General features: G+C 37.2%; 1 protein-coding gene across 1 annotated transcript; it reads right to left on the bottom strand.

Annotated features, from left to right (window-relative positions):
* Positions 1–35,506: 35,506 nt before the first annotated feature.
* LOC149259002 (putative pectinesterase 11) lies at positions 35,507–37,484 on the bottom strand. The gene is made up of 5 exons (XM_089444993.1): positions 37,156–37,484; positions 36,513–36,684; positions 36,231–36,434; positions 35,879–36,117; positions 35,507–35,654 (listed from the first exon to the last, which is right to left on the bottom strand). The coding sequence occupies exons 1-5, from the start codon at positions 37,482–37,484 to the stop codon at positions 35,507–35,509; spliced, it is 1,092 nt and encodes a 363-aa protein (XP_089301119.1).
* Positions 37,485–72,089: the final 34,605 nt, after the last annotated feature.

The following is a 72,089-nucleotide window of genomic DNA, read 5'->3' as shown; positions in this document are numbered from 1 at the left end:
TTCTGTACACCTACAATAAATTCATATACAAATAAAAATAATTACAAATAGGGTTGGATACAAAAGACACCTAATCAAACCCTCCATGGATAGGATTTGGTTTAGTTTGTAGAATGAAAAGTATAAGTCACGAGAAAAATAAATTATGAAAGACCAGAGGACGACACGATATGTTTTGGTTAAAATATCTAAAGAAATTAAGAAAGGAGAAAAACTACCATTCCTACCTTTGTGATCTAAGTTGGAAGTAGACTCCCTTAGTCGAAGGGGAGAAGCAAGAGGTAAGAAGAGAAATAAATATTGTTATTGCGTAGGTTATTTCTAGGCTAGATGTAGTAAAGTGAAATTCCATCCAAACATAACAGTACTATGGCATCACAAAAACAGATGGATTTTAGGGTTTTTACTACGCTGTGGAAAATTCGAGGTATAATATCCACTTTTGTTGAAGATAATGGAGAATTTCCAAGAATAGGTAGAGTTGGTTCACGTAACCTCAGGATAGGAATTAGTTTCTATTTCTTAGGATGATGTTCTAACTTCCCTAAAACCATGCTTTCTATTTAATGTGTAATGTGCATCAACAATGTAGAGCGTTCTGGAGAAAGAGACTTTCCTAGTTAAGACTCTCTTTCGTAGAGCTCACTAGTGGGTTTTATTTTTAATACAAACATTTCCGTTTTTATCATAGTATCATAGAATCAGGGATGAGGAACCTATACACTAGATTGTGGGTGGTTCTTTGAACCGATATCATCGTAGTTGTAAGGCAGATATGACGATTCTGAAATCGTTGCTGGTTATGAGTGTACCTCTACGACGAGGGAAATGTAGCACTTCGCGCAAATTTTTCTTCAAAGTTTGTTGCAAGAAATATGTGTACACCTGCAATGATGTCGCAGAAAAGACAGGGCCTACTACAATGATTGAGGAAAGCTAAGAACAAGGTTCTAGCTATGCGAGGAAAACCAAGAACAACGCTGTAGTTGTGAGGGGAAACCAAGAATGAGGTTGTCACTATCAGACAAGCTGCGTGGAGAAGCCAATAACAAGGCTGTAGCTAACAACAAAAGGTTGTCTAGAGGCTGAGAAGGAAGCCACAGGGATCTTCGCATGTGCTGTGAGATCAAACAACATTGAAGATCAGTGATCTGTCTCTGTCACAGATCTGGGGTAAATTCAACATCTTTTACCTGTCAATTTCTTTTTTTCTAAATCACCAAGATGAATAACAATATTTTTTAAGCATGCATGAATGAGCATAACAAGCTCAATGGTTCCAATTATAAAAATTGGAAGTTTAAGATGCACACTCTGCTAGAATCGTAGACTGCTTGGACAATTGTGAATGGGGATGAGGCGAGGCCCGCGGCTGGATCAACATCGATCCCAAATTGGGAGAAATAAGAAAGCATAGAAAGGATAATGTCAATGATGTCAATGAAAGACTGCATTATACCGCACATCAGATAAGGTAAGTCAGCTAACGAGATCTGCAGAATTCTAAAGGAATTATGCGAGATCGGGAATTCAAATCATTGTCTGTTCGTCAAGAGTAAGATAATGTCCATGAATATGGGAAGAATGAAACAATCACTTAATTCGTATCTGAAAACCAAATTATTATATATTGGTCATACAATGGATGATACAGATCTTATAACCAATACAGTGAATGGTGTCACTAATGATTATCAAATGTTCATAACTCGGATTAATGCCAGAGAAAAGATCTCGCATTTTGAAGAGCTCATAGATCTACTGATGCAGGAAGAAGAGAGGAGATTGACTCGAAAGCCTCAAAGTGTTGATCTTGCATTGATGGTGAAGAAGAACTTCTAAAAAGGGAAAGGAGGTCCACAACAGCAAAATGGAGAAAGTTCACAAAAATGGCCAAATCTAACCCAAGGTATGCATCCGAATAAAAGCTACTCTGAAACTAATTTTTTTTTATTGCAGAAAATATGGTCATATTGCGAGGGAATGTAGGAAAAATAAATATCATGAAGAACAACAGAATTAGAAAATACATGCAAGTCATCTTGCGAATGGTGATCAGGTGCAGAATTTAAGATTGTTCATGGCAGATCGTGATGAAAATGTTGATGCAAACATCCAGTATGTAGATTCGAGTGCGTCAACACACATGACAGGGAATAAGCATTGGCTAGAAGATTTTAAAGACATCAACAAACGCACACAGATTTACCTAGGTGATGACAGATGTCATCAAATCAAAGGGTGTGGGAGAGTTTATGTCATCCTAGCTAATGGTAATATCAAACAAATTTGTAATGTGATGTATGTGCCTAGAATAACAAAGAACTTCATTTTTGTATCCATGATTACAGATCAATATTTGAAAGTTGAATTTTTAAAATCTACTTGTTACATTAAAGATCGGCTAGATGGCATGAAGACAATTGCTACAGGAATCCAAACAGGAGGACTGTACAAGTTGGATGTGAGTCGTGCACCTGTTTGAGCATTGATAGCAACAAGCCTAACTACAAAAGAGCTTTGGCATTAGAGATTTGGCCACATCAACTACAATGATTTGTTGTTACTACAGAGGAAGGAAATGGTAAGAGATATTCCTATGCTAAAACAAGTACATAATGATTGTGATGCTTGTACTTTAGGAAAAATGCATAGAGAAGAATTCCTTATTAGAGTAGAAATGAAACGGAGGGATATACTAGAGTTAGCGCACAAAGGCCTTTGGGGTATGATGCAAACAAGATCATTAGGAGGTGCATTGTATTTCCTAATGTTTATTGATGACAGTACGAAGTTTTCTTGGGTGTATTTCTTAAGTAAGAAGAGTCATACATTTGAATACTTTAAGAAATTTAAGGATATGATTGAAAGAAAAACAGTGAAATAGATAGAAATTCTCCATTCTGATCAAGGGGGAGTATACAGGATAGATGAACTCATCAGATATTGTGAAGACCATTCAATTTTCTAGCCGTTCAGAATGCCCCATACTCCATAGCATTATGGAGTAACTAAAAGAAAGAACAGAACATTAGTGGAATGTGCTAGAAGTATGCTGAAAGGTAAGAATCTTTCAAATGGTTTTTGGTCTGTAGCTGTGAATATTGCGGTTCATTTGAAAAATAGGATTCCTACAAGAAATCTTGAGTATAAAACTCCTTTTCAAGCTTTATATGGATATAATCCCACAGTAAAACACTTAGGAATATTTGGATGTAAAGAATTTGCCCACATACCAATGGAAGATAGAAGAGAATTAGACTCAAAAGCCATGAGATGTACTTTTATAGGGTATTGTTCGTCATCTAAAGTAGCATACAGATTATTTAATCCCGCTACTCACAAGATCTTTGTTAGTAGAGATGTTAAGTTCCATGAGCAGAATAATGAACAACCTGATGAGCACTATGATGGATGGTACATTCTGTACTTTGAGGAAGAAGAAGCAGAGAACAATCAGGGTTAGCATCAAACAAAGGCAGAGGATGAAGAAAAATAGCGGCAACAACAGCAACAAAAATAACAACAACAACAACAACAGTAGTAGCAACAACAACAACACCAAGAAGGAATAAATGATGATCAAATAAGGTTGGGAAAACACCACCCACCACTCAAGGTTTAGAAGTTTGAGAGGGCAAGATGAATAACTAGGGTTATAGACTATTACAGAGGTTGTTCTCCATGTAAGGTCAAAAAGGAGGGAACTCCAGTCCCTCCTACAAGTAGGTCATGGCCAACAGGGGCAAAAAACCAATCGAAAATTATAGTAGCCCTTCAGAAGGAAGGAAAAGAAATAGCGAAAAGGAACAAGATGGAAATAAGTCAAGGGAGCATAATAGTACTAAGGAAAATGAGGAAGAAGAGAAGGAACATGGAACAAAATACAAATCACAAATAGGACCATGTAAACCCAAAGCGACAGTTACACCAAGAGTCATTTTAAATGATCCTGCTCTGCAAGCACACAGGGAGCACATGCAGACATATGCAATCATTTGTAAATCCATGGGTTTATGGCCCACTAAAAAATCTTTGAAAATGTGGATTAAATAACATTGGAAACCACAAGGAAGTATTAACCTACATCTTGGGTCTATGGGTTTCTTCATTGTGGTATTTGCTAATATTGAAGATAAGGACAGAGTGTTTGAAGGAGGACCCTAGTTTTATGTTGCAGCAAGCCTCTACATGCGACCATGGACAATGAATTTTTTCCCGGAGCGAGAGACTTTTACTTCAGTACTGGTTTGGGTAAGACTCTACTCTCTACCTCTTGATTACTGGCAAAGAGAATCCTTATCCGCTATAGGAAATAAGTTAGGATGTTTTGTCAAAGCTTCTGAGACTACTAGAGGGGGGAAATATACTTCCATTGCTAGAATATGTGTGGAGATGGATCTCTTTGGAGCTCTATCGGATGAGGTTATCTTGGAATTATTTGATGAAGAATAGGTGCAAATAGTAGATTATGAACACATTCCATTCAGATGTCACAAATGCCACGAGCATGGGCACCTATTCAGAGACTTCCCTCTCAGTAAAACATAGAATAAGAACAAAGCTAACACAATGAAGGATGTTGAAAGCTTCCATAAAGTTGCCCATAGACCAAAAGGAGGCATAAAAGGGCCAAATAAACAAAAATCCGAAGGGCAACAAGCTAGTCAGAAGAGGTTCCAGGTTCTCGAAGAGGATGAAGGTATAACAAAGGCAGATCAGGTAAAAGGAGGAATTCCAGTGGAGGAGGGGAAAGAAAGTTAGAAAATTATATATTACGGAGCAATGGAACACATAAAATATTGCAGAAATATAAACACAGAAAACACATAAAACAAGAGAGACACAGATATACATGGTTCACCCAGTTTGGGCTACGTTCATGGAGAAAAAACCAGTCCCTCTTTTATTATATTATCTAGCAAACTGAAGAGATACAACCTACAACAGATCTACTGTAACACCCTCTTCGATCTCAATCTCCTCTCTCTTCCTCACTCGGAATACAGATCTATATAGACGCAATACAATTCCCTCATATATAGTAACGGGTTGCCTTTTAGGGAAAAAAACCCTAAGTTAAACATAACTTCTACCGTTAGATAATCTGTCTAATGAACAACCTAGATTGACTAGAAATTACTAGACTTTTACAAGGCAATTTTACATCTATTTTTTAAGCTTCGGGGGTGCTGCCTCCAAACCCCCACAAGGGGGACAAGTCCCCCCACACCCCCCCGCCCCCCCGCATGGAGGGGTGTACAGTCTTCCTGGGTATACATTTGGTTGAAACCTTTGAATACAGAAGATAATGAGGCTCCACACCCAACAAAGAAGAAGACAGTGAAAAAACACAAGTTAGTAATAAATAGAAAGAAACTATGATGAGTGATGCAGAGCTAGAGATGGATCATGAAATGACCCAGAGTGAGATGGAAATAGAGGACCATGAACTACAGGAGATTCTTGAGAAAGAGAACCTAGATATGGAAAGTTTCTTTAATCAAGGAACCAGAGAATGGATAGACTCGTTACCTCCAGAGGAGTTCAATAGAGTACATTAGTTTTTTATATGGAAAACCTAGACCAAAGGGTTGCAGAGGAAAAGAAACAATGAAAGGCAAGGCAGAGAAGGAGTGAAAACTATGAAAACTGCAGTAGGATTAGCTCCCAGAAACCTAGGAAAAAAACAACAGAAAAAAGCAGAATGAGCTATTGATGGAATGTGGAAAGCTAATGATAGATTCAGGTAAGATGGAAGACCTATCTAGTTACTCCTTTACAAATATTTAATTATGAAGTTCGCTTCTTAGAATATCAGTAATCTTGTTAGTAAAAAAAAACTAATATTACTAAGTAATAGAATGAAATAAGCAACTCCATATATGATCTTCATCTAGGAAACCAAGTGTTCCATTCAAAAAAGAAAATAAATCCATAGTAAATGGCTCAATCGATTTGAGTTTCTGGAAGTCAAAGTAGAGAATACAACGGGAGGAATACTCATTCTTTGGAACCCCCAAAAACTTGGCATAATAGATTCTGAGGCATCTAGGGATTATTTATCTGTGATCATTCAACCTGTGGGAGATAAGGAAATGTACCTGTAACAAATGTGTATGGCCCTCAAAGAATGGACAATAAACTTAGGTTTCTAAATTTACTAGATGATCTCGGAGACAGATATGCAGGAATACCATGGATCTTGGGGGTTGATTTCAACGTGATCAAATCACTTTTAGAGAAAAAAGGGGGGAACCAGAGTTCTAGGTAAAGACTCTTCAGCATTTCAAACTTTTGTAGATAATATGAAGCTAGTGGACATTGTAACGAATAATGGCATCTTTACTTGGAACAATAAAAGGGGAGGAGAGTCTCAGGTGGCCTCAAAATTAGATAGATTCATAATCTCATAGGACCTTATGCTCAATGACAAGGAAATGGTAGTAAGAATTCTCCCCTTTGGAGGCTCATATCATTGGTCGGTCCAACTGGAGATTCAGGGTATTGGTACCCCAAGAAATAGACCTTCTTGATTTGAGAATATCTGGCTTTCCCACCCAGATTTCATCAATGACATTGCCAAATTGTGGTCAGAAGATTTGAACATTCAGGGTACTAGAATGTTCGTTCTTTAGAAAAGACTAAAACACATCAAGCTCTGACTAAAAGATTGGAACAAGAATCAATATGGCAATATTTGTTAGGAGAAAAAATTTGTTGAAGGAAAAATGCAGGAACTCAACCAAGCTCTTATCAAGGATGGCTTTGATAAAGTCAAAAGTGATAAAGTCACCAAATATCATCAAGACTGGGAGAATTTATGCAAACAAGATGAAATATTTTGGAGACAAAAATCTAGAGTTCAGTGGCTAAAAGAAGGAGAACGTAACACTATATTTTTCCACAAATCCACTATGGCGAATAGAGCTCATAATAGGATTTATTTGATCAAGGATGGAGGAGGAAATCTTCTCAATTCTCATGAAGAAATAGAGGCAGTCCTTGTTCAGCACTTTCGAAGCATAGCAAAGGAAACCTGTTATGATAGAGAACACTCCATGAAGGACTTCACGAGACATATACCTAGACTGGTTTCTAGAGAGGAAAATTTCAACCTTAATAGGCCAGTGACTAAAGAGGAGGTTAGTGAGGTTCTCAAAGAAATGTAGAATGGTAAGGCACAAGGCCCAGATGGTTTCAATGCAGATTTCTTAAAATCTTGCTAGAATATTGTCAAACAAGATATTCAGAATGTAGTTGAAGATTCCAGAATGAATAGAACTATTTTGAAGGTGCTCAACACCTCTTTCATTGCCCTAATCCCTAAACAGGAGTGTGCTCAAACCCCTGATAGGCTCAGACCAACAACTTTATGTAATGTGGTTTACAAGATAATATCAAAAGTCGTAGCCAATAGACTCAAAGCTCTTCTCCCTACCCTAGTTTTAGTGGAACAAACTGGATATGTGGAAGGAAGGCAAATTCTCAACAACATAATCCAGGCACATGAGGTGGTGCACTCTCTAACCAGCAACAGAAAGGCTAGCATGATCATGTAATTGGACATAGCCAAAGCTCATGACAAGCTGAATTCGACCTATACTAGGAAAGTTCTAATTTCTTTTAAGTTTCATCACAACTTGGCGAGATGGATCCTAGCTCTAGTTACTTCTTCCAGCTTTTCTATTCTAGTCAATGATTCTCCCTCGGAGACTTTTATTCATTCTAGAGGCCTCATGCAGGGTGACCCACTCTCTCCCTTTCTTTTCATCCTCATGATGGAAGGACTGGGTCGGTCTATCAACCATGTAAAATAAGTTGGCAAGATCAAAGGTCTCCAACTCTATGACAATGGACAAGCCTTAACTCATCAACTATTTGTTGATGATACCATGCTTGCAGGGACTCCCCACAATGAAGGAAGCTCTTGCATATAAAAACATCCTAAGTGACTTTGCCATGGCTTCAAGTATGGAAGTTAACCTCTCCAAGTCTAAGATTTTTTTCTTCAATACTAATATTTCTATTCAGAGGAACATCTCTAGAATTCTGGGCTTTCAAAGAGAATCTCTGCCCTCAAAATATTTTGGAGTTCCTCTAACTACTAAGCCATTACACAAGAGCATCTAGGAGCCGGTGATTAATAAATTGCAAGATAAAACCAGGAAAGGGACTATGAGATCCTTAAATGTGGGTGGTAGGTTGGTGCTTACGAAGGTTGTACTTCAATCAATCCCAATCTTTATGTTATTAGCTTTCCTAGCACCTAAAGGAGTCCTGCATCAACTCAGAGACATATAAAGAGACTTTGATTGGGGCAAGGGGGAAGAAAGGAAGAAATGGGCCTTGGTAGCCTAGGAAAAAATCTGCAAACCTAAAAACCATTGGGGTCTTGGATTGGATGATATTGAGATTCTAAGCAAGGTTTTAGGGGAAAAATTATGATGGAGCTAGGTAAAAGAACTAGAGGCTCAGTGGGCTATCATGTGGAAAGAAAAATATGCTAGTACATGGCACAATAATGATCACATATGGATGGATGGAAATATAAAGGGATCACACATTTGGAATAAGGCCTGGGATAACAGGGGCTTAGTGCAAGAAAAGAGCTTCTGGAAAATCATAGAGGGAGACTTAGCTTTATTCTGGGATGACAGATGGTAGCAAGAACATATTCTGTTAAAAAAGGACTTGGAGGACCTCAAGTTAGAGGAAGATACTAAAGGGATATCCAAGGTAAAAGATTTTTGGGATCAAAACAAAGGTTTAGGAAAATGGAGAACCTAGAGGAACTTTGATTTCAAAGATGACAACTCCCTGAAAGCTAAAGCTCATACTCTAACGTAAGTGTTAGAACAAAGGAAAATTTTAGTGTCAGGGGGGAATTACCAGCTGATATGGGGCAAAAACAATGAAGGTACCTTTAATCTTAAGGAAGCAAAACTCATACTATATGATTTAGATTCCGAGGCTCCGGATAGGATTTGGAAAAACCTATGGAGGCATCAGCGTTGGATCAAAATTAAGCTCTTCATGTGGCTAGTTCTACATAGGAAAATTTTGACCTGGGATAACATTCGGAAGAGGGATGTCCTAGGGCCTTCCAGATGCCAACTCTGTGAAGCTCAAGGGGAAATAATGGAGCACCCTCTCAACAATTGCATTTTTACCTCCAGGGTGTGGGATTATTTTGCAACCATCCTCCAGTAGTCTAATAGAGACAAAGGGAGCATTATCAACACCCTAAACAACTAGAGAAGAAAATTTTCAGATAATGAAGTTCTTGACTCAGCTTGGGCCCTTAAGCCAAGATTCATCATTTGGAATGTCTGGAAAGAAAGGAACAATAGAATTTTTAAGAATGTAAAGAAGCCTTCCCATTTCCTTTATGATCAAATCTTAAAACAACTTCAGGAAATGGTTGGCACCATAGTTCAAAGTCTCCCTAAGAATCCACCTTTGGTAACACAATTGAGAATTCTCAGTTAACTTGGATTGTAGGGACTTATTCCTCAAGGTTTGGACATGAAGGTTTTAGTTTTGGATCCTAAGCTAGATTTTTGGCATCCTCCCCCTGATGGTTTTCTTGAAATTCAACACTAATGGTGCTTCAAAGGAAATTCGAGCATGGCCGGTCATGGAGGGTTGTTAGGGGATGAAAATGGAAGTATTCTTTTCAACTTCTATTTCCATCTAGGAAAGGAAACCAACAATATGTATGAATTAATGGAAATGGAGCAATTTCTACATTTCCTAGTTCAGGATAACCGCCAAAATGTGATTATTGAAGCGGATTTTGAGTTAACCAATAACTTAGTCAAGAAAACTAGCTAGGGTACGAAGCCGGAAAAAGCCTCAAGAAATTGGAGGTTGATCTAAGTCTTTTAATGGATTCACAATCACCGCCAGAGCTTGAGAATAGTCAGTTTTAAACATGTACGATGCTCAGCCAATAAACTGGTGATATTCTAGCCAATCAAGGAGTGATCTGCATAGAAAATAAGGTTGCGATGAACTCGCAAGAGCTCCCTTAATCTAGATTAAAATTGAATTGTCACGTCCTAGTAGATGAAGATAAGATGGTGTTTTAGAACAGAGCCATGGAGGCAAAGTTCAGATGACTTAGCAGCTTTATGTTTAGCGGTCTACACACAGTCAGGTCTACAGTGAGTTGCAAGCAAAGGTCAACCATTGCAAGTCAGGTTTCTACTTTCATAGAAGTTACTAGAGGTAACAGTGCAAGCGATTTGGTTTTTGGAATGAAAGGTAGGATGGTGTGTGCCTCAGCACACATTGGTTTAGGTAGAGAAAATGCAGCTAAACGATGGAAATCGGGAACTCTCGACGTCCGCGAAACCTGGAATTTTTCTCCCTTGTTCGCAATACTGCGCCTAGAGTGGTTTTTCAGTGATCATACACCTTGCAAGCAGGAAGTTGTTTTTCTAATTTGGGAGCGATTCCATTCAGCAAGCTCCATCTGGCAGTGGGGTTGGATGGAATACTTCCCTCATCACACGCTATTGTTTGGTGGGGTAGATCGGTGCAATATGATCTGAAACCGTCGGATATTTTAAGGTAGATCTATGGATGGGATTGATCGAGCATGTTCATGGGTCCTCATGGGAAAATTTCATGCTTCTAAGCACAATGATATTAGCCATAGCCGTGGGATCAGACGAGAAGGTTAGACGCTTGATATTAAAGCCGCACGTCAGGAACATGGAGGGACGCATATTGTTCTTAGCTGGAAGTAGATTATTATTAATTCTATATATTCATGGGTCAGTGAGTTCTGCAGATCTGAAATCCTTACAGTTTGACACTGATGTTCCTCTTTGGGTCTGTTTCTAGAATCTAGCTAGCCGGTTTGCAAAGTATTTTCTTAAGAGAGAAGGGAGGTTTGGGTATAGGGGTCGGGGTGTCTACGTTTGGCATGTTTACAGTTAATGTTGGGTTCTCACCCTAGTCCATAACTAATCTAGAATTGTTGTATTTTAAGTAAATTTTTTAATGATTAATGAAATAGAAGTTCCGACTCTTGTATTAGCAAGAAAAAGAGACCACCACCCCACCACTCAAGAGATCAGGTAGGAAATCTGAAATGCCTGCAAGATATAGGTAAAATGATTTTATATATAGTATGATGAATGTGGTTGAACCGTATAGTTATAAAGAAGAAAATGAAAATAGTGAATGGAAAATAGCCATGGAACAGGAATATGATTCAATAATCAGAAATAAAACTTGGGAATTGGTTGAACTTCCTAAAGGAAAAAATACCATAGGTTATAAATGGCTATATAAACCGAAGATTAATGCAGATGGAAACATAGAAAAACTAAAAGCTAGGTTCGCTACAAAGGGGTACACAGAAAAAGAAAGGATATATTATGAAGAAACCTTCACCCATGTAACTAAATTGAAAACTATCATAATTTTAATCGATTTAGCTACTAAGAAACATTGGATGAAGCAGCAACTAGATGTAAGGTCTACATTTTTGAATGGAGAACTAAAAGAAGAGATTTATCTAGAGCAACCGGAAGGGTTTGTCTAAAAAGGAAAAGAACATTTAGTCTGTAGATTGAAGAAAGCACTCTAAGGACTAAGACAAGCTCCCAGGTCATGGTCTGAGAAACTTGATTCATTTTTCCTACAAGCTCGCTATAATAGAAGTAAGAATGACCCTAATCTTTACACCATAAAAGATGAACAAGGGTGCATAGTGTTGATTTCATTATGTGTAGATGATTTTATAATTACAGGCGTTGTTATATATCTAATTGATGAAATCAAGCAATAGATGTCACAGATGTTTGAGATGAAGCATCTCGGTGAACTCAGATATTGTTTAGGTCTCGAGATCTAGAGAGATTCAGGTCAAACATTCCTATCTCAAGCAAAGTATCTCAAAGGACTGTTAGAAAAGTTTAGAATGGATCAGTGTAAGCTGGCACTGGTACCATTGTAGTGTGAGGATGGCTCAAAGGTAGTGGATGCAACACTTTACAGACAACTGGTTGGGAGTCTGATCTACCTAACCACCACTAGACATGATTTGTCTTATGCAGTTAGCATGTTAAGCCAATTTATGTCTAAGCTACTCGAAAGCCATTGGAATGCAGCGAAGAATGGTTTTAGCTATCTACAAGGTAATATAGATTATGGAATTATTTACACTGACTCTTCTGATGTTAGATTTACAGGAATTGCAGATTCAGATTGGGCAGGAAATGTAGATGATTGTAGATCTATAAGAGGTTATGCATCCAGTCTTGGATCTCGGGTGATCACATGGAGCAGTAAGAAGTAGAACATAGTCTCCTTGTCCTCAGCAGAAGCAGAGTATCAAGACATGTGTGCATCAATGTGTGAGGTAGTTTGGCTGCAGAGACTTCTCCATGATGTTGGGGAAGAACAGACAGTTGCAACAACAATCAGATGCTGCAATCAAAGTTCAATCAAGTTGGCTAACAACCTGGTGTTTCACAAAAACACTTAACATATTGATACTATATTCCACATTGTTGGTAGAAAGTGCAATCTAAAGAAATTCATCTGGAATATTGTAATACATGTGATAATGTTGCAGACATTTTCACTAAGCCTCTTGGAAAAGCTAAATTTCAAATGTTTAGGGAGATGTTAGGCATATATGTGAACCCATTCTCCATTAAGGACAAGTGTTGAACATAATGGAGAATGTCCTAGAATAGCTAGAGTTGGTTCACGTAACATCAGGATAGGAATTGGTTTTTATTTCTTAGGATGCTATTCTAACTTCCCTGAAACCATGTTTTCTATTTAATGTTTAATGTGCATGAAAAATGTAGAGTGTTTTGTAGATTCAGACTCTCCTGGTTCAGACTCTCTTTCGTAGAGCTGACCAGTGGGTTTTACTTTTAATAAAACATTGCCATTTTTATCAACTTTCTGATTTAACACGTGAACTATAACCTTTGGTTAAAACCCAAGACAATTATGTGATGTTGGTATGAACAATGGACAATCTATTTATATGAGAAGTAAATTATGTTCATATGCTACCTAAGAAAATTGATACAACATAATATTAATGGTGTACTCCATATTTTAAGACAATATTTATGTGAGGTTCATATTGATAAGATTAGTATTTTTTTAATTTTTTAATATAATAAGAAATTCTTTAATTTTTTGTGAAACCTTGAAGAAATATCTCTCTCAATACATATATTTGATTTATTTATATGAAGCGGATTCCAACAAAGCTTATGAAGATGAAATATTTGACAGATAACCACTTAAATTTCAGTGTCATTCATCATTGAACTAGATTAAAGTAATGGTAATGGAAATTGTAGTCTTGGAGTCTATTCAAGTGAGACAAAAGAACTTATGGTGAGACCTAAAGTAGCCAATGAAATCTCAATTGATAGATCATATCTTAATTAATAATTATAGTGTTATTAAAAAAAATGGCTATGAAGCAATAACAGAGCTCTGCTAGGGTTCTGCGAACACCTGAATACGGCGCCGACGAACAGAGAAGAAAACTCTTTCACAGACACCGCGTAAGCTGCTGTAGCACCCCGTCCTGCAGCGCATCCATGCCAAGGATGGATCATCCCCAGGGGGGGGCGTCGGAGCCCTCCCCACCGCAGTCAGATTCTGAGCATCACGTGATCTTTGGATCCGTGAACGAAGAAATCTTGAACAGGGGAAAGGCACCTCAAACAAACTTCAACAATGACAGTAACCGCAAAGAAGGCGATGGCACATCACAAGAAGAAACCGAAATGCCTGGAGAACAGCCGCAAATCACCTCTAGCACCTGCCGACCTGCAGCCAAGGTCAGACCAAGGATCGAGTTGCCTGGAGACAAGATCGAGGAGAGAATACAGTACATGAAGGACCATGCCCTCATCGGCAAGTTCATCGGTTTCTGGCCAACTGAAAGGGCCCTATATGGCTGGATAGCTGCAAAATGGAAACCCAAAGGGGATGTCACGTTACAACTAGGGCCGAAAGGATTCTTCACTGCCATATTCTACTGTCCGGAGGATAAACACAGGATCCTAGTAGGAGGGCCCTATTTTTTTAACTCGGCTGGGTTATACTTACGCGACTGGGTCCCCAAATTTATCCCGGACAAAGAAGACCTTTCATGGGCTCCTGTGTGGATCAGGCTGTATTCTCTCCCGGACGAATATTGGGGGGAGGAGCTCCTAAAAAAGATTGGCAATGGAATCGGCGACTTCATCAAAGTAGCCGAAGAAACCCTCTCTCGTAAGTATACCTCCTACGCCCGGATTTGTGTTTTCATTCACCTTAATGAGCCTCTCCCTGAGTCAGTTGAGCTTGCGCATCATGATGAAGAGTGGATTCAGCCCCTCGACTACGAGCATGTTCCCTTCCGATGCAGAAAATGTCATGCCCTAGGTCATCTTTTCAGGGACTGCCCTCTGAATATTCAATCTAGTCCTTCTGATCCCTCAGGCTCCTCCGCTCAGGATGGATTTACTAAAGTCTCAAGCAGGAAGTGTGCGCATAAAAAGCCCTCCAATGGCCACAAAACCCAGCCCCGAAAGCCGCATGGCCCAGTAACCAAGAACAGCTTCGACATTCTTGGTCAATCCTCTGAAGACCCCCCCTCAAGCAAGGAAGCCGCTCCTGATCTTCCCTCTTCCTCCTCCCCTCCCCTTTCCTCCTTCTCCCCTCCCAAATCCTCTATCCCCATCTCTAGCCCCATCATTCTGCAAAAAGATCAGACCAACTCAGCCGATAAACTCAAAGATATGGAGGTGGATGGCAAAAAGGACATTTCCCAGAATCTGGATTCTGGCAACGAAGACAGCAATCAAGTGCATCTAATGGACGAGGAACCGGAAAGCATAGACCTGCATGGCCTAGATCTCCTAGAAATGGAGGCTGCATGCAGAAGGAAAGCATATGATGCCATCCCCGAGTTTCAACTTGACAAACTCGAACTGGTTATTTCACGCGCTTACTACCAAAACCAATTAGGAATTCAGCCAGGCAGCCAATGGGACGGCACCCAGCGCCACAAGGACTCAAAAAAAAGGGGCCGAAAGACAGACTTGCAAAGGACGATAGAGATTGGGAAAATCTTAGTCGATTCAGGCAGATATGCCAAATTGACTAAGTACTTCAAGCCCTCTGCAAGTAGTTAAACATGAAGCTTGTATCCTGGAATATTAGAGGGCTCAACAGCCCCGGAAAACTCAGGATGTTGAGAAACATGATAAAGAAGGAAAAGCCCCAAATTTGCTTTCTCCAGGAGACTAAATGCAACAGCGCTATGTTAGACAGCTTCCTTTCAAAAGCCTGGCCAGGCTGTCGTACAGTGGCGGTCGATGCTAGTGGAGCCTCGGGAGGTTTGGCTATAGCTTGGAACACTCAAGCGGTCTTCCTTTCCGATTTTCATGCGGCGCATCATCTGATACAGGCCACCTTCCATATTTTGGGAACTAACATTCATGGCAATCTGTCAAATGTCTACTTCCCGCAAGAAACCAACGACAAAATAGAGCTTTTGGACACTATCGAAGTCCTCAGCAATAGTAGGAAATTCCCGCTATGGATCACTGCTGGGGATTTCAACATGATTACAAAATCAGAAGAAAAGCTTGGAGGAAGAAGCAGATTGGAGCCTGAGGTAGATCGATTCAAAGAGTTCATAAACTCGGCTTCCCTTATTGATATGCCGTTTTGCAATGGAACCTTTACTTGGAGCAATCGCAGGGCAGGCAAGCATCAAATCGCCTCCAAGTTGGATCGCTTCCTCCTCTCGGACAATGCGGTCCACTTAGGAGGGGATTTCTCAGCATCCATTCTGGCTCATTCAGGATCAGACCACTGGCCAATAGCTCTTCAATGGCAAAGACCCGGCAACACAACCAAAAGACCTTTCAGGTTCGAAGGCTTCTGGCTCACTCATCCTAACTTCAAAGAGTTTGTTAAGACCATCTGGACCTCATTCATCCCTCCAGAAGGGGCGAAAATGTACCAATTTCAGAAGAAACTAACATTTCTCAAGAGCCATCTGAAACAATGGAATAAAGAAACCTTTGGCAACATTTTTGAGGAGAAGAAAAAGCTCGTTCAGGATCTGGAAAACCTTCATCAGAAGATCATCACGGAGGGGCACACGGAAGAAACGCTGGAAAAGGAACGCCACATTCACAATTTACTGGACGAAAGAGGGAAGCAGGAAGAAATCTATTGGAAGCAAAAGTCAAGAGTTCGATGGCTGAAGGAGGGGGAGCGCAACACTAAATTCTTTCATAGAACTACAGTACAAAGAAGAATGTACAATAACATCCCCTTCATCCAAAACCAAGCAGGTGACAAGGTAGAAACGCATGAAGGGATTGAAGCCGAGCTCCTCAATCATTTCCAACAAGTCCATCAAGAGCAGGGAGAAGATAGGCAACAAGCCATAAACAAAATTACCAGCAATATTCCAAAAATTATTACAGAGGAACAAAATGAACTCTTAATGTGCCCCATCAGCATTGAGGAAGTGGATGATGCCATGAAGCAACTCAAAGAGGGCAAATCTCCTGGTCCCGATGGGTTCACAACTACATTCTTCCACGCCTTCTGGGACATGCTGAAAGAGGAAGTCTGGCAGATTGTTGAAGAATCCAGAGCAACACGATGGCTTCTTCCCTCTCTCAACGCTACCTTCATCGCTCTCATTCCCAAGGAGGAAGAATCCATCACTCCAGATAAATTTCGTCCCATTGCTTTATGCAATGTCATTTATAAAGTAATTTCAAAGGTCATAGCTAATCGGCTCAAACCGCTTCTGCCAGCACTAATATCCAAGGAGCAATCTGGCTATGTGGAGGGGCGACACATAATGGATGGTATCCTGCTCTCTCATGAAATCATCCACTCTCTCAAGAACTCCAAGCAAGCAGGTATGCTACTCAAGCTAGATCTTTCAAAAGCATTTGACAAACTGAACTGGAACTATATCCATCATATGCTCAAAGCCTTTGGTTTTTGTCCTCCTTGGATTCGATGGATCCTGAACATGATTAACTCTACTCATTTCTCCATCCTGGTCAATGGCTTTCCCTCACGCTCGTTCAATCCCTCCAGGGGCATCCGGCAAGGTGATCCCCTCTCCCCCTTTCTTTTTGTTTTAATGGCCGAAGGGTTGGGAAGGCACATCAAGCAAGCTCTTTGCTTGCGGCAAATCAAAGGTATCTCTGTGCACAACTCCCCTGCCCTCTCCCATCAGCACTTCGTTGATGATACAATGCTGTTTGGTTACCCCTCTGCTCAAGAAGCCCGTAGACTCAAAGGTCTCCTCCAGGACTTCTCTCTGGCGTTTGGCATGACTATCAATTGCTCCAAATCGCAAATTTTCTTTTTTCACACCCCCCCGTCAGTCAAGTCTGTTGTCTCTCGCATTTTAGGCTTCGCCTCTGCGTCTCTTCCCTCCAAGTACTTAGGTGCCCCTCTCACTGCTTCTGCAATCAAGCACTCTGCCTGGCGCACCCTTCTGGACAAAATAGAAAATCGCCTCAACCTCTGGACTCACAGGTCGCTAAATCTAGCCAGCCGAATTGTACTCATCAAATCGATCCTGCAAGCAATGCCTCTCTACCTGTTTTCTTCTTTGGCTGCACCAAAATGGGTTTTGAAAAGTCTCAGGAACATGCAGCGAAATTTATTATGGAGCAGCTCGGCCACCAATCGTAAATGGGCCTTGGTTAGATGGACAAAAGTCTGCATGCCCAGAGACAAAGGAGGAATTGGGCTAAGAGACCCTGAACACAGTAACGCCATCATGAATGCCAAGATCTGGTGGCAGTGGCTCACCAACCCAGAAAAACCTTGGGGAACGATATGGACAGCGAAGTATGCAGACAACAGACCTCGCGAGGAACTCATTAGATTCACTCCCACTGAAAAAGGCTCTTTGATATGGAACGCTGCAAAGCAACACCATCACATCATACAACAGCATAGCTTCTGGGAAATCAGAAATGGATGTAGCGCAAGATTCTGGATGGATGCCTGGAATCAAATGCCAAGACTCGCGAACATTCTCCACCCCACAAGGATACCGGAGAGGCAGGAACAACAACAGGAAAAGGTCCAACTCTACTGGCAACCAGAGCTAGAAGCGGGCTTCAGAAAATGGAAATCAAGCGGCCAAATCCATAACAGCGAAGATGAAAGGATGAACATGGAGCTGGATATTGAGTTACGGAAAAGAAGAATAAGACAGGACAATGGCGAGGACATTCTCCGATGGGGATACTTGCCCAAAGGAACCTATACCACAGCTGAAGCCTATAAAATTCTCTGTAACTTCGCAGCTAACCCCGACCCTCTATGGAAAAAAATTTGGGAGCTTGGTCCTTGGCCAAAAATCACCTATTTTCTCTGGCTAACCGGGCACAAAAAGATTCTCACCTGGGATAAGCTCAGAAAGAGAAACTTCCATGGCCCCTCGATCTGTCACAATTGTCTTCAGGAAGAGGAAACACTCCAGCATCTACTGAATTCTTGCCCCTTAGCCAAGCTTCTCTGGAACAGGGTCAGATTCAGATGTCAAAGACAAGGCATAAAGGAGGACGACATTATTAATTCCTTAAGGCTATGGCCCAGGCAACCCTTCAAAAGCTCACTTCTCAATTATCTATGGCGCATTATCCCAGGGATTGTCCTCTGGAATATTTGGAAGGAACGCAATCAGCGTATCTTCAAGAACAAAAGATCACCGCTAGAGGTAATATGGAACAAGATTCAAGGAAACATTCAAGAAACAGTGGCGCTCCAAAGCTGGACCAAAGAAGATATGCCAACTGAGGATAGTGAGCAGAACATACTAAGAAATTGGCAGCTGCAGATACCTCAAGATCCTCAAAGAAGCAACCTCCCCAATAGCAGCAGCATTAGAAAAGATTGTCATTGGATTGCTCCCCCTGAAAACTCATACAAGCTAAACTTTGATGGGGCCTCCAAAGGCAACCCAGGGGCTGCAGGGTTTGGAGGCATTATCAGAAGCCATGAGGGCTTTCCTCTACAAATCTACTTTGGAAGCATTGGATGGGACACCAACAATTCAGCAGAGTTGGAGGGGCTCTGGCAGGGCCTTCAAATTGCCTGAAAACTTAATCTCCAACCCTTAATTGTTGAAGGGGACTCTCAAATACTCATTAACATGGTAACTCGTATACATAATGGTTCACAAGCAAGGAAAATTGCTCCCAGTTGGAGACTTGAGGCAAGATTAAATGAAATTGCGCACAGGATTGTTAATGCAAGGGCTATCTCCTTCAAACACACTCGTCGGGAAGGAAACAAAGTTGCAGATCTCCTGGCCAATATTGGGGTTGAGACCAGCACTCCCCTAATTTCGGGCAACACTCACATCATATCCAACAGGCAGCAGCTCCAGGAGTGTGAAAGCTTAATCCAAGAGGAGGTCGCTGCCCCGGATGCGGGTGCCACCTCGCATGACCAGGTAAGGCCACTTACCAGGGTCGACAGGACACGCGACGGACGGAGGGCTTTAAGGCTCCTCGCCGCCACCTCCCATCGACCAGCAATGCAGCACACAAGCCTTTATGAAGGCACAGGTACAACAGCGGAGGTTGATGGCCGCATTCAATGCGGGGACAAATCGAAGGAATGAAGGGTTCGTTAAGAAATCAGATTTGGGGGCAGTTGAAACCCATTGCAATGGTGTTCATGCTCAACGCTCTGCAAATTCTGGGGTTATTGTGGAATTGGGGGAGGCTGGCCGACTGCTGGTCCTCCCTGGTTCATACTTGCAGTCATTTGTTTGTTATCGTGAGCCGAATTGGAAGGAAACTCCATCTGAGGAAGAGGTATCTGGAAGAATGGTGCGGGAGCGAATGCCATGTCGGAGAGGCAGAGGCTCAGGGCGAGCCAGATCCTCCCGCGGGCCTGCAGCTGACCTACATCACCACTGCTGCTGTGTTTACTGTTATCGACGTGTGGGAGCTCCTCAGGTGCAGGCCAGCCAATTCGTGGAAGCTGGAGGGTCTAACAATGGCGAGCCAAGCCTACCTGCGTTTGGCTCCGTCATCTTCACACTGCGCAATTCTGGAGAAAATTCGGGCATCAATGCCCATATTTCCGTGTTATTCACCAGGATCCCGAATGAGAATGAAGATGGGTTGCCTCGGCCACCTGCAATGGAGAATCCCATGGATAACGAAGGGAGAATTCCCCTGGTGCAAGAAGGAAGTCTGCCTCAGGCTCTGGCGGAAGAATGTCGGGTTGTGGATAAAGGTAAGAGGCCATTGGGGGAGGCGTCAAGCTCAAGGGATGCTGCACTGCGGGAGGGCGAACCTGAATTGCCGGCCTTCTTGGACGACCTACCAGAAGGACATGGTTGGGCTTGGATTCGTGAAGCCAAGCCAGAGGACGAGCCGGGGGACGACGAGGAAGAGGGCTAAGCCCAGGTGGTGCTCACGCAGGATGCCTGGACGCGTATGGGATCGTGGTCGGTTTTGTCATCTCTCCTGCTGTCTCGTGTCTTTCTAGTTTTTTCTGTTAATCTGTGTTTCTGGGTCTTATGTATCTACTGCTGTCTCTTGGTTTCTCTACCGTAACGGAAAGTAGTTTTTTTGGCATGGGCCATAACAACTTACCCGGTATCCATCTGTCAAACTCTGCCCCTGCGTGGGTTTCACAGAGTTGTTTTGAGTCTTTTTGTTGGCGGTTTTTAGGGAGATATACAGGTACCTTCTAGTGGTGGGTTTTACAGAGATGTAATGGGTTTTGGGACTATGTCACAGCTGCCATGGCGCCAATTTCGGACATGGGCAGCAAGAAATCTCGTATGTAAAGTTTCTGCTGTAAATATTAATACAAAGTAGGTAATGTTGCTTAGAAAAAAAAAAAAAAAAAAAAAAAAATGGCTATGAAAATGATGTGCCTTAATTATGGTATGAGAGTTGTAGGTTGAATATTGAGGCCTATGGGCCACCCAAAATTCGAATATGGGAATGAGCACCAACTATATCATACTTAGGAAGATGGGAATGAGTAGAAATTAGATCATACTTAGGTGTTAACAGAATATGAAGTGTCACTTTCAATCAAATAATTGTTGGAAAGGGTAAAAGACTAGAAAATGTGAACTAACCAGTAGTAAACCAATTCATGAAAAGGTTGACGGATATTAATAGTTTGATTGTATATCCAAAAATACCCTTAGTGGGGTGAGATACATTAAATAAATGTAAATTGACAAAAGACGCACTTATACCATGAAAATAGAAAAACAATTTACTAGTATATATGTACTTGCTCAAACATAATGAAATACCATTATACAGTATATGAGAGATGTAGTGAGTGCAGTGAGATTGTCCAAATATCATGCACAAATTATATAATGTTACTCTATATACCAACTTTCTATGGAGGAGAGACAACCTCTTTTACACTGTTTTCAGCTTGAATTTGAGGTGAATAAAGTATAATAACATAAGAAGTGATTGTATTTTTAGTTATATTTGTAAATATATTACAAAGAAAGATCAAATAAATTTGATACAGGAATTTCAAGCTAACGTAAGTTGGTGATAATACACTATTGAATGAATTAAATCTAAACAAGGTGGATTCAAGAGGGTAGAAGAAACTATTATAAAAGAAATATCTGAAAGGAATACAATTAGTTGTGACAACATGAAGTATCTATTGGAGTATAAGTTGGAAACGATTTAAGGCCTATTATTATATACACATTGTCATTATATTAGGTTGTTCTATGTTATTATTAAAGTAAGATATGTATATAGCTAGAATTTATTTTCCGACAACCTTGTTATACAAAATAGTTTATGGGCATTCATAAGTTTTACGACAAAATAAAATATCACTGTAAATTGTGGTTTAAAGAAAAAGAAAAATAATAATCATAGGGAATAGTAAAGATGAAAATTATATTAATAATGGAATTTTAAATGCCCCCAAGAAACAATAAAAATAGAAAGGTACTTAGATATGGTATAGGAAAGATGTACGAATGAGGGAAAACATGTGATATCTTAAGAATGAAAAGGGTTGAAATTGTAGGGGCTTAAGAATATTTACAAGTTGGATTTTTATTGAACCGAAATAACCATAAAAGGGGTTGACTCGAATGATGTAATCAAATAGATTGGAAATGTTGATTGAAAATATTGGAGTAGCATAACAAAGTGGGGAAAAACTAAGAATTTTGGCTTAATGATGCAGCTATAGCTATGAAGGAAAAACCCTAAAATTAAATTTTGATTGCTGATGTATTGTTTTAATATATATATTTACACATATGTATGTGTATGAAAATTCCTAAATTGGATGAAAATAGCTATAGTAATGTGTTGTATGTGTAGACAGTCGATGTGCATAGAAATGCAAAGGAAAAAGACTCCATGGTTATAGCTAGAAGTAATATACACAAAATCTTCATAAATCACCTGTAATTCAAGGTAAACCTCGAAATTCAAAAAACTGAGTTAAAGAAGAATAGTTGGTGAAGTGTAAGAGGGCATGTTGTAGATATTTGAAGCTACTTTTATTTCTTTTAACTATGACACTTGAATTACTTGTGTTGATGTTATGAATTATACACTTTTCTTGTTTAGTTTTTGTGGTTATGAAATTCTATGAAACAAGTGCACAAACAACGAGAAGGTACTTGACTAAGCTCACTTTTGGGGTCGGATTGACAATAATATAACAACAATGAAAAGTGGTAAAGGCAAGAGCTTTTCCTACACTCTATTCATAAGTGATGAATTCATATTTGTAATTATGATTAAACATCTTAAAATGTTACCTTAAATGATAGATCACTAGTTGCAACAAATAAAGAGTAGCAAAGTAAGTAATTGGATCTTTAACTTTCATTGTCATAGCATAAATTACCTTAAAGGAAATTGAAAATTTAATGTCCCTAAATTTTGTTGAAGAGACATTGGATGGGAAGAATCTACAAAATAAACCACTTAAGAATCAAAGATATAATGGATTCCTGAAGGTAACATGGTTTGAGCTCAGGTGGAACTCTTGGATACAGTTCATGGTTTGATGGAATGTGCTTTTTTCTTGAATATTCCCAAAGCATCGATTCAAGGTTAGATGTATTTATGTTATATCTTATAAGTTGTGTTGGATGTGGAGCATGATTAATCTAGAATTTATTTATATTTTTATTTTATTTATTTATTATATATATATATATATATATATATATATATATATATATATATATATATATATATATATATATATATATATATATATATATATATATATATATATATATATATATATATATATATATATATATATATATATATATATATATATATTCAACCGCGTTGGATCCTGCTTACTAACGAGGTGGAAGTGCTACCTATATAATCATCATTAGTGGATTCAAGGGAGGCAATGATGATTTTATGAGCTCCCCCAGCGAGGATTCGGGACAACACCACTAAAGATAAAATTAGATGAAAATTCGTGTTGTAAAATATTGTAATTTTGTAGTTAATCTAGGTCGTTCATAAGGCACATGATATGATGGTAAAAATTCTGTTAATTTAGATTTTTTTCCCCTAGAAGGAAACCCTTGTTTTATATGAGGGAATTGTATTGTGACCACGTGCTATTATTTTTAGTGAAAAGGAGAGTGGAAACTGTGAGAGAACAAAGGGAAACTCATAGTGGATCTAGTGTAGGTTGTATCTCTTCATTTTGTTGTATAATAGAAAAGAAGAACTCAATGTTTCTCTGTGGATGTAGCCCAAATTTGGTGAACCATGTATATTTTTCTTTTTTATCTTATGCATTTCTATATTTTTGTTTCTACAATATTTATTGTGTTTCATTGCTCCATCAATTAATTTCTAACAAGTTTATGTTGGAATAGTTTAAGTAGCTATAGTGCTCATACAAATTTAATGTTGATTGTATAGAAATAATTTGTGCTTGTTACAATATGTTATGCATGAATATTGTCTCCATAATGAATTTTGATGACATATGTTTTTTCTGTAACTTTTATATTTGAGCTTATAGTAGTCAATGCCTTAGGAAATGGGTAGATACACATAATAGAATGAGTTATATTCCTATAGATAAATGGTTGCAAGACTAGGAATATAACTCATAAATGATTTCAATGAGTTGCGTTTTATATTTGAGAATGAAATAATTTGTGCATGCTTAGTTACATTCCTTCTATTAAAGGGAAGTGAATGAAGGGATAGTAACATAAGAAGCCAGTTGTGAGTGTAACAATAAAGGAGTTTTGTTAAAGAAAGTGTTTTTCATGAATTCAAGGGTAGAAGTAGAATATATTATATAATTTTTGATATTGAAGCTTATTAGTGAGATTCATCTACCATCAAATAGACTATTTCTTTTCCATCTAGTATTGAGATTTATGATTAATAAAAGAAAAATATTTCTATAAATAAGCCTCTATGTCTTATTCGGGCACCTTTATAGAAATACCTATAAACCTGTAAGTAAACTACAAATATAAAGAGGAATAAAAAAATAAATTACTTTAAAACATGTACTAGGTTGTCAAAGACACATATAAACCCATGGAAGAGTTGTGAATAAATTATTGTAAATAAGAATTAACTTAATTCTTCGAGAGTGGAATACTTAATGTATTCCTATGAATTAAACAAAATCCAGAAATTTAGTTATTGAGCTTAGAATAGGGTAGTGTTGATTGGAGAGAGATTGCGATCCTATCCTTCTCAAGTAAAAAAGAGGAAATTCCTAAGTTTTCCTACAAAACCTATATGAATTAGAGTAATTTTGAATATCATCATGATTAAACTAGGGAGAGTTCTTTTGCAATTTTTCATTGAATAAATTCACACATAGAGAAGTAAAAGTATGAAGGAATTTGTTACAATATAATGCAATGGCGTTAAGTAATCAACTCTATAGAAGAAATTGTAGCCATCGAGAAACAATACAATTTCACATACAAAGTAATAATATTGTATTGAAATAACAACAATTTTACATTTAAATAAGGTCGAAGGGAAGCCAATATTTTATTCCAGTTGAACAAGAGATCCAAGAAAAAAATAGAAATAATAAGTATCACACTACTAATCTATTGAAATGGTTGTACAATATAGATGAATTCCATGAAGGGAGTAAAAATTAATGTTGGTAAGTAAATAATGTTGGACAATTGGCATTGTGTGCATGGCCAGTGGCCTAGAGAAGGCATTTGCAAGTGTGTTGGAATTGATGTCAATAATCATGCTATGGAGATGTGTTGGGAAGTTGGGAGGCTCTCGGCTTGGGAGGAGTGTTGTCATTGATGTCAACCAGACAATATTGGTTTCTTGTTGTAGAAGATGCTAGTAGAGATGGCTTCGTAGGAATCTCTTTGTGGTTGCACGCTTCATGTAGAGAAAAATCATAGTAGTAAACTTATTGGAGAATCCACAAAATGATGATGACAATGATGGTCTAGCATGGAAATCCATGGATCCTACAGGCGTCATTTTAAGGACACATTGTGGATGTGATTCCAAGTTGTTTGGAGAGTTCAAGAGAAAAATATTGGAAGTACGTTTGGAACCATCTTTTGAGGAATAATATGGGATCAATGTCCAATGAGACCCCTTCCATTGGAAATTCTCTGGAAGAGATTCCTAATGATATGTGGAAATCTAGAAATGGTGTTATGGGTCAAAATTTATGACGTGCTGAAGTCGAGGTTGTTAAATCCCCATTTAAGGAAGAATCCTACATATCACATGTCCTGGAAATCGGCAATCAGAGGTCCTAGAAATTGGAAATTATAGGTTCTAAGGTGCATCAATCATCGAATGAAAATTTTCAATTAGCGGTTAGAGATCCTGCATGTCGGCACTCCTGGCGAATTAGATATCGGAGTCCCAAAGGATTGCAATCGTTGATCCTTGGTGGCTGGAATCAGTGCAACAAACAAAAAAATGTAGGGATTTTAACCTCTAGTTTTAAATCATCGAGAGAGCCAAAAAAAACTACAAAGAAAATCGTTGCAAAACCAAGCATGGCAAGCCTCTTTCTCTCTCCTTCACAAGGACACATGGAGGTGTCTAGTTGGCTCAGATAAGGAGAGATGCTACCGTCTGGTAAGATCCGATAAGGACATGTGGCAACAAGTAGTGAGCTCTGATGAGGACACATGGCAGGATCATATTGGTTCTAATAAGTGGAAGTGGCAAATGATGTGAACATGATGTGGTGGTACGAAAGGATGTGACGTAGGAACATTCCACCATTTTGTGTGGCCTAATACACCATATCCAGGTGATGAGTGTCACCACTGCGAGAGTTTCACGTGGTAGTGATGACATCACATTTGAAATCAATGATGAGAGGTTTACAATGGTTGGCTCATGTGCCACAATGAAATTTAACTGGGATGCATGATGCAAGATAGCAGGTGGTCGCGAAGGCTTAAACAAATCATGGGCATAGTGCATAACAAAAGGAGTGTAGCCCCCAATGGTAGTCTAAAATATTAAGAACCTTAAGGCTAAGAAACCGGTCATTGCCTTCACTCCAATGGTGAGAAATTCATGATAATATCCCATGTGAAAGGAGCTAGGAAATTGAAGAATGGCAATCAGCAATATGTGGCTTCTAAAATATGGGAAATAGCTGAAAATCGTTGATAACGGGGCTCCGATATGGTTGGCACTTCATCAAAACACCCAGTCCTATGGCTGAGACACATAAGGGAGATAACTGAGAGGGGCTTGAATATCAAAGATCGACAATCGATAATGTGTAACATTGCACAACTACAAAGTTGCGATGTGTAAGCTTCGATATAAGTGCTAAGGTGTGAATTCTATGATGGCACTGTAAAAGACTTTGAAGTCCGGATGGGTTGACAGTTGAAGAGTAAATGTAGAGGAATTGGAGTTAGTTGCTATAGATATCTCCTGCATGCACTATATAAATAAATTCAAAACAAAAAAGGTATTTTGAAGTACTATAAGCCATGAAGAGGCATGGAGAGTCTTAGTGGAATCTAGAGCTTGACTAAGATTAAATTCTCAGCATGGAGAGCCTAAGTGATGGGAGAGATGTAGCGTAGAGAGGATTATGCCTAGTTTGAGTAAGAAGGTGGACTAAGAATTAATTATCAATATGTCCTAGATAGCAACGAGCTCATGAAGGTGATCTTGAGAGAGTTTCACGTGAAACCTTATTCATGTCATCAAGGTTATCAGAAGTCACTCACACGAGTAATGTGATATTACTATTAGTTGAATCTAAAGAGGGATGTATCAGAGTTTGTGGCGAGATGTTTTGGTTGTCGGCGAGTGAAAGAAGAGTGTAAACATCGAGGTGGACTGCTACAAAAGATCGTGATTCCATAGTGGAAATGTGATGTTGTTTCAATGGAATTCACCACAAGGTATCCTAAGAGAGTGAGACATCATGATTCCATCATGGTTGTTGTGGACAGGTTAACAAAGGTTGCACATTTCATTCCAATGAAGTCTACACTCTCAGCTAGTGATTTGGCACATGTATTCATTAGAGATGTGGTCAGATTACGTGATGTTCGAAAGAAGATTGTGTTAGACAGGGATGCGAAGTTCACCTCCATGTTTTGGAAGGAGATATTTGTAGGTTTGGGAAAAGAGTTGGCCTTTAGCAAAACTTATCATCCACAGACAAATGGACATACAAAAATGGTCAATAGGATATTGGAGGACATGTTGAAGATGTATGTGATTCATCAACAATTGAAGTGGTAAGAGTATCTCCTCTTGTTTGAGTTCACATACAACAACTATTATTGGGAGTCATTGAGGATGGGCAGAATTGCAATACTCCCATTGGTTGGAGTAATCTATTTAACACGGTGTTGATTGAACCAGAGATGTTGGGCTTCATGGAACAAGAAATGCACGTTATAAAGAAAAATCTAAAGGCAACACAAGATAGGTAGAAAAGTTATGCATATCAGAACAAGTTGTTCAAGGAGTTCTAGGTTGTGGAATAGGTGTGCTTTCACATCAAACAAAATTAGCTCTCCTTATGGATTGGATCATGTGGCAAGATGGAACCCTAGATTTGTGTACCCTTTAGTATCATTGAGATGATTGGGACAATAGCCTATCAACTTGCACTCCCTCCAACAGTTGAATTCCATGATTTTTTCAATGTATTATTTTTTAAGAAGTATGTTAAGAATTCTGATCATGTGATTGTTTGTCTGTATTGCACATGGAATCAAATGGAGACTTCTAGCCGGAGCCTCAGTGTATATTGCAGAGAAACATTCTCATGCTACGAAACCAAGCATTGGAGCAATTTAAAGTGTAATGGAAGTACGTTGGGTGCCATGTAGCTACATGGGATATGATGGATCAGATGTAGCCTATGTATCCTTCCTTGTTTTCCAATTGAGGCAAAGCAATTTTGGCTTGATGTTTTTGTGTGATTTTTCTATATGCTTGGCTATATGTTCAGGTATATGTTTTGACGATGTTTGGTAGATGCACATATATATATGGATGTAAATACCACTATGAGCTATGTTATAAAGCTCCAATAAGTGGTATGGGTGTCATGTCATTATGATTTGATGCCATTATGTTGTTATGTTGCCTTCCTTTTTAGAAGGGTGATCATTGCAAATACTGCATTGAGTTATGTTATAAAGATCCCTGACCAGTATGTTTGCTTCTCAGTAGTTTTGCTGAGGTCTTGGGGTTGTCTATTATCAGGCAATGTATTCTCAACAAGGGATGGTTTTGTAAAAAACCTGGTGAAAATTCCATCTAATAAAATCTAATAAAGGAAAAATTAATAACCATGATGGATGGGACACTTATTCCATGTGAAATTTTGGGCAAGACATCCTAGGGGGTATTCATTTGGTTGTTTATGGCTAAGGAAATTGGAAAAGGCATTGACTAAGGCTTTGGAAACGAAAAATGGCATTTGGGTATGTTTACTTATGGAAATAATGGAAATTAGGAGAAAAGGGAGGTGAAAGGTCACATGTTGCATGTGAGGAGGAACTTGAAGGAAAGTAATGGAAAATTAATAAAATAGAGGCCTCATTCATAAAAAGGATTATGAGGATAAGTTGTTAACCTTTTCCAGTGGAGTTTTAAGGCTCTTTCATTATTATCTCTCTCTCTCTTTCACTCTTGGACACTTAGAGTTTTCTTGGAGCATTTTGGCTTTAGGGAAAGAAAGGAAAGGAATGCAAGAGGAAGCAAATATTAAGTTGGGAAAGACAGGATCAAGAAACTACAACATGATTCATTATAGGTATAGATTTGCACGTGTATTTCCCTTTCTATATTTTTCATGGATGGTATTGAACATGGTCCTTTTCTATCATGGAATGGGTTTTTCCAGGTGCAACATTGTTTTCATCCTAACCTTTCCATTTCTATATAACCATGGAGTGATTGAGGCTTAAGATGTCGAGAACAATAGTGGGACCCACTGACTGGATGTTTGACTGGTTGACATGTCTCCTTAGGTTGCTGTGTCTTATATGGATAGGTTCATTGATGTGTTCTGTCGATTCCACTTCCTTAAGGTCACATAGGAGGTCTAATTCAGTCATAGCAACCTCTCGTTGCATGTTTACCTCGGTTGGTTGGTTACTTGGGTAGATGTCTAAGGAGGGTGTTACATCCATGCCTCATCTGCTCATATTAAATTAGCCATATTGAGAGTAGAGAGGAAGAGATCTTGACTTGATATAGCCCCTAGTTTTTAACAAACTCCCCCGTACACACTTTCTCCACATAGAAAAATGGTAGTAATTTCAAATTAAAATAATAGTTCATAGATACCTCCACATGTTTCGTCCCAATTTCTCCACACACTATTTCTATTGTACTACCCCACAACCTTTCTCCTTTCTCTATGTATCACAAAATTAGGCTTTTTCTTCCATGCCTTAACTCCACATATTAAATTAGACTTTTACAGAGTGCAAAACTTAACTTGATATAGTCCATTCTCTTCAACAACAAAGTAATAGTAGCTAGCACCCTCACCTTTACGTAAGCGAAATGAAACCTTGTTAGTTTTGGCATCATTGCACAAAGTAATAACAATGCTAGGCATAACATTGTGAGAGCACTCCCTCACGAAATGGCCACTCACAAAATTAGTTTTTTTTATTATTATTTTAAAATAATTTGTTAGGCACTTAGAAATAGTGAAAATGAATTTCCCTCAGCTAGGGGAATTATGTCACATCAAGTCTTGTTCATGGAAAATTAAAAATAAGATATCGAGAAACTAGAAAATGATTTTTGAATTTACTAGATAATAGCAATATTCATCATTTTCTAGAAACTTTGATCAAAATTGCAAAAACTAGGCAAAATAATTGATAGTCATAGGGTTTTCACTATTTTAATTTATTTGTAAATAAGAGTGAAATGGATAATAGAGATTTAACCTCCATGAAATATGCTTGATAATAGACACAAATCAAAAGTTTAGATTTATTTTCAAAGTGTTTATATTTTTTTATTAAATTCATTAATTAAAATAAGCTTTATATGAAATGAGTTATGTTTTTTTTGGTGAGTAGTATTGATAAGCCATAGTATTTGCCCATGCTATTGTAACAAACCATATTTACAAGTTAAGAATATTCATGATAAAATAGAAATAAATCTCCATGATTAAAAAAATTATTACATACTTTTTTAAATGTATATATAGTTAACTTATGTATTAAATTTTATCATTAATCATGATAATAATTATTTAAAATAAAATTATATTTTATTTTATTTTTATAATTTAACAATTTTAAATATCATTTTTGGGATTCAACTGCGTTAAGTAAGTCATTCAAACGTATGACCATTTCCATGAGAGGTAGTCGTAACTGACTAATTTCTCATGATTTTTGAATAGTTCACTTAATTTTTAAATATATAACAAAATGTTTTTATACCTATTATAAATTGATACTTCGACATATTTACAACTTAAATAATTATCCTAATTAAATAATTAATATTAAAAATATATACTAAACTTATACGATTAGTGAAATAAATTAAGATTTTTGAAGTTGATTAAAAAAATTTACATATTCCATAAAAATCTCTCATCGATGAGATAGATGAGATCAGTAGACCAAACATAATTGTGTGAAATGTATGACTTAAGTAGTAGAGTTATATTCTACAAGTTGTAAGTAATATTTAAATTTTAATTATTAGATTTAAATCAAGGATTGCAGGCAACTATAGTCCCTGTAGATTTGAAAGTAAGTACATTTTACATTCGCTATAACTCGTGCATATTTATTTATTTATGATAATCAAAGCATTTGCAAAATGTTCATAATAGATAACCATGTCTCTTTCATAAAGTCATCCACCATGTCTCTTGGGAAAAGTCATCGAATTTGTATGAAATTGCCTGCTGCTGCACTAATTGTTTAGTCATCGTGCTTGTGCCGTCAAAGACTCACTTTGAGAGTCTCATTAGAATCTCTATATTCTCTAAAAAGCTCAGTAGGGAAATAAACCTGATTTCTTTATGGAATTTAACGAGAGTTATTTATTTATTGCAATCAAGGCCATGAAAGTATTCGCAAAATTTTCCGAATAGATAGCCATGTCTCTTTCCGAAAATTTTCCTAATAGATAACCATGTCTCTTCCCGAAAGTCATGCACCATGTCTCCTGCATATATCATCACGACATTATAAAGGCCACAGAGGCCCATGAAGCACATAAAGTTCTAACCTAGAATGTTGATATCAATAATCAAAGTGGAATAATGAGTGATAGGCAGGTGAAGGAGAGGATCCACATAAAACTAGCTCAGGCAACGTAACCGTGAGAGAAGAGTAATAAAAATACATTAAATAATAAAATGCACAAATATTATACTTCAAATTAAATGGACATGGTTCAAATTAAATGTACAAAGCTTATGCACAAATATTTTCGATATCCACGTACTAGTTCAAATTTGAAAATACCAATTCAATAGGCTATAAATAAATTCTATTTATTGAAAAAATTGAAATCACACGTGTTGGGTATTTTTGATGGGGAAAATACCAAAAACCAAATATTCAAACACACAGAGGCAATGCTCTGTTTCTTTTGCTCCAAGATCTTTTGTGCACACAGAAGACTTAAAAGAAATTTCACTGAGAGACAGAGTATTTCACTACCATTAAAGCATTCTATTCATTAAAACCTGATGCAAAGATTTACCACTGTAAAATCCCTTTTTATATTCACTGGTGTGAAAAACAACTTACTGCTGTAATAAAAAGATTTACATAAGTTTACTGCTGTGAAAAGAAATTTACACAGAGTTACAAAAATCGCTCCACCATTTCCTTTCTGCACTGCTGTGCAAAACCACACATGGTTTTTGCTATTCCAAAAATTACATCACCTGGTTCTTCTCATTTTACACACTGCTGTGTGATTTTCTTTTACTGCTCCATCATTCTTTTTCACTGCTGTGAATAATAATTTTTGTTCCTCCCGTGTGCAATACATAACATTTTTTTTAAAAGTCAAAACAAAAAACATTAAACTTATTACATACGATTTCCTATTTAATACATGCCGTATATAAATATATATAAAAACATATATTATAACATGCCCATGCTCATATTAAAAGAGCCTCACCAAAATCTTGTACCAATCATTAAATTCTTTTACCTACGGCGGTCAACCATAAACCTTTTACTCCACGCAAAACATTGAATTGATGTGGGTTCGTATGCAGCTCCAGGTGATCAACGGCGGAGAACACGGGAGCAAATCCAACGGTGGAGAACAATATCGGAGGACCAACAAGTGTTGAACTTTATCCTCCGAGAAAATGACGTTGCGTTACGTCAGGGCTGAACCACGTGTCAGCTCCACATTTTCTCGGGCCCTTGTGTACGAAAACCATTCTCTGCAGGTAGGCGGTCCGAGAAATCTTTAAACCGGTTTGTGGTTTTTGCTGGCGGTTTTGGGGAGCGTACGGCTGCGTTGAAATTATATTTCAACAACACGTTTCTAGGGCTATCCTGTCAATTCAGAAGACAAACAAACCTGATACAAACATTTAGGCGGTATGTATCGATTATTCAAGATGAGCTTAGCTTGGCACAACACAGACACGATGTGCTGGAAAGAGTCGATCGTGTGATTACTGCAGTGCGATGTGATTCATCAGAGTGGAATGGGATATGCATCCACGCCTGGAAGTGAATGGGATCTGCATCTCTAACGAGTTATGCCCCTCTAGCTTTATTTGTCTCTATATCTGTGCTTGCTCCAGTCGTCTCCCGTGTCTTTCCTACTCCTACCTTATTACTTATGCTATTGGTGCTTCTGCTGGGTCAACTGGATAGAAACCCTTTCTTGATCCCAATGCAGTACTAAGAAATGCTGCCCTATCTTCAGACTTCTCTTTAAAAAAACTTTGGTGGAAAAAACTTTGCCCATCCCTCAAACTTTTCCTATTCTTAAAATGCCTAAAATAGCATTGGGTCACAGGACTTTCACAATAAGAAGTTGAACGTTGAAGTTTGGTTAAAATTTAGGTTAATACAAATTGCGAATTGAAACTTTGCTTAAAGACCAAAAACTTAGGAAAAAATATTATGTCAAAGCAGGGTTAATGGTTATAATCTTGGTGAAGGCAGCGACTAATAATGTAATATATTGATAAGAGTTGATTTAATTAATGTAATATATTGATAAGAGTTGATTTAATAGTTAAAAATATATTATTCTTTTATGAAATTATTGGTAAGGAAATAAAGTTGGTGTATTTTTACAGATTTATGTATATTTTTTTAATAGATTTTACTAGTCAATTTTTTAAATTAAATGCATTTCTTATTTTATATTTAGGTAAGTAAAAAAACTCTTAAAAACACTAATGGACAAGAGTCCACAAAAGTTTTACTCTGAAACTCTTTATAATTATTATGGATCACAAAAGTCTCAATTCTACAAATGTAATTCAATAACAATTTTGAAATGAAATTATTATTATAATATATACAAAACTTATGACAAACAATTGAGATTTGATTTAATTCTATCATAAACAACTCAGATTCTATTTAATTCTTATAAGATTAAAATTAAAGTATTTTTATTATAGATAATATTATATAATTTAACAATTTTAAAATTAAATTACTATTATATTGTATAAATCATTTTTAAATAAGTATTTAAAATTTGATTTTCATAAAATTAAAATTTAATGATTATTATTATAATTCTATTATAGGGAAAACTTACAACCACATCGAGAGCTAAGTTACAGTGGAAGAGGATGGTCGATCTTACCACATATGTCCAGCCAAACACGTTGCGTTTATCGAAGTCCATTTATTTTTAAATTCAGGGCGAACAAGACAGGCCAGGAGAAAAGAAGAAAGTTTCATGCGTAATACCATTTATAAAATTATCGGTCACATTTGGTAATTGAGGAAATATTCCATAAATATCTTGCATCTTGAAAATATTCATTTCTTATTCTGTGCTGGATGGTGTCAAATCCATTTACTCTAGTAAAACTGGTTGCTCAGTGCCTAAGATATCATGGCCTCTACCTGACCCAAGGATTCCCGTTAATGTAACCCAGGCTCAAATATGATGCAATCTGGGAACGATGAAGTAACGTTGGTGTATTTTTACAGATTTATGTATGTTTTTTTAATAGATTTTACTAATCAACTTTTTAAATTAAATGCATTTCTTGTTTTATATTTAGGTAAGTTAAAAAACTCTTAAAAACACCAATTTAATATTAATTCGATGATAATTTTGAAATGAAATTATTATTATTATAATATTTTTTAAGAAAATTATTATTATAATAATATAATAATAATAATAATAATATATTATTATATTATTATAATAATATACAAAACTATTATTACATTATTATGAAATTATTATTATAATATATAGAAAACTTAGGATCAAAAATTTGATTTAATTCTTATAAAATTAAAATATTTTTATTATAGATAATATAGTATAATTTAACAATTTTAAAATTAAATTACTATTATATTGTATAAAGAATTTATAAATAAATATTTAAAATTTGATCTTCATAAAATTTAAATTTAATGATTATTATTATAATTCTATTATATGGAAAACTTATAACCACATCGAGAAGTTACAGTGGAAGAGGACGGTCGACCTTCCCACATATGTCCAGCCAAACACGTTGCGTTTGTCGAAGTCCATTTATTTTTAAATTCAGGGTGAAACAAGACAGGCCAGGAGAAAAGAAGAAAGTTTCATGCGTAATACCATTTATAAAATTATCGGTTACATTTGATAATTGAGGAAATATTCCATAAATATCTTGCATCTTGAAAATATTCATTTCTTATTCTGTGCTGGATGGTGTCAAATCCATTTGCTCTAGTAAAACTGGTAGCTCAGTGCCTAAGAAATTATGGCCTCTAGCTGACCCAAGTATTCCCGTTAATGTAACCCAGGCTCAAATATGATGCAATCTTGGAACGATCAGTGACTTTACTAACCCACGAAACTCGTCCATTTTGTCCTGCCCCAGGACCAGAACATTGGAACTCGCTATACTTCGCAGTGCTGCAAATTCACAGAACGAATGAAAGCAATAATATGGAGTTCTAGTTGTCAGCGCAATACAGGTTTTCTGAATTTATTTCAATTGTAAATTTAGGGTAAATTTTGGAATCTCAAGGGTTAAATTGCTGTTCGATATAGTACGTTTTTTTAGATTTCCAAACATTTTCAGAATCTGCAATCAATATATAGATACTAGGAAATAGAATAATGTAACAACTACATACTTTCTTCTTTCGGGCTTCCCTGGCCAGTCTGTCCATCCTTCTGGCCAGATAATGTCGTCCATGACAGTGTTAGCAAACACTACTGTGGAGTAAGGTCCCCATGGCCTGCCTAGATGCATTTTTCCTGTGCCTGTCAACTTGCAATTTAAAAAGACGAAGCCTGAATCTTCCGACGCAGACATTCTCTTCTGAGCCGTAAAATAGCCATAAAGTTTAGGAATGGCATGCAGCTGGCATTTCTGCGGTCAACAAACCGAAAATTCTGTAATGTTATTTATCAACACCGAGCTATATTGAAACAGAAAAGAAAAAAAGTAACGGAAAGAGTGTCCAGGTTTTCTATTTGGTTTGCCTCATAGAGAGATTTTCCATTGCCAAATACGAAGTCGGCAGCACCCTCAATGTAACAGTTTTGAAAATAATGCCTCCCACTTTCGTCTAACAAGGTGTCCTGATACCCCAGAAATCTGCAATTGTAAAACGCAGAACGATCTCCCGAAATCCTCAACGCCACAGCTTGATCGTCCACACCGTCATCACCGGGACCATATGAATTCTGCACGACTCTATTTATTGTTATGTAAACTCGTCTCATGATTTACTATGATTTTAATCGGCAATTCACAAAACTTACCTGGAATGTAATATCTCTTGCTCTGAAATCTGAAGCGATCACTGTCACCGTTCCCGAGTTATATGTCCCACCGCTCGATTTCGCGTTCGCATTCCATGTGATGACAGTGTTCTTGGCGCCCGAGCCCCTGAGAGTTATGAAGGGCTTCTCCTTAGGAATAGTCACCTTCTCCCTGCAAGGTACATAAAATAATGAACAAAAAGTTGGTTTCTGTTTATGAAAGCTTCCTATCTCGACAGTATTTACTCCTTTGATTTCTATTACTCACTTTCAGCTATTTTCTATGCAGACCTAGTTTATCTGTTACATATTTTTACATATTTTTGGAAAGGTTTTGGGTATACTTTCTGATTCAATTTGATTAAAATTTGAACAGGATTTGTAAATTTATGTTGTAAGCGCTCTCTTATTCAAATGCCTTAGAATTTTTTCAAATTACTAATTTATTTTAAACCACATTATTTCAAACCAGAAAAATTAAAATTTCAAAAAATAAAAAAGTTAACTTCTAATAATAATGAGAATAATAAAATCAAAATTTCAAAAAATAAAAAGAGTTAGGTTAGTCCTTGCCATTTTCTCCCAGCAACTCACTTCCACTTCCAAATAAGCTATTCTAATTTTTCTTTCATTGATTACTAACCTATAAGTGCCTGCTTTCACATCAATGGTGACGGGATTCTTATTATTCGATGGAACTGCATTGATGGCATCCTGGAGCGTTCTGTAATTACCCTGACCGTTCTTATCCACTGTAATCACACGTCCATTGCCAGAATTCGCAAGAAGCCCGATCAGTTTTCGAGACCAACTGCTAAAGAAATCTGTAGAATTCTTCTCCCGATTACTGCTACGTATTGCATGGAGTTCAGATATATTCCAACCGATACAGTACGCAGGTTGCGTTAACACTTGCAGTGTTGTAAGAAACAAACTGATAACTATAAATCCTCTACAGATAGAGTTTGCCATCGTTAACGTTCGCAAGAAACCCCGAGTTTCGCGAATGGATGGATTCACAGGAATTTCGTAATAAGGAGACTATTTACCTGCAAAGCCCATTCACGGGACTTTGGTGAAAACCAGACACTATCTATCAGAGCTCGCAACGAACTGTAGACCGTGAAAGACTTGCGAAGCTCCTCAGACTTAAATACCTCTGAAGCTCCATATTAGCTGATTCCATTCCAAGTCCCGCGGAATCAGTTGCGACTCTTTGCATGGACCCAATCGTTCATCGAAGCCAGCGTAGGCTCCATAGTTCATAACCAAATGTGGTTAAGATATGTCCATTTAACCAAACGTGGTTGAGATACGTCCAATTGACCAAGTGCTATTTAGTAACCAATTCGTTAAGATATCCATTTATCTCGGTCTGTAATTTCGGTTCTCATATTTACATATCAGGATTCCATTTTTCGGAAGCTTCACTCCAAATCACTACAAAATCAAACCACTCTCTCCTCGTAAATTACAGACTCACGATCAGACTCCTTTATTATTAGACTCACGATCAGTTTAGGATTTTACTATCCTTGCATTGATTCTAAGGAATATAACTAATCATGCACAATTTTTTGCATTCTTAAATATAAAACATCACTCACAAAATTATTATCATAATCAAATCATGAACTAATACTTTTCTAACTATTTTCATAGGATTGTACGCATTCATCAGTAGGCATATAACTCCTATTATATATATGTAGTCATTTCCTACTGTAAGCTCAAATATAGAACTTACTGGAATCATGTTAATCCTCAAAATTCATTATTGACACAATATTCATGCATATAAGAGTCTAACAAAGCACAATTTATTTCTATATAATCAATAATAAATCTGTATAACCACTATAGCTTCTTTAATCTGGACCTTCTTGCGTTGAATCCATTATTTCATTGTTTCTTTGTTTCCTAAATGGTTTATTTTAGAGATTCTTTCAAGCATATTTTAGTAGTGTTCTACTTTAAACTCTGTTTCCCTTTTGCCTCAGCTTTTTTGTGTTATTTTTTGAAAAAAAAATCGTTCATTTTCCTTTAATCATGTATTTCTCTCTTGGAGTGTTTTATTCCACAACACTATTTCTATCCAACTAAGTGACTAAGGTCTCTGGTTAATTCAATTCCTTTTTAATTATTTTCTATTATGGATATTTATGAGACTTTTAGGGAAGGTCTATCGTGTGGACTTTATCACCAACAACTATTTCTAATGTGGCAAGAAATTTATTTATTAACTTAAATAATAATAAAATAATTACATCATCATATAAGTGTCATCATAGCTTCCATTGCCATTAAATGTAATAATATTTCAATGCATAAAAATTTAGATGTTTAAAAAGTAGATACATAGGGATGTTACATTTTGTGAGGGTAAGCATAATATTCAAGCGTTTATCTCTCATTTTCATCTTTCTAATTAATTTTGACATTACTATGAAATGACTCAGGATGTTTGAGAGTGTTGAATTTAAGCTTCTTTGATCCATATCAAGTTTAATGAGATTTTTTAGGTGGATATCACATTATAGTACTTTTGTGGACGCCTTTCAAACCCAATTATAATTAAAAATATACAAATGGTTAATAAATCATCAAAGAAGTTAATTTTTTTTTTGGCTGCCTCAAAATTTCTAATAGGAATACTAATTAAATGAATATGTATATTGTGAAATAATTATGAAACAAAAACAATAAATCAATAATATAGTATAGAAAGATATGTAAAAATATACCTTCCTAATTTAATATAAATATATAAATAAATAGTTAATAAGTTATTATCCAACATAGTTTCATTTATTATTAATATCATAGACATAAAATGTAACAATTAACTCACAAGACCCTAACCTATTAATAGACCTATCTAAAATAAAAACAGAAATGAATGATTGATATATATATATATATATATATATATGTATATTTATGAAATCAAAACCTTAAACCATTAATATAATATAGAATAAATGTATATATATACATACCCAATTAAATATATAAATAAATAGCTAATTAGTTATTATGCAAATTAGTTTCTGAGAAAGAGTCAACTCACATGAGCTAAACCTATTAATCTACCTATCTAGAAAGAAAACAAAAACTAGTTTCATATATATATATATATATATATATATATATATGTGGAGGGAGTGAAGGAAGATAGAGAGACTAGAGGGAAAAAAGGACAATGATCAAACAAGGCAAGGAGGGGAAAAACAAGGAAACCGAGCGAGGGACATGAGAAGGAGGGAAAAGTGGGGAGGCTGCTAGGAGGAGAGGGCAGGGATCTAGCAACTACTAATTTTCGAGTCATCATCTCTATTCTCAGCCTTCTTTCAATTTCTATGGCTTCAGTAAGAGAAATTTTTGAGAGTGTTTTCAATCTCATACTAATTTTCGAGCCATCATCTCTATTCTTAGCCTTCTTTCAATTTCTCTGGTTTCCCTAAATTTACACTGAGAGAAATTTTTGAGAGTGTTTTCAACCTCATTGGATTTCCTATGGAGAAAGTAGAATTTTAGGTCTTCTTGAGGATTTCAAAATATGGGGCATTGTAAAGTTTCCATTAGATTTTGTTATGTACTAGGGTATGGAAGTAGTATTTAATGAAGAACACCAAACCTTATATGCACCTTGATGTTAGTGTATTATTGGTTGTCAAACTCCTCTATCATAACCCTACCAAATATGTACCCATAACTCAAACAAAATCTTGAATTGACATGATATTTTTTTTGTATCTTATTTTAATGCTTAGAGGGTGATATTGTTTACGAAGGTTTCAATATAAGTAATGGTTTTGATAATATATGGGTAATTTTTGTAGCTTGATTTCTTTGGGATGGTAGAGGCCATCTAGATCATAAGTAATGGTTTTGATAATATATGGGTAATTTTTGTAGCTTGATTTCTTTGGGATGGTAGAGGCCATCTAGATCATCTTTGTTGATGTATTTTTTGTACTATTTTGGTTATGTGCACCGCTATATTCTATATAAATGACAACTTTTTGTAATTTTTGTATAAATGACTTCGATTCATATGAATGCACATGAATATATATGTTTTTATTTTAAATTCAAATATTTTAGTTGTTTCTTGTCAAAGATTTTTTTGGCTCAGTTTACCGCATCTCATTGTGTTGTGATCTTTCTTAGATTTAGAGCTTTTTAAGGTTGTTGTATCTACTTTTTTCTATTTTGCTTGGGCTAATCCAATTCTAGAATGATCAATGATGAATTTTTATTTTAAATCAACTTACATTGTGGAAGGATGAATAACAAATTTAATTTTTAAATAAATATAGATTTTAGAATGATGTATACTGACCAATGTATTCCATTGCTTAATCTCCTCGATAAATAATGAATATGAATAATGTATATACCAGTATAAATGATGAATATAATGCACTTCATTATTTAATTCAATTATATATTAATGAATATATATATGTTTTTCTTTCTGTAAATTTTCTAAAATTTGAAAATATTCGTGAGAGTTTTGATAAAACATTGACGTCAAACACATTTATTAATAAAATCACATTTACTAATAATTAAAATGATTAAGCATAATAATCCCCATTGATAAACAAATAATAAAAATGAAAATGAAAATCAGGAACATTCCTGTACTTAATTTACTTTATAAAAGCACTTTATCCAATACCCTCGCGTATGAATCGCTTAACGAGGAGAGACAGGATTGACTTTGCAGTGATTTGGAGTGAAGCTTTCGAAAAATAGAATCCTGATCTGTAAATATGAGAAACGAAATTACAGACCGAGATAAATGGATATCTTAACGAATTGGTTAGTAAATAGCACTTGGTTAAATGGACATATCTTAACCACATTTGGTTAAATGGACATATCTCAACCATATTTGCTTATGAATGTTTGGATCCATGCAAAGAGTCGCAACTGATTCCGCAGGACTTGGAATGGAATTGTCTAATAGGGAGCTTCAGAGGTATTTAAGTCTGAGGAATGCGCTTTGCAGGTAAATAGTGTGAGCACTTCCTGGTCCAAATCTATTACACTATATTACAAAGGAGTTAAATAACCAATTCTATAGAAGCAATTGTAACTACTAAGAAACAATATAGTTGCACATAAAGAGTAATAAATAGTAATAATAATAATGTATTGAAATAACAACAAGCTTACATTTAAATAAGGTCTAAAGGAAGCTAGTAGTTGATTCCAGTCAAACAAAAGATCGAAAGGAAAAAAAATAATAAATATCATCTTACTAAACAATTGAAATAATTATACAATTTAACTGAATTCCATGAAGAGAATAAAAATAAATGTTGCTAAGTAACTACAAAATACAGTGAACTGGACAAGTAAACTAATTGTCTGAATAAGGATTTAATTTGAGATTGAAAATTCTATAGAGACAAAATAATACTCTACCAAACCACAAAAAGTGGCAAAGGCATACCTCAGAAATACAAAGGTGAACTAATTGAACAATATAAGATAAACTTAGAAAAAAACTAGTCAAACTAGATTATTCAAGAAGTAGAAGCCTGGTGTTTATTAAGCAATATTCCTTGATGCAGCTAAACCTAGGGAAGAAGAAAATAGTGTAGAACCAAGGATCTACAACTTGGACAAAAGAAATGGAAACTGGAATTTAGTCCAAAGATCCTTGATAAGCTGGTTACATTACACACCTAATGAAATCCTTCAAATAATTTCTATCTGCATGGGTATAAAAGCATAACAGTAAGAAAAAAAGGACTGGTCTTGAAAAATTACCTATATAGTCCTCTAGATATATAGCTTACCATGAGTGTAGAGGAAAAAATGATAACCACATATGCTTACAATTTGAGGTCACATTGACTCAGGATCCTTCGAGTGAAGATGCTACAAATGGGAGATGTTTTTTATTTTCATTTTATTTTGAGAGATAGAGAGGAAAGCACTTCGAGTTTCTGTTTCATTTAGTTTCATTTTTTGTCATTTAAAATTAAGGCTTACTAAGCCATTGTTAGTTTTCAAATTAGACAAAATAGGATTAGTTAGGAACTTGTTTGAAGAAACTGTTTAGCAACTGAAAAGTAACTAATAAATAGTTGGTGCTAATAATGTATTGAAAAGGAAAAATCATAGGGGATGCAAAATTATTTGAATTTCTATAATAGTTAACAATTCAAAATCTTTCATTTAACAAAGTAGATTAAATTTCATTATGTTCTTTGTGCATAAATGTTTAAGGCATCAAAATGAAAACAAGACACTTAAACCATTTTTTTTCAAAAGATTCGAACAAGCATGGACAAACATTCTGTAACAAGCAGTATTTCAAGACAGAGAACCAAACAGAGGTACAACAACATATAGATTTCTTTTTTCAACAAAATAAACCCCAGGCACTATTACATTCTACATTTAAACAAAAAACATTTCCTATACATGGCATTTTCATTTTTTCGTTCAATAGAAATTCACTGTACAAAATTTGTAATCTCGAAATCCTCGAGGGTTCCAAACCCATGAAACCAAAAAACATTACAACCCACAGGCTAGGCCTAAATCTAATAGTGAGGGCATGAACACCTTAGAGATCACATACAGACACAAAGGACCCAAACCCTCAAGGGTATAGCCAAATTACAGACAAGAGCAAGTGACTGAACAACTGCAAACTAAACACACAACAAAGCAAGAAAGAAACCACGATAGCCATGGAAATACCTTAACCGGGTTTCCCTAAGCCCATGAAAAGTCCCGAGCACGAAGCTCTGGAGTAGCACTTTGCTGTGCACACCACCAAAGAGCAAGGAAATGGTTAGTTTGAGCCATAAAAGTCAAAAAACAATAGTGAATAGCCAAATCGAAGGGAAACAAGGACTTTTCGTGGAGAAGAACCGATATCATGATAGAGGACGAGAGCCAAGACCCGCAACAGACGGTTTCCACCAATGGAAGAGCCATCGACATATTCTGCATGCTCAATGAGGAGTGAGAGCATTGGGACCTTCAAAAACACTGAATGAAATTGGAATCAGAAGGAGGAACTTACCTGAGACTAAGGGCACCGAGTCGCCTTAAGTAGCAGCCAAGCAGAGACCTGAGATTTGCACGGCCGAACCAAAACCAAACCTAACAACACTAAAAAAATCACCACAAATAGAGTAGATATGAACTTGAATAAAATAATAGGGACAAACACACTTGCAAGAGGAAAAAGACCTAAAACCCTCCAAACACCAGAGCAGTGAGTCGCTACATAGAATGAGCAGAGGCAAAACAATGACAAACCATGGACAATGAGCATAGGCACAACACCAATTAACCATAGAGAAAAAGCAAAGCACAGTAAACTGCCATACGGAGCAAACAAGGCACGATACTTACCATCCATCACAAATACTAGGCGAAAACATAGAGTACCCATAGAGCAAAACCATTGCAAAGGAGAAATGACTTCCAAACACCCCCGGTGAAAGTGATAACCCATAGTCACAAGGTTGAGGTTAGTATAGAGGTCATACAACAAAAATTAAACTGCAATAAAGTCACACACCAAAAAAACCCTCCCACCAAACTTAATTTAGAACCAAAGAATTAAACGATCATAGCCACGTGTCCCTCCTTGGGATCGCCATGAATTTTTGGTATCAGAGCATGTTTTCCTTTCTCTCAGTAAAAATGGGGGTAGGAAGAATGGGTCAAGGAAGAGCCATTAGAAGAGTACTAGATGAAGGGCTACGAGAAGAAATTAGAAATTTAACTGCACGTTTGACAGCAGTGGAAGCAGGAAGGTGTAGAGATCCTCAAGGTGGGGATGATAGTTGATCCGAATTGGATCCATACAAGACTGTCAAAGAACCATGACTGTAACAAGTCGAACAAATCTCTAAAGAAATCCAAAACAATGATAAAAAACACCTTAAGCAGGCAGCTAACATGGAACGACAAGGACCTAGGTCAAAGCACATTGACCGAGGCCTATGGATACCACGTAGGAGGTAAAAAGAGCCCCTGGGAGCCCCGGATCGGGAAACACAGGTGGTTTTTGATGGCGAAAAGGGTTGTGAAGGAAAATCTCAAGCACTTAGTCACATGGGTGAACCGGAGGACAGTGAGTGGAAAACGAAAAAGCTCTAATCGTACAAGGTGGGACCCACACTCTAGGAAACTAGTGGTATTGATCGGGGTGCCCTTAAATAGTAAGAGGTTTTGGACGAGACCAGAGTGATTCCATACATCGATCGATGCACGGTAGACGGAGATGAGAGAAAACCATCGTCGATCACGTGATATCTGTCGAGCAAGTCAATCGCACAAAACGTGCATATGGCGTTAGATCTGGAGGGCCGATATCGAACGGCTGAGATTGCGCCCGGTGGAGGAAGCGGAACCAACAGGGAATTATGTTGCGTTTTAAAGGGATTTGGAATCTGTTTGACTACCACGGTGGAAGAAGAACGCATCCACGATGTAACTAAAGAAATGAACCAACAAAGCATGCTAGCACTATTTAGAGGAGGACAAGCGGCCACTCCTTGAGCGTTCCTGATGATGCCGAACAGGGAACTCCAAGCATAGCTGTAGAAGGTGAAGAGATAGAGGCGAAAGAGGAACCAAACAGGCATAGGGGTTGAATGGCTAAAGCCATTAATAGAGATAGTCGAATTAGTCAGAGTTAGATAGAAGTTGAGAGACAAAGAAGTGGAACAGTGAACCCAGAGAGGAGGACTGAACACAAAGAACAGTAAAGCAAAGTAGAAGAGACAGAGGGTTGACCTGACCAAAGGCACCATTGAGCACCAGAGAGCTAGAAGATTCAAGCCTTCCCATAGAGGAATCTGTCTAGACCGAGCATCATATTTGGCTCACTCCACTGTAGAACAGAAGGTGAAAAATCTCGTAGGAAGAAGAAGAGTTTGTGCGCTCCAGTGGCTTGGGGAATCCAAGAACCGCCCTGCCAAGAAAAACTTGCTTCAGGAGAACTCACATTGTGTCCTTGTATTGTAATTTCTCTGCTTAAAGACACAATAAAACAAGGCCACCATTGAAAGCTGGACCAGAGACATAGCCCTGGAGAAGACGGTGAACTCCTTAATTAAATTGCTTGTGTCTTTGTGTTTGCTTACTATATTTCTTTGTTGTCTTTCCATTTCATTGTCTGTGTATTGGCAATCTAATCAATCTGTTGCTTCAATAACACAGAACACACACTAGCACATGAGTCTGTAATACCTTAGTTTAATAAATCTTTAACTAATGTCACTCATAGGGTGAATATCAGATCAAGTGGTATCAGAGCTCTAGGCTATAAGGTTAGACAAGCTTGTGTTGAATTAGCTGTGAATGCTCACACTATCAAAGCTGAAATTAGGAGAAGGAGAGTTGGTGGAAACTAATCCTAAAATTGGGAGAGTCTATCCTCAAAAGACCATGTCAGAGGAAGGTTCTGTGGGACTAGACCCTCAATTCATAGAGAGTTTCCTAGCTATAAAGTCTATGGTTGAAGAAATGTATAGAGACTTTAGAAAGAAAAAGGTGGAAGATTCATCAGGCTCTAAGCAAGAGAAAGAAGAAGACGAGTCTCACTTCCATGACCACTCCAAAGGAAAGGGGAAAGAGGAAAGATTTCTCACACCTCCTAATTGCCCTGTGCATAATAAGAAAGCATCTTTGATTAAGTTAGATGTTAATTTGATTTTCCTATATATGATGGAGAGCTAAATGCTGAACAATTGGACAATTGGATTAGAAAAATTGATGTGTATTGCAGGGTACAGAACGTAAACTCAAACAAGAGTAACATTCAGCTGGAAAGCCTATGCCTAGGAGAAACTACCTTGGTTTGGTGGGAAGAAAGAACCCAAGCTGATATGAAAAGACATGGCAAGACCATCTTTGTCTAGAGTGAATTTGTTGCTGCAATTAAAAAGCAGTTCTATCCATTGGCCTACATGCAACAAGCCATGATGAGTTGGCAAACTCTTCGAAAATTGAAAGGGCAAAGTGTGCAAGAGAATACTCAAGAAATCAGAAAGATAGCATTGATGTTGGGTATCTCACTACACTCACCAGAGACTGTTTTGAAGTACATTGGTGGTCTACACAGCTACATGAGGCATACCATCCTCATGTTTAATCCCACTAGTATAGATGAGGTATCTGTACAAGCTACTCATCTAGAAGCTAGAGGAAAGAATGGCAATCCAGAAGTTGGGTGACCATACCAACGTACTGTAAGCAAGAGCAAGGAGAAAAGAAAGCAGAAGTGGAAAGCAAGGAAGGCTAAAACTACACAGAAAGCCAAAGCTTCATGCACTCACTGTAAAAAGGAGGGGCATGATGATGAGAATTGTTGGATTCTACATTCAGAGCTGAGACCTAAAAATTCTGAGGGAAAGAAGAAGAATATAGCTGCAGCTATTCAAAGAGATTTGGGGTCAGACTCGCGAGATGAAACAACTATAGCAGCCACAGGTACAAAAGGTAAGAATTCTAAAGCATATTCTAGTAATTCTTCTCAATCTATTATTGATGAAGAAAATGAGAGAAAAAGACCTGAGCTTTTCCATATTCGAGTTATTTCCAAAAATCAAAAGATTTATACTTTTTTTGATAGTGGCTCACAAGTAAATTTGATTTCTGAAGCAATTGTAAAGAAATTGGGACTAGCAACTACACCTCACGAGAAACCATACCCATTAGGATGGTTGAATGGTAAAGCACAACTACGAGTGACTAGACAGTGCAAACTCAAGTTTTCTTTTGTGTCAACATTTGTAGATGAGGTTGAGTTATACATAATTCCTTTGGATATATGTGGAATTGTTTTAGGAAGTCCCTACTTGGATGATAGTAAGGCTATTTTCTATAGAGTTGAGAATAGGTATCTAGTTGTTAAGGATGGAATCAAACACTTTGTACAATATCATAAGCTCAAGAATAATTACACTCTCATAAAATCAGGAGAAATGAAAAGAATGATAAATTCATGTAAACAATTCTTACTGATGGTTGTAAAGGAAAAGAAATCTGATAAAACCAATGTATTTAAGGGTTGTAATGCTGAACATCATGCTGATATGGAAAAGTTTGTTTCAGAGTTTGATGTCTTATTTCAAGAACGTAAAGGTTTGCCACCCAAAAAGGGAATAGTACATGATATTATTTTGCAGCAAGATGTTCTATTGCCTAACATTGGGATGTACAAGTTGTCTGCTTTAGAGAATGCTGAAATCAAGAAGCAGGTGCAAGAGTTTCTCGAGAAGGGCTTCATCAGGCCTATCACATCACCATGTGGGTCACTAATCATTTTGGTGAGAAAGAAAGATGGCTCTAGGAGAATTTGAGTTGATTACCGAGCACTGAATAAGATAACAATAAAAAATCGTTATCCCCTTCCTCGCATAGATGGTCTTTTAGATCAATTGAAGGGAGTTGTTTATTTCACCAAGATGGATTTGCACAGTGGATACCATCAGGTCAGAGTTGCAGAGCAAGATGCATGGAAGACTGCTTTCAAAACAAAGCAAGGATTGTATGAATGGCTGGTTATGTCTTTTGGCTTAGCCAATGCTCCTGCTAGTTTCATGAGATTAATGAATGATGTATTCAGACCTTTTCTTAATGATTTTGTTATTGTATATCTGGATGGAATTCTGATTTTTAGTAAAACATGGGAAGAACATTTAAAGCATGTCAAGTAGACATTAGATGTTTTGAAAGGAGAAAAAATTTATGTTAAACTCTCAAAATGTGAACTTGGCAAAACATCTCTGAACTACATGGGTCATATAGTAGGGGGAGGTGAATAGAAAGTAGATCCCTCTAAAGTGGCAGTCATTGTGAACTGGCCTAAACCCAGGTTTGCTACAGAAGTGAGAAGCTTCTTAGGAGCATCAAAATATTGGAGGAAGTTCATTTCTAACTTCTCCTCGATTGCAGCTCCCTTACACGCTTTAACAAGATTGAATAAGGTGTTTCAATGGGGAGGCAAACATCAGAAAGCCTTCGACACCTTGAAAGAGAAAATTAGTACAACACCTGTACTAGCACTGCCAGATCTACAAAGACCATTTGAGATCTAAACTGATGCCAGTGACCATGCCATGGGAGCAGTGTTGACATAGCACAGTAAACCCATATGTTATCATTCTGAGACTTTTAATCCTACAGTAGTTAACTATCCTACATATGATAAAGAATTGTATGCATTAGTTGAGAGTGTGAAAAAGTGGAAACATTACTTAATGGGCAAAGATACAGTAATACATACTGATCATTAGCCACTTCAATATCTACACTCCCAAACTAAGTTGCAACAATCAAGACACTACAGATGGATGGGTTTTCTACAACAATTTCATTTGGTCATTAGATATAAAGAGGGCATACATGACAAGGTTGCAGACATGTTATCTACACCCATTATAAATGCATCTACCATACTTAAGCATAATTATGTGCTACATGAAAGCTACATAGAACAATATGCTCAGGATATGGACTTTAAAGATGTATATGCAACTTTGAGTCAAGGCAAAAGAGTAAAAGAATTGGACTAAAGGACCGACTCTTATACCATTATGGGAAACTCTGCATTCCATAAACTGAGAGGATAAAGATAATTAAGGAAGCACATATTTCTTTGATATCAGGTCACTTTGGGGTACGTAAAGCAGTTGTACAGCTGCAAAGATTCTGCTATTGGCCGAAAATGAATGAGACAGTTTCTAGATATGTAAGAGGGTGTGCCATGTGTGCTAAAAGCAAGCCCAACGATAGAAAACTAGGCATGTAGACTCCATTTCCATTTCCTTCTCACCCTTGGGAAATTGTTTCTGTGGATAGGTTCAGCAAAATGTGTATTTTGATACCTTGTAGTGAACAGGTCACAGCGGAATAGACTGAAAATTGTTCTTTGAACATGTATGGGTTCATTTTGGATGACCCACTTCCATTGTATCTGATCGAGACACCCGATTTGTGGGGAAGTTTTGGTCTAGTCTATGGAAATAGATGGACACTAAGTCGAAGAAAAGCACAGCTTTTCATCCACAAACAGATGGCCAGACAGAAGTGGTAAACAGGACAGTGATCTAGTTACTGAGAGGATACTGTAGTAAAAATCCTAAGCTTTGGGATGAGAACTTGTGTTATGTGCAGCATGCTTACAACAAAGCCAAACACTCTTCTACAAAATTATCTCCTTTTGAGACCTACTTTGGTTTCACACCAAGGTCTCCTTTGGATTTTGTCGTAGGTAAAGATACCATGGTTGATGGACACAGTGATGTGGACAAGGCAACGAGGTTCATTGAACAGATCGAGGAGATCCACCACGCAGTATAGGAACAACTAGAAAAGAGTCAGGCTAAGTACAAGGCTAGGAATGATAAGCATCGGATGGAGCATAGTTTTCAAGTTGGTGACCAAGTATGGCTGTATATCAGCAAGGACACGATGCAAGGTGAAGGTAAGAAGCTAAAGCGTATCAGGTATGGATCTTTTAAGATACTTGAGAAGATTGGTGAAAATTATTTTTTCCTTGATTTACTAGCTTACATGCACATCTACTCAGTCGTAAATGCAGATTGCTTGAGATTGTTTGAACCTTCAATGATTTAGGACCCTGAAGAGTGAAGACAATTGCCTTCTATTGATGACCTGCTACCTGAATACCTCAATGAGTTGCAGGAAGACACAGGGCTGGACAGGATGGTGAGGACAACACGCAGGGGAGATGTTTAGTACCTCAGAATTACGCTCAAAGGTTCAAAGCCAAGCAGTGAAAAGTGGATTGAGATTGGACAAGTGAGAAAAAAGTACCCTCACTTAGTTGATGCTTGAAAACCAAATTTTGGTGGTCCAAAATCTTTTTTAGTGGGAAGGCTCTCATCTGAATTGGATCCATAGAAGACTGTCAAATAACCATGAGAGTATCAGGTCAAACAAATCTCTAAAGAAATCTAAAACAACGATCAAAAACACCTTGAACCAGTGACAATGGTAACCAACGTAGAACGATGAGGACCTAGGTCAAAGCACGTTGACCGAGGCCCATGGAGATTACGCAAGAGGTCAAAATAGCCCCTGGGAGTTCTTGTTCAGGAAACAGAGGTGGTTTTTGATGCGTGAACAGGGCCGTGAAGGAAAATCGTGAGTACTTAGTTGTGTGGGGGAACTGGAGGACCACGGGCAGAAAAGGAAAAAGTGTTAATCACACAAGGTGGGACCCGTGCTCTGGAAAACGGTGGTAATGATAGGGGGGCCTTAAATGGCAAGAGGTTTTGGACGAGAGCAAAGTGATTTCATACATCGATCGACGCGTGGTAGACAGAGGTGAGAGGGAACCGCTAATGATCACACACTATCAGGCGAGCAAGTCAATCGCGTGAAACGTGCGTATGGTGTCAGATCTCGACGGCCTAGATTGGATGGTTGAGATCGTGCTTGATTGAGGAAGTGGAATCGATAGGGAATTAAGTCTCAGTTTAAAGGGATTTGGAATCTGTTTAACCGCCATAGTGGAGGAGGAATGCATCCATGATGTAACTGAAGAAATGAACCGATGAAGCATACTGGCACCATGTAGAGGAGGAGAAGTGGCCACTCCCTGGGCATTCATGATGATGCTGAATAGGGAAATCCAAGTGCAACTGCAGAAGTTGAAGAGACAGACGTAGAAGGGGAACCGAATAGGCATAAGGGTAGAATGGATAAAGCCATGAACAAAGACAGTCAAATCAGTCAGAGTTAAACAGAAGTCGAGAGACGAAGAAGTGGAACAATGAGCCCAGAGAGGAGGATTGAACACAGAGAACAGTAAAGCAAAGTAGAAGAGATAGAGGTCCGAGTTGACCAAAGATAGCATCGAGCACAAGAGAGCTTGAAGATTCAAGCCTTCCTATAGAAGAATCTATCTGGACAGAGCTTTATATTTGGCTCATTCCACTATAGACCAGAAGGTCACAAAGCTTGTAGGAAGAAGAAGATTTTGTGCACTCCAGTGGCTTGCGGAATCCAAGAACTAGCCTCCCAAGCAAAACCTGCTTTAGGAGAACTCACATTGAGTCCCTGTATTGTAATTTATCTACTTAAAGACACAATAAAACAAGGCCACCACGGAAAGCTGGACCAGAGACGTAGCCCTAGACAAGAGGGTGAACTTATTGAAATTGCTTTTGCCTTTCTGTTCGCTTACTATATTTCTCTGTTGTCTTTCCATTTCATTGTCTGTGTATTGGCAATATGATCGATCTTTTGCTTCAATAACACAGAACACACACCAGCACATGAGTTTGTAATACCTTAGTTTAATAAATATTTAACTCATGTCACTCATAGGGTGAATATCAGATCAATATTGAGGAGGAAACCACAGCCATGATGGATGGGTCAGCTCACGAAGGACCAAAAATTAAACTATTGAGCTCAGTTCTATTGGCTAGCAACAAGCCAAGACTGGAGCTATCTAATTATGATGGCAGTTTGTCCATGGAAGAATTGTTAGACTGGATAAGTGAACTAAATAAATATTTTGAGTATAAAGAAAGCAGCGAAGACAAGAGGATCAAGTTTGCTGTCACCAAATTGAAGGGACATGCATGTCTATGGTGGGACAGTGTATAGGTAGAAAGGAGGATATTAAACAAACCATTGATTAAAAAATGGGACAGGATGGTTGCAAGAATGAAGAGCAAGTTTCTACCTAAAGATTATCAAATTTCCCTTTATAGACAAGCACAGAACCTGAAGCACAAAATGACGACTGTGAAGGAATATACTGAGAATTTTTATAAAGTTAACCTAAGAGCTGGATATTTTGAAGGTACCCCTTAGAAAACAATGAGGTTTGTAAATGGTCTACTGATGGATATCCTAGATGAAATTAGTATTCTTTCTCATAAGACCATAGAGGAAGCTTATCGAAGTGCTTTGAATGTGGAGGAAAAGATTTCTTAGGAAATAAAATGCCAAAAGAGGATGCGGTTCTAGTAGATGTCAAGGATAGACCTTTGGCAGAGGTAGGACTGCCAAGAGCAATGAAGAGGGCAGTAGTTCAAAGACTTTGGGACAGAGTGAAAGGGAATGTAACACCAGAGTGGGAAGCTCATACCAACGAGGAAGAGGTAATGGAAGAGGTAGAGGAAATGCCTATCAGTGTCACAAATGGGGACGCAGGTCCTTTGAATGTCTTGAAAATGAATGAACTAGGAAGAGGGGAGCATATGTCACTCAGCACGAAGAAGCGGAGGCACCGTCATAGGAGGTGGAAAATATGCTAGATATTGGGGAATCCTTGGTGTTGAACAAGGTATTATTAAAACCGGTTAAGGAAGTAGCTCATCAAACATAGAGGAAAGCACTGTTCCGAACTCTATGCAAGTCGCATGGGAAATGCAGCAAATTAATTATAGAGAGTGGAAATACTCATAATCTGGTAGCTACTGAAATGGTGGGAAAATTGGGTTTGAAGAAGTTAAATCACCCAACTCCATACATGGTGTCGTGGTTGCAGAAAGGCCACCAACTGTTGGTCGATGAGTAGTGTGAAGTAGAGTTTCATATTGGCAAGTACAAGGACGAGGTGACTTGCGATATAATTCCTATGGACGTGCACCATATTCTGTTGGGTAGACCATGGCATTATGATAGGAAGGTTTCCCATGACGGGGCGACAAATTGTTACAAGTTTGTTAAAGATGGGATAAAGCATACCCTAGTGCCCATGAAGGAAGAGGATGCTATAGAAACCACTGGGACAAAAGCACTATTATTAGGCAGAAAAGAGTTTTTGCAACAGTTGCAGGATGATGAGGTGAAGTATGGTATTATGTGAAGGCCAAAACCAGTGTTGATCCATACTGAAGTCACTGACTTACCTAAAAAGATACATGACATGCTACAAGATTTTAGTGATATTGTGGTAGACGATCTACTGGACAAATTACCACTAAAGCGGAGAATTAGTCACCATATTGATTTTATTCTAGGAGCCAATTTCCCAAACAAGGCTTCCTACCAGATGAGTCTAAAGGATAGTGAAGAAATCCGGAAGAAGGTGCAAGAGTTTTTGGATAAAGGACTGATTCGGGAGAGTTTAAGCCCTTGTTCAATTCCAACTATTTTAGCTCCCAAGAAAGGAGGTGATTGGCGAATGTGCATGGATTCTCGGGCCATTAATAAGATTACTATTAGGTACAGGTTCCATTTACCTTGGATGGATGACATGATGGATTTTTCAGTGGAGGAGCATACTTTTCAAAGATAGATCTGAAAAGTGGCTACCACCAAATCAGAATTTGAGAAGGTAACGATTGGAAGACAACTTTCAAGACTAATGAAGGCTTCCACGAATGCTTGGTTATGCCATTTGGATTGGAAAATGCCCTTAGCACATTCATGCTATTGATGAATGGGATGTTCAAGGAATTCGTTGGAAAATTTGTGATTGTATATCTGGACGATATACATATGTTCAACAAGATGAAGGAAGAGCATTTTCAACATGTGACGTATGTAATGGAAAAATTGTAGCAGAATAAACTACTAATAAATTTGAAGGAATGTTTTTTTTCAAGAACTAATTAATTTATTTGGGATTTGTGATTTTCGAGAATGAACAAAAAATGGATCTGGAAAAGGTTGTATCCATAGTTAGCTAGCCATCTCCCAAAAATTTGTTTGAGGTATGGAGTTTTCATGGACTGTCGAGTTTTTATCGAAAATTTATTAAAAATTTCAGTGGGATTTGTACACCCATGTTGGACACCATTAAGAAGACAATTCAGCCTTTCCATTAGATAGAAATGGTAGAGAAGAGTTTTGAGCTGCTCAAAAGGAAAATTACTAAAAAACCGATTTTTAGATTACCAAACTTTAACAAACTTTTTCAAGTTCATTGTGATGCCAGTGGGATAGTAATTGGTGAAATACTCAGCCAAGAGGACAAGCCATTAGCCTATTTCATTTAGAAACTAAATGAAAGTAGGCAAAAGTACATGTCTTATGACAGGGAATTTTACAAAGTGGTTCAAGCGCTGAAGCATTGGAGACATTATCTATTAGCCAATGAATTTGTCTTGTTTTTAGACAATTCTATGTTGCAGTATATTGTGCAGTAGCATAAGATGAACCATAAACATGCGAAGTGGGTGGAGTACTTGAAAAGTTTAATGCTTGTGTTGAAACACATCAGCAGTCAAGCCAACAAAGTGGTAGATGTGTTAAGCACGAGGAATTTTATCCTATAATAAAGTATGATACAAGTATTAGGATTTTAACATCTTAAAGACTTGTATGAGGCAGATGCAGATTTTAAGGAAGCTTATGAAGCTTGCCAAAATTCGTTGTTGAGAGATAACAGTTCATGGCTGGACTGTAATATGCAGAAAGGGTTGATGTTCAAGGGAGGGCAGTTGCGTACTCTAGAATGTTCTATGAGAGAGAACTTAATCTTGGAAAACCATATTGGAGGTTTAGCCGAACATTCTAGCATATACAAGACCTTGGATCAGTTGAGTCACTTTTACTGTTGGCCAAATATGTGCAAAGATGTACAGAGCTTTGTGACTAGATGCAAGGTGTGTCAGCTTGTAAAGGGACATAGCCAAAACACAAGGTCGTATACTCCCTTACCTATTCTAAACAAACCATGGGACTCTTTGAGTTTAGACATTTTCTTAGGCCTACCGAAGACACAATGAGGATTCAATTCCATCATGGTGGTGGTGGATCATTTCACCATAATGGAACATTTCATTCCATGAAGGAAAACCAATGATGCCACACATGTAGCACATTTATTTTTTACTGAGATAGTCATATTACATGGCTTGCCGAAGTCTATTGTTTCAAATCGAGACGCTAAGATTACATGACATTTTTGGCAAACCCTATGGAAAAAATTAAACACCAAACTAAACTTCAGCTCGCCTTATCACCCACAGACAGATGGTCAAACCGAAGTGGTGAACCGAAGTGTGGGAAGCTTATTGAGGAGTTTGTTTGGAGAAAATTTTCAACAGTGGGGTCGTGTGCTTGTCCAAGCGGAATTTCCTTATAACGATTTGCCCAACTGAAGCATAGGTAGTAGTCCTTTCTAGATCCTATACGGAATGAACACACATGGAGTACATGAGTTATGAGATTTGGGACAGTTGGAGTGTAGGAGTGCAGATGGTGAAGATTTCGCAAAGGCAATCAACGATCTTCATGAACAGGTGAAATTAAAATTACAAGGTAGCAGCCAAAGATACAAGTAGAAGGAAAATTTGAAAAGGCGGGAGGTACAATTCAACATAGGAGACCTGGTATTAGCACACCCATGCAAAGAGAGGTTTCCTAAAGGCAAATACAACAAGTTGAAATGGAAAAAAATTGGGCCTTGCAAGATTCTTCGGAAGATTTCTGTGAATGCTTACGAATTGCGGCTACCCCTAGGTATTGGAATTTCACCCATTTTCAATGTTGCACATCTGAACCCTTACATTATGGTAGATGAAGAAGACAGTTCGGAAAGATGAACATGGGACACATAGAAAGAGAATGATTTGTGGATTAAACAAATGCCCCCAACAAAGCCTCTAGACATAGAGAAGATCCTAGATACCCAGGTGGCCAACGAACTTGAAGGAAGGAATATTTGCAGTACCTAGTCAAGTGGAAGGGTCATCCTATGGAAGATAGTTCATGGTTAGGTGTTGACCAGATTCAAAGCATCGGGTATTGTATTGAGGAGCTCATGGACGGGAGCCATGAGTTTAATTTACCCCCAGAGCCTAATGTAGGAGCATCCAAGTGAAAAGGTGACAACTAGGAGATGTTTTTATTTTCATTTTATTTTTATAGATAGAGAGGAAAACACTTCAAGTTTCTATTTCATTTAGTTTCATTTTGTGTTATTTAAAATTAAGGTTGACTTAGTCATTGTTAGTCTTTAAATTAGACAAAATAGGATTAGTTAGGAACTTGTTTGAAGAAACTATTTAGCAACTGGAAAGTAACTGAGAAACATCTCCTCAAACTGTAAAAGAACTGCTAATAATATATTGAAAAGGAAAAATCATAGGGGATGGAAAGGGTTCCATCCACAAAGGAGAGAGAGCCCAGAAGTTGTAACCCAAAATTATTTGAATTTCTATAACAATTAAAAACTCAAAATCTGTCATTTAATAAAGTAGATTAAATTTCATTACGTTCTCTGTGCGTAGATGTTTAAGGAATCAAAATGAAAACAAGACAGTGAAACCATTTTTTTCAAAATATTCGAACAAGAATTGACAAGCATTTTGTAACAAGCAACATCTCAAGACCGAGAACCAAACAGAGGTACACCAGCATATAGATTTATTTTTTCAACTAAAAAAAACTAGGTAATATTACATTTTATATTTAAACAAAAATCATTTCCTGTACATGGCATCTTCATTTGTTTTTTCAATAAAAATTCACTGTACAAAATCTGTAATCTCGAAATCATGGAGGGTTCCAAACCCATGAAACCAAAACACATTATAGTCCACAAGCTAGGCCTAAATCTAATAACGACGGCATGAACACCTTAGAGATCACATAGAGACACAAAGGACCCAAAACGTCAAGAGTGTAACCGAATTATAGATAAGAGGAAGCGACAGAAAAACTGCAAACTAGACACACAACAAAGCAAGAAAGAAACCACCACAACCATGAAAATACCCTAGTTGAGTTTCCCTAAGCATGCGAACAATCCCAAGGATGAAGCTGTGGAGCAGCGCTTCCATGGAAGGGCCTGCACACCACCACAGAGTAGGGAAATGGTAATTTTGAGCCAGAAAAGTCAAAAATCAATAATGTATAGCCAACTGGAAGGGGAACGAGGAGTTACTGGAGAAGAATCGATTTGGTGATGGAGGATGAGAGCCGAGACCCACAATAGATGGTTTCCACCACTCGAAGATCCATGGACAGTCCTGCCTGCTCACCAAGGAGCCAGAGCAATAGGAACTTAAAAAACAAGGAATGAAATTGAAATCAGAAGGAGGGGCTTAGACCTCAGTAGCAGCTAAGCAAGGACCTTATATTTGCAGGGCCAAACCATAACCAGATCCAACATTAGTAAACAAATCACCACAAATAGGGCAGAGATGAGCTGGAAGCAAATAATAGAGACAAACAGACTTGCGAGAGGAAGAAGACCTGATCGGTACAGAGAACGAGTAGAGGCACAACAATGCCAGACAATGGAGAACGAGCAGAGGCACAACACCAATAAACCACAGAGAACCAAGAAAGCACAATAAGCCACCATACGGAGCAAACAAGGCATGATACTTACCATCCATTGTAAATACCAGGTTAAAACACAGAGTAGAGAGCAAAACCATCACAAAGGAGAAATGACTTCCAAACACCCTCACTGAAAGTGATAACCCATAGTGGCAAGCTCAAGGTCATGACAGAGGACAGACAACAAACATTAAACTGCAATAAAGTCATACACCAAAGAAAAACCTACCACCAAACTTAATTCGGAACAAAACAATTAAATATTCATAGCCACTTGTCCCTCCTCGGGATGGCCACCAATATTCCTAACAACTTTAGAATAAAAATGTTAAACTTTTACCTTTGCAGGGAGTGCTAGAGATATGGCTAGTTTAATGGGGTATATCCCGTGGTGTGTCCATGAATTAAATTAATTCATGAAAAACAAACTGAGGTCAATACTACCGTTACCTGAATTTTCTTGACACCTACGATATTTTCATACACAAATAAAAATAAGCAAATAGGTCCGGCTACAAAAGACACCTAATCAAACCCTCCGTGGATAGGGTTTCATTTACTTTGTCGAATGAAAAGTATAAGTCATGAGAAAAATAAATTATTAAAGACAAGAAGACGACACGATATGTTTTGGTTAAAATCTTTAAAGAAATTAAGAAAGGAGAAAAGCTACCATTTCTACCTTTGCGATCTCAATTGGAAGTAGACTCCATTAGCAGAAGGGGAGAAGCAACAACTGAGAAGCGAAGTAAATATTTTTATCGCGTAGGTTATAACGAGGCCAGATGCAGTAAAGTGAAATTCCATCCAAACATAGCAGCATTATGGCATCACAAAAACAGATGGAGTTTATGGTTTTTACTACGCTATGGAAAATTCGAGGTATAATATCCACTTTCTGATTTAACAAGATAACCATAACCTTTGGTTAAAACCAAAGACAATGCTCCACGTGAAGTTATAAGTAGACAATGCTCCACGTGAAGTTATAAGTATATAGATTGTGTGGCAGGTATATGGCGATGCCATATGTCATGACGGTACGCACAATTGCAAATATATTTATATGAGAAGTATGTTCATATGCTGCCTAAGAAAATTGATACAAGTTAATATAAATGGTGCACTCCATATGTTAAGGCAATAGTTATGTGAGGTACATAGTAATAAGATTAGTATTTTTTTTATTTTTTTAATATAATAAGAAAATCTTTAAATTTTTGTGAAACGTTGAAGACATGTCTCACTCAATACATTTATTTATATGAAGCGGATTCCAACAAAGCTTATGAAGATTTAAGATTCGATAGATAACCACTTAAATTTCGGTGTCATCCATGATTGAATTCGATTAAAGTAATAGTAAAGGAAATTGCAGTCTTTGAGTCTATTTCAAGTGAGACAAAAGAACGTATGGTGAGACCTAAAGTAGCTAAAGATAAAATCTCAATTAATAGATAATATCTCAATTAATAATTATAGTGATATTAAAAAAATGGTGGGCTATGAAAATGAGGTGTGTTAATTATGGTATGAGAGTTGTAGGTTGAATATTGAAGCCTATGGCCCACCCAAAATTCGAAGATGGGAATGAGCAACAACTAAATAATAATTAGGAAGATGGGAATGAACAACAATTTCATCATACGTAGGTGTTAACATAAACTAACCCATAGTAAACCAATTCATGAAAAGGTTGAGGGAAATTAAAAGTTCAATTGTAGACCCAAAAATATCCTTAGTGGGGTGAGATTCATTAAAGAAATGTAAATTGACAAAAGAAGCACTTATATTAAGAAAATAGAAAAATTATTTACTAGTATGTATCTACTTGCTCAAACATAATGAAATACCATTATACAATAGAAAAAATATTTACTAGTATGTATCTACTTGCTCAAACATAATGAAATACCATTATACAATATATGGGAGATGTAGTGAGTGCAGTCATCATGCACAAATTTTATAATGTTACTCTATATACCAACATACTATGGAGGAGAGGCAACCACTTTTAGGCCATTTTGAGTTTGAAGTTGAGGTGAATAAAGTATAATAACATAAGAAGTGATTCTATTTTTGGTTATAAATGTAAATATAGTACAAAGAAAAATCAAATAAATGTTGATACATGAATTTTAAGGTAATATAAGATGGTGATAATACATTATTGAATGAATTAAACTAGAACTCTAAACAATGTGGATTCAAGAGGGTAGAAGAAACTATTATACCGGAAATATGTGAAAGGAATACAATTAGTTGTTACAAACTAAAGTATCTATTAGAGTATAAGTTGGAAACGATTTAAAGCCTATTATTATATACAAATTGTTATTGTATTAGGTTGTTCTAAGTTATGAAAAAAGTAATATATGTATATAGCTAGAATTTATTTTCCGACAACCTTGTTATACAAAATAATTTATGGGCTTTGATAAGTTTTACGGTATATAACTTTTGTATAAGGAACTCATGGAGAAAAAAATATCTCCCATATGTCAAATCAAAATATATACAAAGAAATGATATTAATGAGATAATGGTTGGGATAGAGGAAAATATGGTAAGAAACATAAGAACAATTGAAAGTAAATATTACACAGAAAATGATGGGAGGTATAAATTTTCCCCAATAAAAACGTAGATTTATATATTTATGTAGCATTGAATTGCTGACTAATAATGTTGTACAGGAGGTTGCACCTATGCAGAAATGGTACCTACTAATTGAAATTAGGGAAGTGTAAAGATTTATTTTTTCATTATTTACATCGAAATGAGCCTTATAGAGTACTAAAAGGAAAATGAAATATCGAAAGAGTAAGAATAGAATAAATATTGAAAAAAATATTTGTTACAAAATAGATGAAGTAATTAATATTCAATCATATCTAAGGAGGAATATTTTTCTCTAATAATAAAATCAAAAAGTTTTAAAGTGTGTTTAATTGCCTAAAGATAAAATTAAGCACATAACCACAAAGGAATGCCAAAAATAACCTTAAGAGCAAACCATGGATTTAAAATTATATCAAAATTAAGATGCAGAACTACACGTAATCATGATGTGTACTATCATTCTATTTGATAAAGAGATACCATGAAAGGAAAACCTACACCATCTCATTCTAAATGCATTGGGTAAGTCTTATATGCGAATAAGCCAAAGCAAGTGGTACAAGAATCTTTTAGTAGAAATTAGGATATTGTGAAATGAACATATCCATTAGTAAATATATATAAATATATAGGTGTGTTTGTCATGAATAAGATAAGAAAGGATTTGACCCTAAGGATGAGGTGCATGTAGTGCATACATAAAATATAAGACATTGTAACATAGTAATAGAAAGCAACTTTAAAATATGAATTAACAACCAATATCCTACGAATATGAAGTAGCACAATACAATAGGTACTCAAAAATGGAACCTTCTTGAGCCTATTTAATATTAATGGCACAAATGAAACAATTCTATCGAAAAATCGATGATTAGAACACAAATGAGCCCTGAAGAAACTAAAGGTTATACTGTTATGGTGAACAATCAGACCTCCATGGATGTCCTCGCATGCTTGTTTAGTAGGATTCATAAGAATTATCGAGGAATTGATAAAAATGTTACCAAGACAACAGACAAATAATTTTTGATCTTCTCGATTGAGAAACCTTAAGAGTTTATTTTCTTGTGGACTAGAAATTTTAAGTTGAAATATTTGAATACCCTCAATAATTGGAGAACAGAGTGTGGCGAATGGAAAAAAATTCAGATAATAAAACTTGAATATATATATATATATATATATATATATATATATATATATATATATATATATATAGATAGAGAGAGAGAGAGAGAGAGAGAAAGAGAGAGAGAGAGAGGAAAATCGCAAAGTGGAAATGACAATGGTCTTGGAAAAATAAATAAAATTTTGGATTGATAAACTTGAAGGAGGAAATGGTCATTAGACATATATGTGATATATGGTAACTAAATTCTAACCAAGAGAATTGGCTAAAAATATGATACCTTTGGAAAATTCAGATAGTCGCATATGGGAAGGACTCGATATGTATTTGATAAACACTTATGACAACATAAAATATCACCGTAACTTATGGTTAAAGGAAATGAAAATAATAATATTTGGGAATAATAAAGATGAAAAGTATATTAATAATGGAATTTTAGATAGCCCCAATAAACAATAAAAACAAAAAGGCACTTAGATATGGTACAAGAAAGATGCAGGAACCAGGGAAAACATGTGATATCTTAAGAATGAAATGGCCTGAAATTGTAGGGGCTTAGGAAACTTTACAAGTTGGATTTTTATTGAACCGTAACCATAAAAGGGGTTGACTCGAATGATGTAATCAAATGGATTGGAAACATTGATTGAAAATATTGAAGTAGCATAACAAAATGGGAAAAAACTAACAAGTTTGGCTTAATGATGTAGCCATAGCTATGAAGGAAAAACCATAAAATTAAATTTTGATTGATGATGTATTGTTTTAATATATATATTTACACATATGTATGTGTATGAAGATTCTTGAATGGGATGAAAATAGTTATACTAATGTGTTGTATGTGTAAAGAGTCGATGCACATAGAAATGCAAAGGAAAAAGACTCCATGGTTATACCCAGAAGTAAGATGCACAAAATCTTCATAAATCACTTGCAATTCAAGCTAAACCTCAAAATTCAAACAAATGAGTTGAAGGAAAATAGTTGGTGAAGTGTAAAAGGGCATGTTGTAGATTTGTGAAGCTACTTTTATTTATTTTAACTATGACACTTGAATTATTTATGTTGATATTATGAATTCTATACTTTTCTTTCTTAGTGTTTGTGGCTATGAACATCTATGAAATAAGTGGAAAAAAATGAGAAGGTACTTGACTAAGCCCACTTTTGGCGTAGGATTGACAATAATATATCAACAATGAAAATTGGTAAAGACAAGACGATTTTCTACACTCTAGTCATATGTGATGAATTCATACTTGTAATTATGATAAAAAATCTTAGAATGTTACCTTATATGACAGATCACTAGTTGTTGCAAATAAGGAGTAGCAAATTAAGTAACTGGATCTTTAATTTTCATTATCGTAGCATAATATTTTTTTTGTAAGCTACGGTAGTTCCTTCTTTTTCTATTTATAAAAGCAAGCTGTTCCATATACAAAATCTTGGTCGCCTCAACCTGCCCACATGGGAAGCCAAGTTTGTTGACCACTTTATTTCGTTATAAGCCATCCAGTAGCAAAATTTTACAAGTCTTTCAACCCAAGCTAAATAAACTTAACAAGTAAATACATAGTTTAAGGTCTAAACTGACATAAAAAGACAAGAAAAGTAAAATGTATCCACTAAAAAGTCCGATAAAACCTGGAAGGTAAAAATCTATTACTTTCTACCATCCCGTTCAGAATCCACGATAGTTGATGTTGTAGCAAAGTCACCCAGCATTGGTGACTGTCATTTTTGGATCTTATCCAACTTTCTATCCTGCATAAATATCATCATTTGCAGATTCTTCACATCCTTTTGGAGGTTGGGCATGCGTTGGGAAATTTCTGCCATCTCCCTTGCCACCTGTTCCAGAGCTCTTGCCAACAAGTGTTTCATGACCCACTATATGTGTAGGGTTTGTTTGAATAGAGACATCCTGCCCCTGGTATGCCCTGCGTCGAGGAAAAGGTCCCCCCATTCTTCAATTTCTGGCTCTGACTCTTCCTCCATGATACTCTCCTCCATCTCCTGGATCAGCTTACGAATGTCGGCATTCGTAACTTCTTTGTATGCTCTTTATGCCTCATTGACCGCCACCTTGATGGGTTTCCTACCCTATCTGGGCCCTGCATTCTCCAAAGTGGTAGGTTCTTTTTTTACTATTTGGCTCTGGTGCACTGACCCCCCTCGGTCCTTGCCTCTGCCTAGGTGAGCCATCTCTTTGTTTTCAGACTCTTTCTTACAATTATCAACATAAAATGTTAGATTTGGAAAATGTTCATACATCTAGTCCTGAACATTTTCTTCTTTCTAAGAATTCCCACCCAATTCAATCCCCTCCCCTCTCTCTGTAGAGTCGTGGCTCTCTCCCTCCTTTGTATAAGGGAATTGGTCATGCAATCTAACGTCCAATCCTTCCAGGAAGTTTCATCCTTATTTTCCCATGAGCGACCCTTTATCCTGAAATTGCACTCCCGTGTCATGTCTATGCCCTGGCTTCTATTATGCAGCTGATATCGGCCATCTCTCTGTCTCTCATCCATGTCCTCAAGCCTACCCTATCACATCCCCTTCCTAACGTACCAAGCCTGCACCCCTCGTTAAACATACTATACTTCTTAGACGGAGTTACAGGAGGTAAACGTGAAGAAACATACCTGGAAATATGCTCAGCCCCTGACGTCCCCAACGTTTGCGGTTCCCTTCTCCCGTCTTCCTGTCTCCACATTCTATGCTCTCTCCCTACTCTTTCCATCGTCATGTATCCCTTCCCACCTACCCTACATCCCATCCATCTACCGCCGGTGTTCTTGCCAACCTCTCTCCATGGATGCTCCCACGGTCATGCAGGATGCCACCACACCCTATTGTTCAAGCATGAGGACAGTGGTCAGTTGTTCTTGCCATCCTCTCATCTTGTTTGTCTTAATGCCTATGCCTTCTCACTTCATCACCCCAATCAGGGACCTCCTGTGCTTGCTATATTGAGTTCATAGTGTCATGGTTTTACTGGTCCAGGATTGCCTTGAAAGGATCCAATATGGGGTCCTCAAGTTCTAATGGCTAGATACTATCCAGATTACCTCCTTTCTCATTACTTCCCTAGTTAGATAGGAACCAGCCGCTCCATTACCTTCCCTTCTTACATGTTTTATGATCATATATTTGAACCTATTTATTAGATCTCCCAGGTCTTGGATCAGGCTGGGCATTCTCCAGCGTTTGGAAATCTTATCCCAGATCTTTCCATTATTAAGTTTCTCCATCATATGTATAACTAGTTGGGAGTCTCCCTCCACCTCTAGGTGGTTATATCCATGTCTTATCTTTGTTCCTAAACCTTCACGAACTACTGTAAGTTCTACTTCGTTGTTGCTCATGACACCACAATGGGCTGAGTATACCCATCTTGTTCTGCCTTGATCATCCCATAAGATGCCTCCAAGCCCCACCATCACTTGGTTGCCTTTGTAGGCCCCATCGAAATTTAGTTTTATGAAGCCTGCAATAGGGCGTGAGAAAAGGATAGGGTTGGTTCTGATTGGGCTAGACGGTTTACACATTTGGCATGCTACCATTCTTTGTTCTAGGTTTAGATTGGCCAGGATCCATTCTTCACTGGGCATTCTCTTCCAATCCTCTTGACTCCATGTTTCAGCTAGAATGGTTTTTCTAGTATGACCCAGGCTTCTTCTCCAAACCTGCGCATGATTCATCTCTTTGTTTTGAAAGATTCTGCGGTTTCTTTCTTTTCATATCATCCATAAATTCTGGCCAACAGCTATACTCCAAGATCTTTTCACCACTAGGTTGGTGAATTGACCGTGCCCCCACTGATTGATTGTTTCTTTGATGTTTTGGGGATCTCTATTTGTCCTTCCAAAGACCCACCAAATGTCTTCCCATTGTTGCTAGGAAAAAATACAATATTTCATAAGGTGTTCAACCATTTCCTAATCCTGTTTACAGAGACTACAATGGGGTGGACCCTGAATTCCATGTTCTCGTAGTTGGTCCCAAGTCAGAATTTGACCCTTGCACATTAGCCATAAGATGTGACTAACTTTTGGCCAACAATTTCATTTCCAACTTTGTTTCCATAGGGGTTTCAGGTCATCTTGCTCCTGATCCATGGTAACGTTATAGGCTTCCTTGATCGTGAATGTTCCTTTCCTTGAATGTCCCCATCTCAGTATATCTCGACCTGTTCTAATAGATATTTTCCTTGTCTTCATTTTTTTTATATACAACTCTCTTTATTCCCCGTGTATTGTTCGATCCCATTCTTCTAGGTTTTTCCATAATCTCCAGTACTCCTCTATGTGTTCTTCTTTCCAGAACTCTCTGACATAATTTAAATCCGCCTCTTTAGCCTTCTGGAAGGTTTTTCCTAAACCCTGTATACCATTTAGTTTCTCCCTCTACTGGCAGGCTTCTTCCCAGAATTTAGCTGATCTTCCATCCCTAATTTCCCAAAAGCCATGCTTGGATATTATGTCTTTGTTATGACTTGCTAGGTTCCGAATTGTAGAGCCCCTTGGAATCTCCCTGTGTCCTAAGATTTCTTCTGTATCTACTAGCATGTTGTATTTCTTCATCCAAATTCTTTTCCACAGGTCTCCTCCACCCACCATCCATCCCCACCAGAGCTTTGCCCCCAGTATTTGGTTCATGGTGTAGGGATCTCTTAATTCTAATCCCCCTTCATGTTTACTCTTGGTCAGACCTTGCCAGGATATCAATGCCCATTTCTTCTGTTGCTTCGGTCCTCCCTAGAGGATTTTTTTAATAATCTCCACCATTTTGGTACATGCTCCTTTAGGGGCTGCCATTGCTAAGAGTTGGTAAATCAAAATGGCTTGTAAGATTACCTTGACCACGACTACTCTTCATGCTAGATTAAGGGTTTTGAAGGACCAGATTTCCAGTCTGCTAGTAATTTTCTCAATGGTTTGTTGCCAATTCGCCATATTTAGAGGATTCAGAGCTAGCAAGGTGCCAATATATTTGGTAGGGAGATCGCTAGATCTAGATCCCAAGATTCTTGTCAGATAAGTCTTAACATTTCCGGTTACGTTAAAGAAGTAGGTACAAGATATCGCCTTATTAATTTGAGTACCAGATGCTTCCATGAAGAGATCCATGATACCTTTCATTATTTTTACTTCCCTAAGAGATACTGTGCAAAACAACATGATGTCATCAACAAATTGCTGGTGTGTGATCGGTAGATCATTCTCCCAAATCTGGAGCCCTTTGATTTTCCCTTCCTGCAATTCTTTTTTAATATATCTCCCCAGCCCTTCCACTACTGTGATGAAAAGGAAGGCAGATAGAGGATCCCCCTGCCTTAATCCTCTAGAGGAATTGAAGGTGGTGGTTGGCATACTGTTTAAGAGAATGGAAAAATTCAGTGTGGAGATCATATTCGCGACCCAAGCAATCCATCTGTTACAGAAACCAAAGGCAGCTAGCACTAATTTAAGGTATTCCCAATTTAGATGATCATAAGCCTTAAAGAGGTCCAATTTGATCATAATCCCTGCTTCTTTTTTGGATTTTAGAGAGTGCACCACTTCTTGTGACACTATCAAACCATCAAGAATTTGGAGACCTTCCACAATTCCTATTTATTCATGGGAAATAATACTAGAAAGGATGGGCTTAAGTCTTTTGGCCATAAGGGCTGCAATAATTTTATAGATCACATTACAGAGGGAAATAGTTCTAAAACCTTGGGGATCTTCACACTTAGCAGTTTTAGGAATAAGAGACAGAAGAGTAGAGTTAAAGTTGGGAAATACCTTCTGGTTTCTTCGAGATTCTTCAACCACACCCAAAATGTCTTGCCCTAAGAATTTCAAACCCGCTTGATAGAATTCCACTGTGAAACCATCTGGTCATGGAGCTTTATTCTTTTTCATCCCTTTCATGATCTCTTCAACATCCTCCATGGTAGCTACCCTCATAAGAGATAGGTTTTGATCTCTAGTAATCATGCTTGGAATCTTATTGCATATTGTCCTAATAGCTTCTCATCGATCCTCTTGGGGTTCTCTGAGGAGGTTTTTAAATTGGTTGACCAATGTATGTTCCATCTCTTCATGCTGAGTTAGGAGAGTTCCTTCTACGTTTTTTTATAGAGAAGATTATGTTTCTCTATCTCTTTTGAATCATAGCCTGATGGAAGAACTTTTTAATTCTCTCTCCCTCTTTTAACCAATTCACTCTTGATTTTTGTTTCCATAGAATCTCTTCCTATTTCCTTCTTTCTTCAATTTAACTTATCAGAACCCCTTCATCTCTAGATAGATCCTCGCTTCTACCTGCTATTATGATTTCTTGTTGGATTCTCCTCATTCTCTGGGCTAATTTCTCTTGATCCTTAAAGATATTCCCAAATTCCTCTTTGTTCCATTTTTTTATTTTCTCTTTTATTTCCTTTAATTTCAGTTGGAAGTTCTTGCATTCTGCTCCTTCTCCTCTGCTGAATTTGTCTCCACCATTCCTCTACTTTCATCATGAACTTTTGGTCGCTGAGCCAGAAGGCCTCAAACCTGAAAGGGTGCTTATTAGGGCTAGCTTTGAGGTCAATTTCTAGTTTGATCGGCTTGTTGTCAGAACTCATTCCCAAGAGGATCATGGCTTCAATGAAAATATCCTGGTTTATTACTTGTTCTGATATAAGGAATCTACCTAATCGCGAGGCGAATTGGTGGGTGTTTCCTCTTCTGTTGTTCCATGTGTGTGTCCCATTTATCGTTGGGATAACAACCAATCTTTGTTCATTGATCATATCCCCAAAAGCTTCCATATCCAAATCTGACCTTCTGAGACCTCATCTTTTTGCACTTACTGATGTGATCATGTTGAAATATCCTCCTAAAATCCATGGAATTTCTGAGAAGAGACTACGTGTTTTTCCAAGTTCTGAAGGAAAATCCTACATTCTTCGGGTATACACGGTCCATACACTCCTATGAGGAGGACCCAGTCCTGGGATACAATGTTCCTAAATTTCTCAGATATGATTCTAGGTAAACTTACTAGTCCTCAAATTGTACGTCCTCTGGGTTCCAGAGTATTGTCAAGCCCCCAGCACTTGCTATGGCATCCTGGCCTATTACGTTGTAATGCGATTTAAATTTGTCCATAATGTCTTTAAGTTTCTGTTCACTGATCTTCATTTCATGGATTATCATTATATTAGGTTTATCTCTCCTAAGTCTCTCCTTCAAGCATCTCTACTTCCCCTTACTATTCAGTCCTCTAATATTCCAAGTTGTAATTATCATTTCAACAATTTGAGGGGTTGTTGGAATACCTCTGATAGAGGTAGGACTCTTCCCGAATTCACCAACATTTCTCATACCATTTGAATGGATTTGCTTATGGACCTTCTTCCTTGTTTTCTTCCCCCTTTCCCTGTATTACCTATTTCTATGTTTTTTCCCCCTTGCGATCCTAGGTGTTCTTCTTGACTAACTATGATTGCCCCTCATTTCTCCTTGCAACGTTGGAACATGTCCTTGTATAATTGTTTCTGATCTTCTGGGGTGAACCTCTCATCCAGATGCCTCCATTCTTGTAGTAATCTCTTCATGACCTCTTCTTCTTCACTTCCTTTGTCTTTCTGGGGGTCTATCTCCATTTGGATCTACTCTTGTTGGGATTCTATCATTTTCCCTTCCATTTCTAGCCCTATCTTGTCTTATGCCTTACTTTTCCCTTTGTCTATCTTTATAGGTTCTGTTGCTTATTCTCCATTGTCTTCATTATCTTCTTCCATTTCCTCTTCTTGTAGAGCCACGAACTTATTTTGATTTACTTGAGCTAGTTCCTTGGAAGGTGGTTTAAGACTTGTCGATCCTTTTTGAGGTTTTTTCCAGTGATGCACTTCTATAAAACTGTCATCTCCATCCTTGCCCAATTCTTCCTCCTTCCTCGATTCTTCCTCCTTCCTAGTGTCCAGTGCTTCCCCAGCTGCATTCATGGTGCAGGATCTAAAGAGGTGACCATATTCGTGACATATTCTGCAACTAAATGGAATGTTCTCGTAATCCACTAGTTGCTGCCATACCTCATCATGATATTCCACCTCAATACAGTGAGGAAGCGGTTCTGTGATATTCATGTAAACACAAATCCTTAGATAGGATGTATATATGCATTTCCTGGTGGTGTCTTCTACTTTGAAAAAGGTCCTAATTGAGTTTCAATACCTTCCAAGATTTCTAGATCCCAAAACTCAATTGGGAGTCTGAACAGCCGAACCGATATTGGTGTTGCTAACATTCTCTGCTAATCTGGTTTGTAGCATTCTTCCTAGTGCCCCATAAACAGACCTGCATTGTTGAAGAAATGGCGTCCATTATCAAAAACCCTCTCCTTATCTTCTAGGTTAGATAAAATGACAGAGAAGAAGCCCTTAGTGCCTAAATTTAGGTCAATATGTCATTTAAGTTGACATCTCTATTGTATCGATTTTGCCAGTTCTTTCTCTGATGACCATGACCCTACAAACTTGCAAGTCAGAGCATAAAAATCTCTCATCGATGAGATAGATGAGATCAGTAGACCAAACATAATTGTGTGAAATGTATGACTTAAGTAGTAGAGTTATATTCTACAAGTTGTAAGTAATATTTAAATTTTAATTATTAGATTTAAATCAAGGATTGCAGGCAACTATAGTCCCTGTAGATTTGAAAGTAAGTACATTTTACATTCGCTATAACTCGTGCATATTTATTTATTTATGATAATCAAAGCATTTGCAAAATGTTCATAATAGATAACCATGTCTCTTTCATAAAGTCATCCACCATGTCTCTTGGGAAAAGTCATCGAATTTGTATGAAATTGCCTGCTGCTGCACTAATTGTTTAGTCATCGTGCTTGTGCCGTCAAAGACTCACTTTGAGAGTCTCATTAGAATCTCTATATTCTCTAAAAAGCTCAGTAGGGAAATAAACCTGATTTCACTGAATGGAATTTAACGAGAGTTATTTATTTATTGCAATCAAGGCCATGAAAGTATTCGCAAAATTTTCCGAATAGATAGCCATGTCTCTTTCCGAAAATTTTCCTAATAGATAACCATGTCTCTTCCCGAAAGTCATGCACCATGTCTCCTGCATATATCATCACGACATTATAAAGGCCACAGAGGCCCATGAAGCACATAAAGTTCTAACCTAGAATGTTGATATCAATAATCAAAGTGGAATAATGAGTGATAGGCAGGTGAAGGAGAGGATCCCCATAAAACTAGCTCAGGCAACGTAACCGTGAGAGAAGAGTAATAAAAATACATTAAATAATAAAATGCACAAATATTATACTTCAAATTAAATGGACATGGTTCAAATTAAATGTACAAAGCTTATGCACAAATATTTTCGATATCCACGTACTAGTTCAAATTTGAAAATACCAATTCAATAGGCTATAAATAAATTCTATTTATTGAAAAAATTGAAATCACACGTTTCTAGGGCTATCCTGTCAATTCAGAAGACAAACAAACCTGATACAAACATTTAGGCGGTATGTATCGATTATTCAAGATGAGCTTAGCTTGGCACAACACAGACACGATGTGCTGGAAAGAGTCGATCGTGTGATTACTGCAGTGCGATGTGATTCATCAGAGTGGAATGGGATATGCATCCACGCCTGGAAGCAGATCTGCATCTCTAACGAGTTATGCCCCTCTAGCTTTATTTGTCTCTATATCTGTGCTTGCCCCAGTCGTCTCCCGTGTTTTCGTACTCCTACCTTATTACTTATGATATTGGTGCTTCTGCTGGGTCAACTGGATAGAAACCCTTTCTTGATCCCATTGCAGTACTAAGAAATGTTGCCATATCTCAAACTTTGCTTTAAAAACACTTTGGTTAAAAAAACTTTGCCCATCCTTCAAACTTTGCCTATTCTTAAAATGCCTAAAATAGCATTGGGTTACAGGACTTTCACAATAAGAGGTTGAACGTTGAAGTTTGGTTAAAATTTAGGGGAATACAAATTGCCAATTGAAACTTTGGTTAAAGACCAAAAACTTAGGAAAAAATATTAGGTCAAACCAGGATTAACAGTCGTTCAATAGATCGATGGTTATAATCTTGCTGAAGGCAGCCACTAATAATGTAATATATTGATAAGAGTTGATTTAATAGTTAAAAATATATTATTCTTTTATGAAATCATTGGTAAGGAAATAAAGTTGGTGTATTTTTACAGATTTATGTATATTTTTTAATAGATTTTAATAGTCAATTTTTTAAATTAAATGCATTTTTTATTTTATATTTAGGTAAGTAAAAACAACTTTTAAAACCACCAATTTAATATGTAATTCCATTATAAGAAGAGTTTCAGCTTTTTTTGACGATGAACCACACTAGTTGGTTCCAAACGGGTCCATAAAAGTTCTAAACTGAAACTCTTCTTATAATTGTTATGGATCACAAAAGCCTCAATTCTACAAATGTAATTGAATGATAATTTTGAAATAAAATTATTATTATAATATATACAAATCTTAT

The sequence above is a fragment of the Pinus tabuliformis genome, chromosome 6, assembly GCF_031772625.1.
Source record: "Pinus tabuliformis cultivar Carrire ecotype Pingquan chromosome 6, CPIR1, whole genome shotgun sequence".
NCBI lineage: Eukaryota > Viridiplantae > Streptophyta > Pinopsida > Pinales > Pinaceae > Pinus > Pinus tabuliformis.
Note: the sequence above shows the minus strand (reverse complement) of the source record. Positions and strands in the feature narration are given on the sequence as shown.

Excerpts from the sequence above, each read along its gene's own strand:
- LOC149259002 (XM_089444993.1), bottom strand. The coding sequence starts at position 37,484 with ATGGCAAACTCTATCTGTAGAGGATTTATAGTTATCAGTTTGTTTCTT. Across the intron at positions 36,435-36,512 it reads CAAGAGATATTACATTCCAG|AATTCATATGGTCCCGGTGA; the intron begins GTAAGTTTTGTG and ends AGAGTCGTGCAG. Across the intron at positions 36,118-36,230 it reads ATGGAAAATCTCTCTATGAG|AAATGCCAGCTGCATGCCAT; the intron begins GCAAACCAAATA and ends TGTTGACCGCAG.